At 31.4% G+C, this 72,089-nt stretch overlaps 1 long non-coding RNA gene and 1 other non-coding gene across 5 annotated transcripts; both read right to left on the bottom strand.

Moving 5' to 3' along the window:
- Window positions 1-651: 651 nt before the first annotated feature.
- LOC129321141 (small nucleolar RNA R71) lies at window positions 652-758 on the bottom strand. The gene has a single exon (XR_008595930.1). It is a non-coding gene; the product is annotated as a small nucleolar RNA R71 (small nucleolar RNA).
- A 44,652-nt stretch (window positions 759-45,410) lies between these two features.
- On the bottom strand, window positions 45,411-64,598 carry LOC129319869 (uncharacterized). 4 transcript variants are annotated; one of them, XR_008595537.1, is made up of 7 exons: window positions 64,500-64,598; window positions 64,348-64,402; window positions 55,342-55,599; window positions 51,180-51,362; window positions 47,567-47,677; window positions 46,921-47,009; window positions 45,411-45,778 (listed from the first exon to the last, which is right to left on the bottom strand). It is a non-coding gene; the product is annotated as an uncharacterized LOC129319869 (long non-coding RNA). The 4 variants fall into 4 exon arrangements; XR_008595538.1 differs by having other exon boundaries at window positions 51,180-51,353; XR_008595539.1 differs by lacking the exons at window positions 46,921-47,009; window positions 47,567-47,677.
- Window positions 64,599-72,089: the final 7,491 nt, after the last annotated feature.

Raw genomic sequence — 72,089 nt, 5'->3', positions numbered from 1 at the left:
ATTTTAGTATCCGTTTTATTAGGAGGAGAAGGAGATAGTATAAGTAATCAAACAAATTGAACTAATATGTTTTTAATGAAATAATTGGACTAACTATTTAATTTGTAGTTCATTTTTATTTCTATTTTTTAAATTTTTTCTTTTATTTTTTTTATTATTATTTATTTTTTTATGCAATTGAGAAGTTTGGGTGACTTAGATTTGATTCCTATTAATTTAGAAATTGAACAGTTTTGTGGAAAAAATAGATCTTAAAGAAGAAGAAAGTTGGGTGATGAAACTATTCCATAGCCACCCATTACATTTAGAGATATTCAATGCTCATTCATCACATCCAATCCATCATGCATCCTACCAAGTACTTAAGTGCATAATTATGAATTTAAGAATATTCATTTTACTATGTTACCTAATTTCAATAGGCACCAAACTAAAGATGCCTTGAATTTTATATGATAATTTTATGCAATAATTGATACATTACTGCTAAATGATCTATTGGATTACATGTTACAGCTGTGTTGTTTCCTTTATTGTTTAAAGATAGAAGCTCATTGATGGCTTTTGCACTTACCAGAAGCTTCCATAAAGTCTTGGATGGAGATGTATGAGCAATTTATATTGAAATATTATTCTCCTTAGAAAATTTCAAAATTAAGGGACAAGATTTACTTCTTCACATGGTAAAATGGTAAATTATTTCATGAAGCCTGAGAACGTTATAATCTCCTCATAAGCTTATGTCCCCATCACCAATTTTCACATATACTCTTTATGGATTTTTTTTTTGTGATAGGCTCAATTCTGAATGCCAATCAAAATTTGATAATGCACCTTAAGGTGATCTATGTAATATGATTACTAAAGAAAGGGAAGAGATTTATAAAATGGTAGCAACAAATTCAAGGAATAAGGCAGTTTGAGGAAGGAGGGTAATGGCTAATGAAGTTTCTACATCAAATGTCTCACGTTGACTATGGGATTCAATATAGAATTATAATGGTAACTATATGGAGGAGGCTAATTATATGGGAGCTACTACTAATCAAGTTAATCATGGGTATGACCCATATTCTAACATATACAACCCTGGATGGAGAAATTATCTAAATTTCTCTTGGAAAAATTCCTCCACTCAAGGCCCAGAAGCACCACCTCGCTTGCGACAACAAAGAAGTACAATTAAGAATCGTACAACAAAGTTAGAGGAATCTTTGGCTCAAATGGAGACTTACCAAGTAAATAGCATAAAGAGCATTAATAAAGAGATTGACTAACTTAAACAAGTAATTGCTTTGACTCAAGCTTCTATGAAGAATATGAAATCTCAAATGGATAATTCTTTGAGGAATATGGAGGCTCAAATAAGCAATTTGGCTAGCTTACTTAGTGGAAAGAGTTAAAATAAACTTTCAAGCAATACTAAAGTCAATCCACAAGAGCAAATCATGACAATAACCTTACAAAATGGTAAAGAACTCCAAGAGGTCAATAATGGGGCTAAAATGATATCTCAAAATGTAAGCAAACAAAAAAATGATGAAGATGATGAAGTAATTGAGGTACCTAGAGTTAATAGTGAAATCAAAGTGGCGATTCTCCTTTTGAAGCCAAACCTTATATACCCCCTATTCCATGTCTTGATCACCTTAAAAAAAAGATCTAGATTTAGGCTTCCAAAAATTCCTTGAGATGTTCAAGAAAATTTAAAATTATATTCCCCTTATAGAGGCATTGGCAAAGATACACTTATGCCAAATATATTAAGGAGCTGCTTTCAAATGAATAAAGGTTGGAAGAATATACCATAGTGACACATACAAAGGAGCAATGCAGTTCTACAAAAAAAAAAACTACCACCTAAATTAAAAGATCTAGGGAATTTCACTATTCATTGTGATATTTGTTACAATATTATTGAAAATTGTTTATGTGATTTGGGTGCAAGTGTTAACGTAATACCTTATTCTTTATGTAGGAAAACTAGGATAATAGATATTAAGCTAATCAATGTGATTCTTCAACTTGTAGATAGATCACTTAGATATCCACATGGTGTAGTTGAGAATGTCATAATGCAAGTTGTAACATCTAGGAAATTGTAAATCATGATTTATTAGTTTAATAAGCATGATTAGTGAGTTGATGAGGTGGGTGGCTAGAGGGGTCTAATTAGTGTATTTGGCTTTAATTTCAGCCCTAGATGTGGGTCCAGAGTGAAGTTAGGCCATTTGGGCAAGGAAAGAAGAGGAAAAAGTGATAAATTGCTCTTTGTGCCATATGTTGCTGTGTGTGGGCAATCCATCATGGCACATAGGCAAAATCAATGTTCATTAGGCCTGCAGTAGCTAATGTATGCATATTAAGACCCTTAAGGGTAGTTTAAAGCTTCCTAACACCTAAGGTAAGTATAATGAGCTTTCTTTCTTCCTTCTACTTCTATATTTATGAGATTTTGAGTTAGGGTTTAAGTTGGGAGATTAATTTTCAGTCCATAGGAGCTATGGTTCCAAACCCATTGGTTAAAATAGATATAATGAGAGTTGTTTAGGATATTTAAACCCAACATTAATGATTTTTGAAGTGGTTGGTTCATGGGAGCCATAAATGAGGTAGTTGGGAGAGTTTGATACTCCTTAATGGCAGTTAGATGATTTATTGATGATGATGTGGGTTAATAGAAGCTAATAAACCTATTGGATATAAATGGGTAGTGAATTATAGGGTTGATAGAATAGAGAATGTGGAGATTAATGTTGGTAAACTCACAAAAATGGAATAATGATAATATCCTTGTGTTATGATTGTAGTGTGGTTCAAATTGGCACCATTCAAGCTTGTGAGAGGCTTTGGAAGTTGGTATTGTGAGAGGTAAATCTTTGACTTTGCAAAGGTTTAAGGTAACCAGGGGAAACCTAGTTTATATAGTTGATTAACTGTTGAATTGGTTGATTTGAAATGTGATTGATATTTCTAAACTCTTGATACAAAGTTGGCATGTTTGAAATTATGATGAATTGATGAATTGGTGAGAAATGATTTTTAGAAAAATGGAGAACCTTATGCATGTTTGCATATAATGAACAATGATTTTAATTAATGGTATGTCATTGTGAAATTGATAAAATATAGGATTTGGCATGTGGAGTGAGTTGAACATGTAATTATGGATATGTGAATCCATGTTATGTGATTGATAATTGAGTTGGATGAATATGTGGTATACATGCATTGCATGATTATTGGTGGAAGTTCACCTGAGGAGAGGAGTAGTTGAAAAACCCACATGGTATTTGTAGTGATCGTTAGGACACTGATAACTAGAATTGGGAGGTAGCATTTGTCCCATGGTTGATTTGGGACTATCTCACTTATTCTATGAAGGACTTGAACCTAACTAGTCTCCATCAATTCATGAGGAGGCTAGATTAAGGGTATGACACTGCATGGTTGTTAGTATTGGGGGAAATTGGATTACACAAGTGAGTAAGTTGACCCTAGCCTGATAGCTTCTCACAAGTAAAAGGCTGGGCTAGTCTGTGAAAGACATAGCCACCGGTTTCATATTAAAGGTAACAGGAGGGTATAAGGTTGGCATTTAATCATGCATTTAGAATTCAGCTACATGGTTGTTACTATTGTGGTTTAGTATGTGTTAGGGGCACATGGTTGGTATTATAGCGACCCTATGATTTGCATTGTCACTTATGCGATTATATGTGCTTAGGCCTGGTTACTTGGTTGTTAGTATTGTGAACCATGGCTATACTTATATGCTATAATATGTGATTTTGCTAATTTACATTTGTTTTCTATTGATATGCAACTGTATAGATTAGGTAAAACTTAGTTACTGAGTGGTTCTACTTACCTCTTAATTCTCAATATTTTCAGGGTCTAATTTATCGAATTCATTTAGGGGAAAGCGAATTGAGGTGTAGGATTTTAGTAAAAATCCTATTTGTATGCCTCTCTAATATGTTTATGTGTATTTATGTTGCTAAATTGCCAACTAGGTCATATGACATCATGTTGAGCTACTTGCACTATCATTTTGTATAACTTGTGTATTTTGTGCCTTGAGTTAGTGTGTTGTGGTTCTAAATCTTGTTTAGGGCCAAAATACTCCTGCAAGTAGGAACATGTATATTTTGATTGATTTTAGAATGAAAATAAATCATTTGTGCAAAATTCCTTCCCCTTGTGTTTTTATGAAAATTTGGGGTTGAGTTGTGAAATTAAGGTTTATGTGTTTTTGGTTGAGTATGGTGCATTGCATGAGTCCTTGAGAGTACATTGAGTGTGGTTAGATAGTCAGTAAAGGCTTTTGGCACTTGTATATGAGTTGGGACACCATTGTTATGAGTTTTATGTGAAAAAGCAGTAAAAATGAGTTTCGGTGTCCAACTCTTCATAGAAAATGAATTTGAGTGTGAAACTTGTACCATTAGCTAGATATAGGAGAAAGCTTCATGTATACACTGAAACCACCTCAATTAGATGTTGGACGGAGATTTAGAATGTGTTGGAAGTTTGCTCCTACTGCTATCAAATGACAGTGACTGTTTGCTATCAAATTAGGTGCAATGCAATACAGTACATGATGCCTCATGTTGCGGCGCATGACATAAAGACGAGTGAGCTGTGGCACATTAACACTTATCCACAATGCATGTCATGTTTTTTTACACAATTTCACTATTTTGGGTTTTAAAACTCAATGTTTTGGGTTCCATATGATTTTCGAGCTTCTGCATTATTTTGAAACTTTAATTTGAGCAAAATGAGAGTGTTTGGGAGAGATTGATTTGCTAAAAGTGTTGGGATCCCTTAGCAAATGTTTATGGGTAAGGATTTTACACAAGTTGATAAACTTTATACTCCTATAGATTTTATTATTCTAGACATTAAGGATAATTGCAATGTCTCACTTATACTAGAAAGACCATTTTTAGCCACTGGGGGTGCCTAAGGGAGAATTAATATTCAAAGTAGGTGAGGAAAAAGAGATATTTAAATTTACTAAAGCTATCGATCTCCCTAATTTTGAAAATCCTTTATGCAGTATGCTGGTGACACAGGAAGAAGAGAAATAACTAAAGGACCTTCCCTTACATACTTTAGAAAATAAAGAGGAGGAAATTAACAAAGGAGAAGGGAGGAAGCTATAAAGGCATCCTAAATATCTACCCATTAGTCCTCAAAAAAGTTTAAGCACTCATATATTGGAGTCAATTGGAAAGTCCCTTCGTCATTAGCAAGAACCCTCTCTAAGGGGAGGATGAATGTTAGTTGGGATAGGAAAGTATCTTTTGATCCAGGAAGACAAGGATTCCTACCATAATTTGAAGGCATTTCTTAATTTTGTGGCTTTGTCTAGATATAGACATTAAGGGTCCATATGTTTTAGTTTATTTTATAAAAAAAATCACTTATTTTTTGAAAAAAAAATCCATTTTGTAAGTTTTTACGATGTTTGTTTAAACTTTTAAAAATAATCAAAATCTGAGAAAAACAAAATTTTTGATTATTTTAAGAAGCTACTCAAGGTAGCTTCTTAAAATAATCTAATGTAGTAGATGAGAGAGAGTATTTTAAAGAGGTGAGATACATAAAAATATCATAAAATTTTAAAATAATATAATAATAAATCATTTTTATAAAACAAAAATCAAAGAAGATATTATAAAATTTAAAAAATAACTATCTAATAATCACTTATTATTATCGTAATCAAACATAAAATAATGTATGCTTTTTATAAAATCTCTACAAAATAAATCTATTTTTTTATAAAATCTCTAAACTACCTAAAAATCACTTATTTTTTAATTTTAAACAAATGGGTCATAAATATAGCGCTTGTTGGGAGGTAACCAAAATTTTTTATTTCCTTTTCATTGTTATTTTAATTTATTTTATTATTTTTTATCATCTGTTATCCCCATAAAATTTTATTTGATAACTAAAACCTGCTCTAAGATAAATTATAGGATTATAGTGCTTAAAAAAGAGCTTCTTAAAGGTTACCAAAATTATATCAAAACAAATTAAACCAGGAGAGTCTCAATTCCTTTATCTTTTTCTTTTCTTATAAACATTAAGGACAACGTAAAATTTAAGTGTGGAGAGGGTTTATCATGATAACTTTCTATTGCTCATGCTATTATAATTTCCTTAGTAAATTACATATTGTAATTGGCCTTATTTCTAAAAATTTTGCTATTTTTTGGATTTTTTTGCTTTTTTGCACTATTTTTATTTAGCTGTATAATTATTGAGGGTAGCTAAGCGTTTGGAAAGAATTTGAGACTGCCAAGACCTCATAGAAGTTAATCAAAAAAATAATATATAATGCACAAATTATCTATCCTATTTATTCATGTCTATGCTTGGAAAGCTAACACCTTAAAAAGTAATTAAAAAGGAGAATGATCCTATAAAAAATAAAAAGAAAAGAAAAAATGCCAAGTATCCACTCTATTGATGCTAATTAGGCCTAATAACCGAGGATCTTCATCACCAATGTTGGTCTTCACATCAAACAGCTTAATAAGTATCAAGAGTGTGCCAATAAGGGTTCCCTAAGTCTGAGTAATCAGGCCCTTATATCACCAATAAGAGCGTTTGTGTCAAAAGAACCTAAGGATTATCCAAGGAAAAAAGGGAATTCATGAATAGCAAAAAATAGTGACCCCATTGCACTACAAGTGCTCAGTCAAAGCTAAATTCACTCCTTGGGTGGTACTGGTAGAATTATTGGTTCCTCTCTCACATTGAAGTGGTGAAGTTGGTTGTATGGTTAAGTTTTACTAGTACTTTGAGCAAAGGTCCTGTGATTGGTATATTTATTTAAGGAATGAGGCTAAATGTAGAAGTATTTACTTAAAGACAAGCAATAAGCTAAGTGTGGGGAATTTGATAAGTGCATATTTTATAATTAAATAGGTATAAATTTTGATTTAGATTTGATTATATTTATTAAGATTTCATATCTATTTAATTAATATTTATATATTTTTCTCCAATCAATTAATTATAAGGTAAAAAGGAATTTTGATACAAAATCTTTCCATATATCTCTTTGTTGAAATATATATATTAGAGTCCCACACCGATAAAGAATATGAGAAGGAGCATCTACTTTAGCTATAAATACCCCTTTCATTAAGAGGGAAGGAATCCAATTAATTATTTGAGTACTTCAAGAATTTTCTTTGAGATATTTATATTGGACATATCGTATTATGACATTATGCTTAGCTTAAGTTTTGATAATAAAAAATTTAGATTAATTAACTATATGCATGCATGATATAATCATGCTTATATTTACTACCATGCATATTAATAGTTGAACTAACCATTTTGTTCATGGTATATTATTTAGGTTATCCAATGTAAGTGAACATGAAGAAGAAGCCATTTTTATTATTAGCATGATTCACTCAAGAATGAAGAACATAAAGATGAAGAGAAAGATAATCCAAGAAAAGCTAAAATGAATGAAGACATACAAGTTTGGATCCATCATAACTTTGATCTTGATGGGTATAATATCTTTAGGCTTTCTAATTTTTATGTTACACTCTTTGTTTTTATATGTATTTATTTTAAATCTTAACATGCATTTTTGTTTTAAAATAAATAGTGAGATATAACCTTAATCTTGTTTTTAATCAATTATATCTCGCAAGATTAGAAATTTTTTCCCTTAAATATTATTTGAAAACTAACTCCATAAAGTTTCTTAAAAGTTATATGTACTCAAAGTGGAGTTTTGTGTTTAACACTTGAAGTTTATGCTTTGAGTTACAGTCGATAATTCAGGCGAGCCAAGCTTATTCGTGTTAGGCTTAATTCAAGTTGGGTTTATTTTAATCAGACTTGAAGTATTCTACCCTCTCAAAAAACTCATAGCTTTGGGTTTATTTTTTTTGGTTGGATACGGGGTGGCTCGTCAGGCTTGACCAAAATTACCAACTCTATATACATATAGAGCTAGAAATTCTAGAGGTTGGACTTATTCAAGTCGACTCAACTCAGGTCTAGCTTATTTGGATCAGATTTAAAGTATCCTACCATCTTAAAAATCCATATAGCCAAACCTGGCCTTAACTTTTTTCTGGCAGGTTCAGGCTGACCCATTAGGTTTGGTTTGAATTATCAGCTCTACTTTGATTTATGAGTTTTAGAGATATATAGTTTTGACCTTTAATTAGCATTTTCTAGATATCTCTTAATACACAACACCATTTAATGTGAAACTTCTTTCATTTAAAACTATACTTGTAACTCTTCCTAAATACATCTATTTCATTAAGAATGGATTTTATATGAAATTGTTATGAGTTTTCAAAATTGACTGTTAAAGCTTTCAGTAAATTTGAAAAACATCCTTGACCTTTGTTCAACTTTTTGATCATATCTCTCAATATACTTTACATTTTTTAGTAGGTCAGATTTTGTTAGAAACTTGACATCTAGAACTTTCCAACCATAGGTTATTTTCTAGATTTAGATTTAAAATGAAAGAGTTATGACCTTTAAAAGTTGACTTAAATTGCATTATGAATCTGTGTCCATTATTCCAAAATAGCAAGCCTTATTTTGAGAATAGCTAGTCTTATTTGGGAGTAAGCTTGCTTATTCTAGTATAAGTATCAATTGTAATGCTCTGTTTCTCACATGAATAATAGGTTATCTTTGAAACTCCTTCTGAATGTTGTGTTTACTCTATAACCTTTTGAAATCCTTCATAAACAACCTTGGCTAGTATTAAACTCTTAATGTCTTCTTTTATAATCATTTACTCCTAATTAGCCAAGAAATACGTAAGCTTTTCTTGTATCTGTTTATATAGTGTTTCTCTCTAAGGATTAAGTATTTGACTTGATCTTAATTCCTTAAGGACCTCTTGTATTGCTTGAAAGGTGTCTCAAGTGAACTTAGAATTAAAAATCAAAAAACTGAGAGCCTTTATCAATTTTCTATATAATGGTACTTATTCTAGAATAGCTTCTATATTCTAGAATAGCTTATTCTTGAGTGAATTCCTTATTCCCAAGTATCAACTCTCTTGTCTATTCAGAAATAACTTATTTGGGAATAGTTATCCTTGTTTCGAAATATTGGTTATCTTCTTCTACAGGTATTCTCATTATGTCTTTCACAATATCTTATTTAGGAATAGCTTATTTGGGAATAGCTCCTCTTATTTCTAAATAAAGAATTTTAAATCAACACTTGTGTAATTCTCTTTCGATATAAACGTCATACTTTGAAATAGGCTTGGTTTACCTCTCCTATTATATTCTTCACTATTTTGGAATATATCCATGTATTTCAAAATAAACCCAGTGGTACATACTCTGTTTCTCTCGTCCAAAACAAGGATTATTTGAAACTCTCTTAGTTCCTTTTCATTTATTTTCTGAGAGTATTGTGAGTTATATAATCTCTCTAGAATCATTCTAAATACATTCTTAGTATAAATTGACCTTAGTTTGATCTTATTTATAAGATCCTTATTCCCAAATAGCATTTATTCTTCTAGTATAATTCTCAATAGTAATATTGTTAGAGCATTAAATGCATAAATGTTGTTATGTTTACTTTTTGCTCCAACATGAAAACCCATATGAAAAGCTATCATTTCCCACTGTCCTTTTCGGGTTACAATACTGTTGTAAAGCTACAAAACTATACTTATATCTACAATGCTGAGGATCGAAGAGCAATGAAAATTTGATTGTGTTTAACAGATACTTTACAAAACATAGGAGAACTTTATCGAAAGCACTAAATAGACTTATAATTTATAGAGAAGATCAAAAGAGAGAGGGAGACTACTCCAATGGCTATATTAATGAGTCTACTGGATCACTTATAAACTCCAACTATAAAAGGACTTATTTATGAAAATTAAAGTAGAGATATGATTGCGCATAAGCTGTGATATTCAATATTCTTCACTATCTATATTTTTATCTTCAATATTATTGTACTTCAATGTATTCATCTACTCATTGAGTTAGTTTGTGTCCAGATCACTTTGTGATCAAATTTCTCTATCATTTATTTGAGAAAACTTAAGATCAGGGGATCTTGAGTGGGTGCTAAAATTACCTCTATGAGGAAGAGAGAAATAGGCATATAAGTTTGAGAGATTGTAAGTGATCTCACAAGTACCTAGATTGAACTTGTGGGAATTTTATAAAGGAGAGTGATACAAAAGTTAAGTCTAAGATTGTACAGTGGCTCCACAAGTGCCTGGATCAAACTTGTGATTATAGTGAAAAATCTCAGGAGGTTTTTAAGAACTAGATGTAAGCTAAGAAGATTGGGTTGAACTAGGATAAATTTCACATGTATTACTCTTTATCTCTCTCATCTTTATCTACTCTATTCTATCATCATAACATTCATATTCCAAGTCTTTGTGCTTAAAAGCTTTTGTTGAAAAATTTAAAGACACCCAATTCACCCCCTCTTGGGTGACCAGCATATCTTATGTAACATCTTGAATTTTAACTTTAAGGATTTCCATTGTTTATGATGGTATTTTGTCAAATTAAGTGAATTTCTAATTAATAATGTTTTTGGGAGACTAATAAAGCTTTTGGATCCTTGGATAGCTTAGAAAGGGGCTAGATCAAAGTTCAAGTGGGCTGTGGCACGGAAGGATGTTTAAATTGTGGTAAAGGCTTTCTATGTCATGCGTCGCGATGGGTGAGCCAATGCACTGTGGTGCACATGCAAAATTTGCATTTATTAGCTTGCTAAATCATATAGAAAATGAGAAGTGAGATAGAGAGATCATGAAGAGATGATGAGCAGCGGCCAGTAGATGATAGGGATTGACCTTGGGATCACTTTGGAAGCATTTGGAGTAAGATTTGGCTTTAGGTAAGCTTCCTACACTTCTCCTTCTCCCTATATTCAAATGTTTTGAGGATTAGGGTATTGTAGGGCTATGATTTCATGTTTTCTTAGATAATGGTTGAACCCATTACCTTAGTTATGGACTTGGGGAGTTAAATCATGTCTCTAATCCTATATTTATGGGTTATGTAATGATTTAAAAATTTTAGGGAGAATTTGGACGAACCCTAAGTATGAATGGGAAGATTGAGGACAATATGGGTAATGTAATGGTATTGTTTATGTGTTTGGGTGTTAAATAGGACTAATGGAGTGTGTTGTAGAAATTATTGGGGTTGAATGAATGTTTTGGGTATAATGGGTACCCAGATTTGTATCATTAATGGGGTGATATGTGTGTGAATTGAAGAATAGAAGTTTAATCTTGTAGATTAATCTTTGATTAAGCATTGTGATGTTAGTGGACATGTGTGGAGCCATGAAATTGTTTTGAACTGATCATGTTTTGTAGCATTGAATGTTTATTTCATAAAAAGGGATTTTGGTTAAATAGGTAATGAAATTTATGTAACGTGATATAGAAATGTGTATATGTAGGAGTAAAGTGGTGATTAGGAACTTAAGATTGGTTCAGAAAGCATGATCATAGGGGTAGGAGTTCACCCATGTGGAGTATAGTGATAAGACCATATGGCATACTCTCCTTAATGGCCATTGGGGTATGGCTTTAGAGAATTTTACCTCCTTAGTGCCTTTTGAGGTGTAGTATTGGAGATGATCTCCTTAGTGCCTATTGAGGTGTGGTGTTGGAGATTTAGACTTCTTAATGTCTATGTGATATGGTGTTGGATTCATGACACCCTATTGTGTATATTGGGGGAAACCATAGTCTAAAAGTGAGATAGAATACCTTTGACTGGGTAATTCTACCACTGAAGGTGAGCTCAAAGCCAATAAGAGTGTATATTGGTCTAAGGCAAACCTATGGTTTCGAGTCGGGATGATTTGAAGGTTCAATGGTAGAGATCATGCTTATGTTAGAAAAGTAGTGAAAAGCAGTAAAAGTGGTAAAATGTGCTATGCTAATGAGATTTGAAATGGAATATGTGATATATGTTATGTTTGATGATATGTTATGCTATGCTTCCATATACTTTCATGGGATAGTTAGCAGTAGTGAGTTATTCCATTACTGAGATTTTTATTTCACCCTTGTGGTTACATTTGTATAGGACAAAGCTGTGATCAGGTCAAGGGAAAAGAGTCAGGATCGGCTTAGAGTTATTGAAGCCGTGTGATCTCAAAATATTATGTAATGAACTGAAAACTTATATATATGTGTAAATAAGTTGCTATATGAGATTGCATGCATATTTAAGTTGTGTTTGGTTAACATTATAGAGATGTGTAGTGATAATGGTGAATCTTAACCCATGTATGAAATTATGATGAAATGAGTAATTTAGGACTAAGATTGAGTTGTGATTATATTATGAATATAGATATATGTAAATTTATGGTGAGATGGGCTAAGTGGGCTAATTTGTGTTAAGTGGTGAAATTTTGTGAAATGTGAAAATAGGCCATTTAATGATCGAATTTTGATATATATATATATATATGTGATGAAATATGGTTAATCAGGTATGTCAGGTCTTTTTAGACTTGTTTCAAGGCCTTGTGTTGCTTAATGAAACAAATGGATTGATTTAAGCACTTGGGTGCATAAAATTTTCAGGAAAAAGTGACATTTTGCACTTAGGTGTACAAATATTGATTAAACCCTTAGATTATGTCCAAACCTATCTCATTAGCTAGCTTATGAGATAAACTTCATGTGGACACTTGAATCACTCTGATCGGACATTGTATGTGAAAATGGAGCATGCCGAAAGTTTATCATTTTTGTTATTAAATGATAGTAGAAAATTCAGACTGACATGTCGTGTTGCATGACATAAAAGGTCAGGCGTGTGGCTCTGTGCTACATGCCACAATGCATGTATTGCATGCCATGACATATGGCCCATATTCCAACCTGATTTTGTGGTTTTTAATGCATGTAATTGATGTTATGAAAGCATGCGACTTGCTTTCATTGTGTAATTATATAATGTGATGTTAATTTCATATTGGATAGGGAGGCATAGCGGAAGATTAAAATTTTAAAGTCCATATCCTGATATGGACTAAACGAACTCGTTTAAGTCAAACTAGATAGAAGTGTTACCTTTTTGATTTCTTTGAACTTGGCGCATGTTTGGATCTCAGGAGTTGACAATATAGATCTACTCCCTCTACTGGTATCCATGCGAACATCTCTAACTCAAACAACGTGCTAGCGCTCTCAGCATCTATTCTTCTTTGAACGTTAATTTTCGTGGCTCTCAAAGTATTTTTTTATCGTCAGAACTTTTCTAACTCTCTCTCTCTTTATAAGGACGTCCCTATCTATAAATAGTATATAGATAAGGGTTTTTGTCTACTACTTAAAAGCTCATAAAAATTTAATTAAATTTATCTCATAAATTTAATCATAATATCATATCTAATTCAAATTTATCTTATAAATTTAAATTATAAAACTGACATAATATTCTCTCTTATCATGTTAGTTATTAAATTTAATTTATCATATAAAATTAAATTTAAAACTAACATAAGATAATATAATATAATATAATATATATCACATATACATATATATATATATATATATACACATATATATTTCAAAAATATATATATCTATATATATTATCTATATTTAATTTTATATATCATATACATATATCACATATATATTTGATATATATATATATATATACATATATGGATATATATATATATATTTTGAAAATATATATATATATACACATATATATAATTATATTTTATATTTTATATTTCATATAAATATAAATATATATAAATATTTATCAAATAAATATTCAAATATATATATATATATATATTTGTTTTTTGTAATAATTATGTCTCTTGTAATAATTACTTTTATTGGTATTAATCTAGTTTGTATAATAGTTGGTATAATATTAATATTAGTTGGAAAGAAGAATAATAAATAATAATGTTAATTGTATTTTTTCAAAGATTATATGCATGTCATTCTTTGTATGATAATCTACAAATAGATAAACAAAGTTTAAAACAATTAGTTTATGAAGCTATTAGAGATGAAACTATAATATATTTAAGAAGACCAGAAGTAGATAGAAATCATATAGAGTGCTGTTATTATTTATATTTAAGCATTGCAATTATAGGAGCATTAGAAAATTTTCCATAATGAATATCATAAAAACAATCGAACCAAAAATGTATGAAGTAGAGCAAAATAAAATCCCAGAAGGATCTTATATACCAGTAGAAAATTTATCATGTATTTTAGTACCTTTTTTATTAGGAGGAGAAGGAGATAGTATAAATAATCAAGCTAATTGGACAAATATGTTTTTGATGAAACAATTAGGTTGTTATATTAATGAAAATATAACAGATTTAGAACATCTTTTTAATAAAAACTAGATAATAAATATGTTACCAGAAGAAGTACAAATTATGTTAGAAAAAGAAAATCCTAGAGAAAAAAATGAAAAAACTTAAAGAATACACAAAACCTTTAGAACAAAAGGTATATGAAATAAAGAAGGAATGTAATGAAAAATTAGATGAGATATAATATGATACAGAAAAATTAAGAACTGAACAAAGTATGATAAGTCATAATATTTATAGAATAATGGAATACTTAAGAATAAACCCTCATAATAAATTAGAAGATGAATGGTCACAAATAAATATGATGAGAATAGTTGAAGATGAAGAAAATATAAATGAAGAAAAAAAAAGAAAACAAGATATGCAAGAAAATATAAGACAAACAAGAATAGAAACAGAAAGAATGAAAAAAGGACAAGAGATAATGAATAATAATTTATGGTTTATACATGCACAAATAGAAAAAATAGAACTACAAATATTTGATAAAGAAAATGGAACAAATTATGCAAAGAAAAAGGATAGAGAAATAAAACAAGACTAGAAGAAGAAATAGAAAGAGAATTAAGAGGAGAAAATGAAATAGATGAAGAAGAATTTGAAAATGCAAATAGAGCTGTAGAAATTATATTAGGAAACTATAATTATAAACCCAAGAAGAAAAATAAACCAAAACCTCAAAATAATGCAAAAATAAATATGGCACAAACAATAAATGATATAGAAACTGAATTAGATAGCCAATTTAAAGAATTAGAAACAAAATTCCAAAAATTATTACAAAATGAAGAAATAGAAGAAAGAGAAGAATTAGAAAAAATAAAACAAGAATATAAACATCTCATAAATAATAATTTTGAACAAGGATTTGTAAATATGCAAAATTCACAACTAGTAATTCATGATCAACAATCATATGGAATACCTCAAAATTTTGTAGCACCAAATTTAGATGATCCATCTTATAATAATAGAAATGTAGAATCAAGTAGAATATCTGAAGAAAATAGAGATGAAAGAATGATGGAACCAGATGAAAGAGAACAATATTATGAAATAGATTTTATAAATCAAAATAAAAAAGAATTTAATAATATACCCTTTATTGCTACATTTAATATATCAAAAAATAATGAATTTACACCCACACCATTAGCACAATATGAAAGTAAACAAATATCAAATTTAGGAGTATGGTTAAATATAGATTGTAATTTAAATAATATTCAAGTAATAGAAGAATGGAGAAAAGCAACATTAATAACATTAATAGGAAAAAATGTAGATGTAAATACTGCAAATATATTAATAGAAGCTACATTTTTAGGAAATGTAAAGAACTGGTGGTATAAAAAACCTCATGAATATAGAGAAAGATTCAGAAGATTAGATAAAAGTTATAATAGTAAAAGAGAATATTATGCTATGTTAATAGAAAAATATATAAAATTATTATTAAATGAATTTGGAGGAGTAAGTAGAGATATACATGAGATAAGTAAACAAAAAGAAGCAATAAAAATATTACATGAAATAGAATTATATTCATTAGAACCTGAATATTTAAATTCTTTTATATGTGAATACAAAAAATATTATTATGAAGCTGGATTAGAAGATTTAAAAGAAGAAAGATTCTATTTAGATTTATTCTATAGAAAATTACCAAAATTAATATCAGATACAATATTAGAAGATTATTATGATACTTACAAAGTAACTTCAGAAGTAGATGAAATAATAGATGATACAACACAAGGTCCAATAAATGTGTTAAATAAAATAGATACTATGGGAAGAAGAGAATTATTTTAAGAAAATATATAGCTAATAAATGTATAACTGCTTGGAGAAATATGAAATATTATAAAAGAAATAAAATAATATTAAGATGTGGAGAAATAATGAAAGGACATAAATGGGAATGTAAACTAGAAAAATATGGAAGAAAAAAGAAGAAAAGAAAATTGAAAATAAAATTCAAAAAATATCCTAAAGAAAAATATTATAAAAAACATAGTAAATATAAACCAAGAAAATTCTTTAAAAAGAGAAAAATAAAAAATATAAATTATAATAAAAAACCTAAAAAATGTAAATGTTATAATTGTGGAGAATTAAGACATATATCACCTAACTGCCCAAGTAAAAAAGATAAGAAAATTATAAAAATAATGGAAGAAGCATATAAAGAAAATTTAGAACCAATAGGATATGATAAAGAATTATCTGAGATAGAAAATGAATTAAATAATTCAGAAATAGAAATTTATAAATTAAAAATAATTAGTGAAAGTGAATCTGAAAGTAATGAATCTGAAGAAGAAAAAATAGGTTATATGTATATGATGAATGAATTAGAAAATGAACCTGAGAGTAGTAATCAAAATGAATATGATGAATATGAAAAAGTTGTAAGTGTAGAAGAAGGAATAGTTCAAAAAAGAATGACTTTTAATCAAAAATAATATGAAAAAAATAAGAGATTCAAAATTAAACTTGAAACCTGAAGAATTAAAAGATGAAAGTTTATGAATAAAATTGAAAAGTAAGAATTAAACTTGTGTTGTTTATGAAAGTTTTATGTCCTTTCATTATTTCTCCACATCTTAATATTGTTTTGTTTCTTTTATAATATTTCATATTTCTCCAAGCAGTTCTACATTTATCAGCTATATATTTTTTTAAAAATAGTTCTTCTTCCCATAGTATCTATTTTATTTAACACATTTATTGGACCTTGTGTTGTATCATCTATTATTTCATCTCCTTCTGAAGTTACTTTGTAAGTATCATAATAATCTTCTAATATTGTATCTGATATTAATTTTGGTAATTTTCTATAGAATAAATCTAAATAAAATCTTTCTTCTTTTAAATATTCTAATCCAACTTCATAATAATATTTTTTGTAGTCACATATAAAAGCATTTAAAGGGTATATTATTACATTCTTTTTTATTTTGATTTATAAAATCTGTTTCATAATATTGTTCTTTTTCATCTGGTTCCATCATTCTTTCATCTCTATTTTCTTCAAATATTCTACTTGATTCTACATTTCTATTATTATAAGATGGATCATCTAAATTTGGTGCTATAAAATTTTGAGGTATTCCATATGATTGTTGATCATGAATTACTAGTTGTGAATTTTGCATATTTACAAATCCTTCTTCAAAATTATTGTTTATGAGATGTTTATATTCTTATTTTATTTTTTCTAATTCTTCTATTTCTTCTCTTTCTTCATTTTGTAATAATTTTTGAAATTCTATTTCTAATTGTTCAAATTGACTATCTAATTCAGTTTTCATTTCATTTATTATTTGTGCCATATTTATTTTTTCATTATTTTGAGGTTTTGGTTTATTTTTCTTTCTAGGTTTATAATTATAGTTTCCTAACATAATTTCTGCAGCTTTATTTGCATTTTCAAATTCTTTTTCATCTATTTCATTTTCTCCTCTTAATTCTCTTTCTATTTCTTCTTCTAGTCTTTGTTTTATTTCTCTGTCTTTTTTCTTTGCATAATTTGTTCCATTTTCTTTATCAAATATTTGTAGTTCTATCTTTTCTATTTGTACATGTATAAACCATAAATTATTATTCATTATCTCTTGTCCTTTTTTTATTCTTTCTGTTTCTATTCTTGTTTGTCTTATATTTTCTTGCATATCTTATTTTTTTATTTTTTCTTCATTTATATTTTCTTCATCTTCAATTATTCTCATCATATTTATTTGTGACCATTCATCTTCTAATTTATTATGAGGGTTTATTCCTAGATATTCCATTATTCTATAAATATTATGACTTATCATACTTCGTTCAGTTCTTAATCTTTCTGTATCATATTTTATTTCATCTAATTTTTCATTACATTCTTTCTTTATTTTATATACTTTTTGTTATAAAGGTTTTGCATAATCTTTAAGTCTTTTCATTTTTTCTCTAGGATTTTCTTTTTCTAACATAATTTGTACTTCTTCTGGTAACATATTTATTATCTGGTTTTCATTAAAAAGATGTTCTAAATCTTTTATATTTTCATTTATATAACAACCTAATTGTTTCATCAAAAACATATTTGTCCAATTAGCTTGATTACTTATACTATCTCCTTCTCCTCCTAATAAGAAAGGTATGTATGTATATATATATATTTTCAAAATATATATATATATCCATATATGTATATATATATATATATATATATAAAATTCATTGAATTTAGATATATTTCAAATTCAATGAACTTGGACATTATAGCTCAAGTTGGGCCGTTCTTGTGTGCGACCCTATAGGCCCATATGAAATTAGTAGTAGGCTAATTATACTATTAGCCCACAAGTTACAAGTAGCCTCTAGCAAGACATTACAGCTACCCAATTCACATGAGGATCGATGATCCAATGTAACCTATCATGCAACCATATCATATCCCTTTGGTCACATGATATTTTAGTCAAGTATGAGATATGGAATTGTCATTCTCCTTTACCTGACCGTTACTTTCTTAATCTCTGGGTAGACTGACAATAGAAATGAAAAAACCCTTTCTATTGTAGTATGGCCATACATTTTTTTCAGTCTTACTCATCGAGGGGCCTAATAATATCTCTCACTTAATGTGAGAGACAAATTTCATCTTGACCACTCATATTCTTCTGCATGAATATCACTAAATTCAATCATATCCTTTATGATCACCGGGTTAAAGGTGACTTTTGACTAGGTCAAAGTTTAGTAGTCATCATATAGGAATCTATGATGATCTCAGGTCAAAGGACTTAGTGATATAGTTACATATGAGATAAACTTATGACTTGTACCATGCAGCTTTCTCATAGCAGGTCGGTCCAGCACCTTGTACTCTTTCAAGTGCCTATGACTTTAATTTATATCTCTATAATTAATTAAATTCATATCAGTCTTGTTTCAACTATGATCCCTTAAAGATAATCGACCAGAGACATTTAGGACTATCATTATAGTTTATCCAGGGATACAGTTATCATATTGAACATATAATTATTATGATAACAAAAGAGAATTCATTATAAAACAATATGCATAGTACAATAATTGGCCTTAGGGCACAATTTCCAACATTTCAATGATTTTGCAAAAATGAGTCTTGGGCCTAAGCTTTTCAAACAAGAAATTTGATTAACAATTATTGTGATTTGTGTGGTGATTTAGCTAATCTTCTCTTGTATCGAGTGGATATAGGACTGATTAGGTTACAAAATACATATGGTATACTGTAACACCATGCATTTCTAATTCTGCGTTAATGACTGATTAGGGATGAATTAGTGATTTAATGTGGAATTAGGATTCTAAGTAGTGGAGCGATGTATTGACTCATTGCGATGTTATATGAACAGATATGAGTGGAAGAGTGGAGTCTCGAAGTAGAGCGTGTGAGCATAGTAAGAATTTTCATCACTGTGCCACACGCCATGGCGGGTGGTTGATGCACTGTAACATCTGGAAAATTTAACCCTAGTTTATTAACCTAATGAGGGTAATTATTGAATTAATGAGGTGTATGGCCAGAGGGCTTAACTTGGCATAATTGTAATGATTTTAGCCCTAGAAGTGGGATCGAATTGATGGTGAGCCACCCGAGCAAGGAAAGAGGGAGAAAAAGTAAAGAATTATGGTTCTGTGCCACACGTCGCGATACATGGTTGGTCCATCGCAATGCACAGAGACAATTTAAATGTAACGAGCTCCTCTGTGCCATATGTCATGGTGGAGGGCAACGTGCACCACATCGCATCAACAAAAATTTTGATAAATCAATTCGTGAGTTGTGTGAAAACAAAAGAGAAAAGAAGAAAATGAAGAGCTCGACTTTGGCTCTGTTAGGGAATGACATTTGGTTCTATTGTTGATAGATTAAAGCTTCCAAATGCCTAAGGTAAGTTTATAGTGCCTTCTTCTTCCTTTCTCTCCCTCATTTATGATGATTAGCGGTAGGGTTTGAGTTGAAAAATGGATTTTCAGTCTATAGGAGTATGGGTCCGATTCCATTGGTTAAAATGAGTATAATGGGAGTTGTTTGATGTATTGGAACACCACATTGATGATTTTGAAAGTGGTTGGTCCATGGGAACATTTAGTATCCAAAAATTGATATTTATGAGGTAGTTAGGAGAGGTTTATATGCATTAATAATGGTTTGAGGTATTGCTAATGATAATGTGCATTTTGTGAAATTTAATGAGCCCATTGGGTATGAATGGGTAGTGATTATGAGTTGATGAAAATAGAGTGTGTAGAGTTATATATTGCTAAAGCTTCAAGAGTTAGATAATGATGATGACTCTTGTGGTATGAATGTAGTGAGGTTCGTTTTGGCACCATTCAAGCTTGTTAAAGCTTTAGGAAGTTGGTATGGTGAGTAGTAAACCTTTGACCTCTCAAAGGTTTGAGGTAACCGGGGGAAACTCTACTTTTATGGTTGAATAGTAATTGTGTTTTGTGAAACATGATGAATGATTTAAATGGATGATGCATGTTCGTAATGTTTGACTTGTGAAATCATTTTGGGAAAGAAAATATTGATTATACCATACTTGTGATTTAAAAGTTTACTTATGGCATGTTGTTACAAAAGTGGAGATTTGTGATATATAATATGTTGAATGTGTGGAGTGATTTAAATAAGTATGTGAGGTTGTTTGCCATGAATTTATTATTAAAATGCATAATATGTGAGAAATATGTATAGCATGATCATTGGCAGGAGTTCGCCTAGAGAAAGGAGTAGATCGATTGAAATCCACATGGTATTGGTAGTAATCATTGGAATCGAGAGGTAGCCCTTATCCCATGATTGATTCAGGACTGTCCCACTTGTTCTATAAGGGACTCGAAACTAACTAGTCTCCACCAGTTCATGAGGAGGCTAGATTAGGAGTACGGCACCCTATAGTTATTAGTATTGGGGAAAACTAGATTGCATAAGTGAGAGAGTTCACCCTGGCCCGGTAGCTCCTCACAAGTGGAAGTCTGGGTTAGTCTGCGAAGGACGTAGCCATATAATAGCCACTAATTTTGTGTCAGAGGTAATAGGTAGATAGAAGGTTGGCATTTGATCATGTATATAAGTCTGGCCACATGATTATTAGTTTTATGGTTTGGCATTTGTTGATGATGCATGGTTGTTATTTTTGTAACCCTGTGTTATGTTTTTGCTAAATGACATGATAGAATGTGTTGTGGCAAGCCTGGTCACATGGTTGTTATTTTTGCAACCCTGTATTATGTTTTTGCTAAATGACATGATAGAATGTGTTGTGGCAAGCCCGGTCATATGGTTGTTAGTTTTGTGAACCGTGGCTGAGTGTTATGTGTTTATATGTGCTTATTTGCCTAATTGCATCTATTTGTGAACCGTGGCTGAGTGTTATGTGTTTATATGTGCTTATTTACCCAATTGCATCTATAACAATTGATATGCAACTGTATGGGTTAAGTTAAACTTGATTACTGAGTAGTTGTACTCACCCCTCAATTCTGAATATTTTCAGGAACTAGCTCATCAGATCTGAGTCGGGAAAAACATACAGAGGCTTAGGATTTATGGAGCAATCCTTTATATGCCTCTCTTTTGTAACTCTCATGTGTATTTGTTAATGTAATTGCCAACTAGAATTAATTGACATGATTTATGCACTACTTGCATAATTTTGTGTATAACTAGTGCATTTTATGCCCTGGGATAGTGAGTTTTAGTTGTGAACCTATGGTTAGAGCCAAAATACTTGTACAAGTAGAAACAAATGTATTTTGAGAAATTTAGAATGAAATGGTTGATTTTGTGCAATATTTCCTTCACCTTTTTATTTTGAGGAAATAGAGGTTGAGTGGTGATTTTATGAGATATGCATTTTTGATTGTGTGTGTTGTGTTGCATGAGCCTGTAAGAGTCCATTGAGTGTGGTTGGATGGTTGGTGTAAATTATTGACACATGTAGTTGAGTTGGGACATGCCATTTGTGATATAATGTGAAAAAGTGGTCAAAATGGGTTTTGGTGTCTAACTTTTTATAGAAAATGAATTTGAGTGTAAATTCGATACCATTAGTTAGAGCTAGGAGAAAGCTTTGTGTAGACACCTAAACCACCTCAATCGGACGCCGGACGGAGATTGCTCCTCGTGTTGTCAAATGACAGCACTAATCTATCAAACTTCATGCAACAATGCATGGCACAACGAAGACACACCACGACGCACGAGCCATAAGCCATGACACACGTGTCATTTTTTGTACAAAATCTATTTTTGAGTTTTAAAACTTATTTTTTAGTCCCAATTAAGTTCCAAGATTCTACTTTGTTTTAAAACTCTAACTTGGACTTATTAAAGCATATTTGAGATTTGAATTGTCTAGATTGGGATTCCTTTGAAAGAAATTTTGAGAAATTCCTTTTGTAAATTTTACAATTAGTAATCCTTTGAGGGTTAAACCTTAGATTATTAAGATTTGGAGTAAATTTGTGGTTTAACCTTAGAGAGGTTACATGCACTACGGCGTATGGAGTAAAAATTAGATTAATAGGACATGTCTAGCTCGTGGAAAACAGAAGGGAGAACCTAAGAGAAGAGATCAGGCGTGGAGAAAAGCCAAGGGTATTGTCACACCGTAAAAATAGAGGGTAACCGGTATGGGCTGTGAACCATATAACACATCTCCACGAGCCTCTAACCTTAAACTCATCTCATTTCTAAAATGTAATCAAATTTATATTAAAATTTTAACATTTTTGATATTGGTCATTATTAAAGTAAACTTAAAATTTTTTTTTGTAAAAATATCGACAAAACCTTACTTGTAAATAGGATCATCCAAAACTCTACAATACAAACATATTCACAAAATACCATGTCAATTAGGAGCTTAGCTTTTCCAATGAACAGACAGTATATATACCAAAATAGAAACCCTATATATAACATATATGGAGCACCTAATCAGACTTCTCCAAAAATAAAATACATAAGCATTTATAGTTACATAAAAAGAGAAATTTCAATCAATGCTTCACCCAGCACATCTAAGAGTTCTTATGGATCAACAAGAGGATTGGTGTCAACTAGGGTATCTGATACCAAAAATAATTTTCTAGTGAATAACGTCCCAATAATAAACAATAGGACATAAATAAAATGAAAATTTTAAAATAATTATGTACGTTAAAGAGACAACAATTTCTATAAAAGTTTAATTAACTTCATAATAAAACAGCTCTATAAAATTTCAAATAAAGATTTAAAATCATTGAACTATTATAGTAAATCTTAATATCACTTGATTTCAAGAAAGCACACAAATGGAATAAAAGATTTTTTTCTTTATAAACAAATTACTAAATAAAAAACCAATGGAATATAAACAATCAAATAATTAGATTCATAATTATAAGGACTTATCAGAATAATTAACAAACGTGGACACACAATCCACAAGGGTAACTAACCAAACGTGGCTTATGCCATGAAAACAAATGTGGATACAGTCCACGAGGGTAAGTAACCAAACACAGCCTAAGCCACGAAACAAAAATAGACATACAGTCCACGAGGGTAATGCTAACAATGAAACAAACGTGAGTACGATGCTCACGAATAACCATCCCTCTATTCCACGTGCGTTGGCTATCACACGAGGCTAGCACCTCCTATAAATATCCTGCTAACTAGGTGTACCATGGCATGCCAAGGGCTAACAAAACTGCCATTAGCAACTTGTGTTCTCTATAAAATCCCTTTCAAATTCATTTTCAAACATGCAAGAAAATCATCACTTGCAAAATATAATTTCTCTTTTCAGTATCAAACTCGCATAAACCATGTAAAACATCAATCTTTCTAAATATGAAAATCCATAATTAATATTTCATAAATTGTTCACTAATTTTCATAGTTGGCTGTATAAAATAACAAACTACTAAAATTTGTAAAAGCATTTCTGTCAATCCAAAAAGTATAAGTAATGATTCTAAGAAGTAAAGCAATTTAATTAACAAAAGGAGCTAATGCAAGAGAAATATATAATATATATAAATTGTTAAAAAAATATTCTAATAAAGAATTTTTTAAAAAATATGAATTGATTGGGATGTTATCCACTTACCTAATAATTTTTCAAATAAATAACTTACTTTTAACTAGTCCTCTTCCAGTAATGCTTGCTCTTTAAATCCTAGTACCCAAGAAATACCATTGTTATTTTCTTTTACAGATCTTATTATTATCATCATCATCAATCTAAAATAATTCAAAAAGTAACATAAAGAGCTCTTAACTTCCAACATTTTTCAAACATTTCATAAACATTCTAATGACTAATATCTTAATAACAAATTGACTCTTGAATTACTAATTCATAATATTATTTCCAAACTACTCTATTTCTAATTTCAACTTTTTTATAGAGAATAATTCTCTTCCATAACAATTTAATTATCAATAATGCAATCATCACATCTATTCCCCATCATCCACCAATATTCATCCTTTCAAGCATTTTGTCAAACATCTTATAGGCACCAATTTTTAAATTTTAATAGTAAATTCTTCCTTCAAATACCATCCCATGATTTATCCAACAATTCTACAGCATCAATATAAAATTTAATCTGGCATCCCGAGTTTATTTCTTCAACAAAATCAATATAAATTTAGTTATACTCTAAGCACAAACAACATCTTCAATAGACAAAGATTTTTTCTTGGATCAGAAACCTACTCCCTTTCTATAACCATGCCCAGCAGTAACCTCACACACTAAATAATATTGTCTCAACTAATTAGACACATACACATAGAGAGAGAGAGAGAGAGAGAGCTAGCAAAAAGAAAATTTAAAGCTCATCGCCTGGAACCAGCATGACCGAGCAAAGGAGATGATCCTAGGTGAACAAACAAGGAGGAGGAAGGAAGAAGAATCTGCAATAGTATGAACGAGAGAGGAACGAAGATGTTTGCAGTAAGAAACAGGGGAGGATGAACAAAGAACAGAGGGAAATGAACAGCTCCTGCTTCCTCAAACGCATGCATAGATCAACAGAAGAATTGGAGAAAATGGTGAAATAAGGGAGGAAAGAGTTTGATGCGACCCCCACAGCCACACTAGCATAGTGTTGTACCTAGATATTTATTGCTGCTCAGAGAAAAAGGAAACCAATGTTTGAACAGGGGAAGGAGAAGAAGACTCCATGGTGACAGCTCTAGCTTTAGCACTTACTAACACTGACGATAACAAATACAGAGAAGGAAAAGAAAGAGGATGGAGGTTGATTGAAGCACTCCCTCTCTCTCTAAATTCTAGAGGTTTTGAAAGAAATGAAAAATGGAGAAAAGAAGAGGAAGCCATGCATTTTTGGTTTTAACTGCTTTTTTTATTTTTTTTAAATAATAAAGGGTCAAAATAGTAATTTCATCTGGCTGTAATAAAAATAAAATTTCCCTTTTGGCATTGCATAGATCGAACCAAATACATAAAGATAGTTACTAATAGAATTTCCATTTAGCTACTAATATAACTTAATAAAATTATCTCCAAAATTAATAAAAATACTCTTATTTATCTAATCATGATATTTTACTTTATTTAAATTCATGGGCTATTATAGGTGTGTTAGGGAAACCAAAATTAGAAGCAAGAATGGTGTTTCCAACTCATTACTTATCAGGCAAGTCACGTACTGCCTTAACCTCTAAATCTACCCTATTTTTTCTTAGTTTTAACTAATGAGAAAGTAAATTTTGAAGTTTTAAGGAGTTGATTTCTTACCCAATAGTAATAGAAAGGTTCTTTGGAACTAAACTAGTACTTTGTGATTGGTTGTAGTCAAAATAATAAAGTTTTAAAGCTATAGGCAAGAAGTGCCCTAATCTAGAGAGAGAGTAATGAGAGAAAATTGTTAGAAAAGTGTTCAAGCTTGGAATGAGGGATGATCAGTGGTATTGCACATAATCGAGTGTGAAATGTAGATTTGATAATGATTGAGTATTTAAAGGTGATAATTGGCACTTTTAGTCAATAGAGAAATTGATGCTGAATGCCAATTTTCTATAGATTATAGTGTGTGACGCATGACTTATGAGAAAGGAGCTTGAATAGGGTTGAAGTTACATGGGTAACCCTTTTTATTGAACAGTAGGGTTGAGGTAACCATATAGTTTATTATGTTTATTAACTATTATAACTATGTAGAAGTGAATATCAAATGATAAATTGTGAATTTTATGAGTTTTATGCATGACTGTTATTGAAATGAATTTAGAATAAACTTTGCATTGTGAAATGAATTTAAAAATTTATCGATTTCAATGAATATATATATATATATATGATATAGAAGTATATATGTTGTGGAAAGGTGTATAAGTAGTAAAAATTGTGAAAGAGTATGATCATAGGGGGTGGGAGTTTACCCAGGATATGTGGGGGTGTGTGTGTGGAGATATAGGAGTGAAAAATCTATATGGTAGGGCTAGCACTATAGGACATCTGGTGCAGCATTTTACGGGCTGTTACTATGGAAAATTTGGTACAATATATTATGGGACTATTACCATAGGACATCCGGGTAGTCTAGCAACTCCCTAGTGCCCATTAGTATGTGGTTAGGAGTCAACGACACCTCTATCACAAGCGTGTGAAGAGGGAAACCATAGTCTGTAGGTTGGTTAGATTATCTTTGGCTGGGTGTTTCTACCATCAAAAGTGAGCTTAGGTCAACAAGTGGTTGATCCAGAAGAGCCTATGATTTCGTGTCGGGAAGCTTTGAAGGATTAGTGTATAGTTGATCATGCTGTGGTGTAAAAGTGTTTGAAATGTGATTTATATGCAGAAATGATAATTTAGTATTGATATGTTATGTATATGTGCACTATACAATGATTTTAGTTACTTTGGCATGGTTATTTGTGATAATAGACATTTAATGAGCTATATTTGGTTACTGAGATTTTTATCTCACTCGTGGTTATTTACATTTTTCAGGTTCTAGTACTGGTGTATCAAAGGGAAAGGATATAGGCTTAGTTGACATCTCTCACCTAAATCTTTATAAGATATGGTGTAATAAACTTGATTGATATTAATCTTTTATATGTATAAGTTGCCATAGGATTTGTACATGTACATCAGATATGATTATGTGTGGTTTGTGATTTTAAACTCTCTAGCCCTTGTACATGTATGAAAGGTGAAATGACTGAATGGGCCAGTGGAAGGATGTAATTATGTGTGATTATGAGTGCCTGAAGATTATATGTAGTGATTTAGCCATATATGAGATTAAAGAAATGAAAATGTGATTTTGGCCTAAGAGGAGAAATGGGCAATTTATAGGCCAAATTTGTGTATATGTGTTATATTGTGCATGTGTATAGTCAATTAGGTGTGTTTTGTCCATTTGGATTTGGTTAAAGCTCAAAAAGTGGCTAATAACAATTGGTTTCGAATCAAGACACTTAAGTGGTAAAAATTTGACAAAAAATTGTCAAAGTGCACTTTATTATCCAATTTTTGATAGAAATATTGAATTGGGATGAAACTAGTGTCATTAGTTAGATTTCAAAACAAGCTTCATGTGGGCGCTTGACCATTCCAATCGGACTTCATATGTGAAAAAAGCGTGTATCTAAATTTCATATCAAAAACTGTCATTTGATAGCAAATTCAGGTGTATGCACCGCGGTGCAAGTATTCGCATGTCGCAGCGTACAGCACAGAGCGGGCAATTATGGCCTTTGTGAGATATACCGCAGCACATGTGGCACAAGCCACGACGCATGGTGTAAAATTGCACTTTGTTTTTCTTATATACCCATGTTCTCTTGATCTTTGATGCACTAAGTCTAAATTCTTCCATTGTGTATGTAATTATGTATAGGGTTGAATGATCTAGGTGATTATAAAATCATTTCTGGAAATCTTATATTGAGATCCCTATGTTTTAAATCATTTCAACTTAAATGTTTCAAGTAATTAGTGATTGTATAGTGGAGCGTATGGTAATGTCAGTGAGGGCATTATATATACTAGCACCATGAAGGCCCTAGTGTTTAGTATTATATTGTGTAGAGGTTGCAGTACTACAGGAGGTAGATTGGGCATCGATACTCCTAATATTCGGAGACAAGGAGAATATGTGGTTCATAGTGGGTGAAGGCGCTCTTAACCGAGGCTGTCTCCTACTAATGGTGAGCTTAGGCTAGTTCGGTCACATAAACTTGGTCTTATCAAGTTGTCAGCCTGCATATTGAGTCAGAAGACATAAGAAGGCTATAAGGTGATGTGTTGATCATGTATATTATAAAAGAATCATATGTGTATATATATGACTTGATACATGTTTTGAATGCCACTTCACATTCACACAGACTATTCTAACATATGAGTAGTTGATTATACTATTTGGTTACTAAGTCCTTGACTCACTCCATGGTTACATTTTATAAGTGAAGGCTTTGATAAGGGCAAGGGAAGGGAAGGTGCAACCAAGCATCAAGGGGACTAGCTCATAATTGTATAGCCCCTTTTTATTCATTTTGGTTTGTAATGAATATTATATGCATATGCCAACTTAGGACATATATATTGCTTTGTGATGCATTTACATGAATTCCATTGTTAACTTTAGGTATCTTGGCCTAGGTTTGTTGTTTTTGAGTTGTAATCACTGTGAGAGGTTGAGATACTAGTGCAAGTATTAGTTTTGTAATGATTTATGTGTTAGATTGGCCATTGGATTGTTTATGAGAAATTGTTAACCCTTGTGGAATTTATGTTGAAATTAGGGTTTTGGTGGACAAATCTTGTTTGGGTTGTCATTATTGTGATTTGAATGTTTGAAGAGGTTGTTTGTGGTCCATTTGAGTTGATTTAAGTGGTTCCATAGCTATTGCCATTTGGTTTGAGAGTTTAGGTACCTTGGTAGAGATTTTTGAAAGAAAAAGTATTATTTTAGATTTGGTTGTCTGAATCTCATTTGGCTTAGTATTTGGGTGTGAGACAGTGCCAATAGCTAGGTGGCTTTAAAGGTTATGTGTGGACACTTAAATTACTTGAATCAGACGTCAGATGATGAAATGGCGCACTATAAAAATTAGCCCAGAGAGTTGTCATGATAGCAATTTGTTGTCATGATAGTGGTTGCGCACCTTGACACATTGTCCATTGTGCTGTGGCATGAGGCATAGAGAGGGGGCGTTTCTCTCTGTGCAATCTACTGTGGCAGACGATGCCCTGCACTGCAGTGCACTATGCCTCAGTTGCTAAAAATCTTTCTTTTCTAATCATTAATCTTATGTGGTGAATTTCCTATGCTTCTGTTGTCTAATTTATTTAGTTTTAAAACATAGTTTGAGCTCAAACAATCTTCCAAAAAGGTTTTCTCAAGATCTTGTTTTTCTTAATATATACTTTTAACCCTTGGGCTAAGATAACCATTTTTTAAATTAATTTAATCTTGATTATCATAACATTGTTCTGTGTTTGGTGTTCTATATGCTTGGTAATGTCAGGGATGACATTACATCTTACAATTTAGAGCCCATATAAATATTCTAAAGGCTAAAAGTGAGATCATTGAGGAGTTTTACAAATTATAATTATTTTTTTTCTACTCCTTAATTTATTGTGATCATTTTTCATAATTGAGGATTTTAGAATAGTGTCATTTGATTTTATTACGTTTTTTTGAATTATCTAGTTGGAGTAGAAATGTAGCTCAATTAGGGAGCTAGTTTTTTATTTATTTTGTTTTGACTCTTTGCTTATATATTTATATATTTATATATTTTGCTTTTTCCAATTATATTTATTTCTCATATTTTTCATATTAATTTTATGATTGGCCACCATCTAATTAAATCTATGGGTAATCTTAATAGATTAGGAGGTGAAGAGAGAACCTAGATATAGAGAAATAGACAATGACGTAATTTTACTCTGCATTTTAATTTCACTTTAGTACCTTTGGTCTAAAATGAATTTTGAGACTTTAAGGGGCATTCTTTTTATTAAGGGTGCTTAAGGGTTGTAAATGAATGTTTTAAATGAAATTCCCCCCCTTTTTTTTTATGAAAAATGCCCCTACAAGAGGCTTTTTCTTTTTCTTTTTTGTAATTCTAGTGTAAGCTTCTTTTTTAAAAAAGAAAGTCAAATGAATACATTAACTAAAAAGCATAAATGCAATCTTACAATTCAAAATAAAATAAAAAAGGACAATTACAAAGAAAAAGATCAACAGGCCATTGCTAATGTTGTTTCTCAAACAAAACAAAATTAAAATAACCAAGCAACTGGAGAACATCCTAAGCATAGCCAATCCAAACGATCCTTATGACAAACTTTATGAACATGAACCTACTCAACTCATCACCATTATATAGGACTTGAGATCCACAAGTGATAAGCCTACCTTCTTTTTAACTTTGTTATTTTAATTGTTCATTCATTTCTAGAGAATTTAATAACCTAACTATAAAGGAATTCAAAACCCCGTTTAAGTTGGATGTCACCGATGATGATAATGCTGGCTTCCATTGGTAGGCATTCCTAATGAAACTTAACTGTCCATGAAAGTCTCAAATAACTTGATATGGAGAAAATTTGAAAGCCCCATGAAGGGCTTGATTTCTCTTAAACCAAATTAAATGAAGGAGAAGGAAGATTTCTTCAAGCTTCTTGTTGGATTATCTACCTTTGGTGGATTGGCCCAATATATAAGCCCCATCCCATGGGACTTTAGTGCAAATATGAAAGAGTCTGGGTCTTTACGCATAATATGCTCTGGGCTTTTATACCCAAATATCCCTATTATCCAATTTGATTACTTAGAGGGAACTATTTTTTTTAACCTCCTATATCCAAGAATAATGAATATGTGGGAGTTAGTTGAAGGTTAAATAATAGAGTGTTTTTGGCTTTCAGTTTTGTACAAACAAGAGAAAGACTCTTGTATGCTTCTCACTCAAAAACTTCTCTCTTTCATTTGTGTATTTCCTATATGTCAAAGAACTAAGTCTGACCTTGTGATTAAGTTCCTGCATTCGGCATACCACTCAATACTACATTACAGGTTTGTATTCCTCATCCAGAAATTGTACTCCTTAACCTTATTATCATGGTATAATGCTTCCAATGTAGAGATGATCCATTCTACTAGTCTTACAGTAGACATAACCTTATTATCATGAGCCATACCATATTGGTTATGGTGAAAAGGTAGTCATAGAAAATGTGCTATAGGGATTCATCATAGCCACAACCAAAAACACACTGGATAGATGCCGGTACATGATTCTTAAGAAGTATGTCCCTAGTTGGAATAGCTTTATGAACAAGCTTCCAAATAAAGAGAAACGTCAAGAAAGGTTCAATTTCCAAAGAAAAGACCAGATGTTGGCATAATGATAAGGACTAACTGCATCAAAAGATGTGGTGAAATTCTTGTACCACTTTTTGACAATATAAGAATCATTCATCGATACCAATATGTTTGATGAATCAAAAAAAGAAAGGGGGATCTGCAGTATCTTAGGCCTGTATATTTCATTAAGAATAGAAAGATTCAACCTAACCTTTTGTTAAGGCTGATGTGAGGCGATAATGAGGTCAAAAACTATATTAGGTTGTTGTTTGTGCACAAAAACCACATTTGAAGGTTTCTACTGCTTGCCATGAGTGAAAGGAATCAAATTACCATTACCTACTTGCCAAGAGAGATGAGATATGATAGTGTCGGCTAATTCAAGAATTCCCTTCCAAAACCAACTAGCATTATAAGGCTTCTTGAGAGAGAATCCATCTCTGGAATTAATGTACTTGATTTTAAGGTGCTCCCTAAAAGCAAGTAAGGCTCAAATTAGAAGATTCTCCCATCTGTTTAGCAATGAGCACCAAATTCATTAATCTTATATTTTTCAAACCTAAACCTCTTGAAGCTGTGGGTCCAAAAAGCAAGTCCTTTTGTGTAAGATGAATATTTTTTTTTCCTTTTCCATTACCCCAAGAAAAATCAACTAATTTAGAATCAATGATATCATAAATTTTCTTAGGTAACTTGAGGTAAGAGAGAACATATATGTTAGAAGCAAACAATATAAATTTAATACGTGTGAGCCTGGATGCCTGTGAAAGAATTTTAGATTTCTAAGAAGTAACCTTCTTATCAATAGATTCTAAGACCTGGTCTATGATCCTTTGTTTATTTATAATTGCATCAACCCAAGTACCCAAGTACTTACCAAAAAAGGGACAATATTGGATTCCACAATAATCTAAAAGTTCCTCTTGAATTTCCATAGGAATATTAGCACTCAAAAGTAGTGAGGACTTATGAAAATTCAACTATAACCTAGACCAATGACAAAAAGTATCAATGATGTCCTTTGTTACTTGAACTCCAAATTGGGTATACTCAAAGATGGCTGAATCATCAGCATATAGTAAGTGTGATACCGAAAAGGAGGATTGCCAAATACAAATACCTTGGAAGGACCCATTTTTTTCCCACTTAAATTAGTAAACAAGATAAAATGTTAGCTACAAGGATATATATGTATGGAGAGAGAGGGTTACCCTACCTTATTCCATTTTAAGCAAAAATAGATTGAGTGAGCTAATCATTAAAAATGATATTGAATTCAACCGTGGTGATGCATTGTAGAAGATGATTAATCCATTTAGAAGGAAATTTCATGTGTATGAGGACAGCGTGAATGAACTCCCAAGAGAACCTATCAAAGGCCTTAGAGAAATCATGCTTAAGAGCTCCTAGTTTGGACCTTTTTCCCTCGCGCCATCTGAATTTGATTGACAAAATCAGTAGTAACCAAAACATTGTTTGAGATGAGTCTTCCTTTAAGGTAAGTACTTTGAAAGGGAGAGATTAAACCTAGAAGAATAATCTTGAGTTTGTTGCTAAGGACCTTGGAGATAATTTTGTAAGAAATAGTACAAAGGCTAATTGTTTGAAGGTCCTTCAAAAGTCTTGGTATTCTAGCTCTTAGGAATGAGAATGATGTAAGATTTATTAAGAGTAGTTAAGAGAAATTCATATTACCAAAAAGAAGTAACCATGGAAAAAATATTATTGCTAACTATGTCCTAGAATTCCTAAAAGAAATTAGCATTAAATCCATCTGGGCTAGGAGAGCTATCCTTTAGTAGGTCAAAAATAGCTTCCTTAACTTCTAAAAAGGTTGGTGATGCCATTAAAGTGTCCATATCTAAAGAATTGATCTTAGGCACATCAAAAAAAGAGAAACTGTGATAGGTTAGATATGTTATGAGAATTTGATCTAGTGAGTAGGTTATTAAAAGAATTCCAAGAAGTAGAGACAAGCTGATTTCGATCATCTACCCAAGAGTCTGGATTCAAGTAAAGCCTTCTGATAAGTCAAGTGGAAGAATTTTGTATTTCTCACACCTTCCATCTTCCATTTAACCTTGGCTCTTTGTTCCTAGAAGCTACTTTGGCAATCATAAAGAAACTCCAAATTGTGTTGAAGTTGTGAAATTTGCAAAAAAAAAAAAAAGGCCTTTGTGGGAGTGACTCAAATTGTCTGCTTTGTTAAAAAGACATTGCAATTCACGCTTCAAATTATGAATCTATGCATCCAAGTTTTCAATCTTAGATTTACTCTAAGAGGAAAAACTTGAGATCATAACTACAAGCTTCTTGGGAAGTCTAAAACTCAGGGATCCATTAAAAAATTGACACCAACTTGAAGATACCACTTCTCTATAGTCCTTAAATCTGAGCTAGAAGTTCTCAAAGCACTTGAACTTTTTAACTGTTAAATGAAGAAGTTGATTGGATAGCATGATGGGATTATGATCAGAAGCAATGCTAGAAAGATTTATGACATGTGTATGAGGAAAGGTCTCATACCATTTTTTTATTGTAGAAAGCTCTATCCTGTTTTTCAAGAATGAAGTCATTGCCTTTATGTTTATTTGACTAGGTGAATCTTGGACCCGAGTGCTTAATGTCAATTGAGTGTGAAAGCGAGATACAATTTCTAAAGAGGTTCATTGAACTGGAACCATTATGCCCACTTTGTTTATCTGAATCATGTAAAATTTGATTGAAATCCACAATAAGAAGCTATGGTTCACTTAAGGTAATGGAAGTACTAACAATCCAGTTCCAAAAATTGGGTTTATCTAGGGTCTTCGGAGGTCTATACACACAAGACAAGTAAAAAGAAACACCATTATTAGCATTGATAAGCAAGTGGCAGACATGTGGATTGCATTCCAAAACAGGTGTATCAGCAAAGTCTTCCTATCTAACAATAGTGCCCCACCACCATTAACTGCATCAGTACCAATGAAAAAAGGAAATCAAAGGAAGCTATAACAGAGGAAGCATTCAAAAGAGAGATCTTCATTTCTTGAAGGAAGAAAATATCAAGCTTATGCTTCATAATTTGAAAGCAAAGCCTTTGAACTATCATGGTCTTCCTCAAACCATGACAGTTCCAATTGAGACAAATCATGGCTCCTAGGGAAGCATTTAAGAGGCTGCTTCCTAAGGCCTTTTGATAGAAATATGAGGTAAATCAAGGGCATAATCAACCAGTTTCCTTTTAGCTCGCAAATTAGAATTTGGAGTATTTTTTTTTCATTTTTGAGGTCAAGTAAAGAATTTATCACTACCCAAAGATATGATTCGTTTTACCTTAACCTGACTAGCCTCCTCTTTGCACAAACCAACCTGCTCAACCCTTATAAAAGTCCTTGGAATTTTTCAGAATTTCTTTTGATTTTGAGAGAAAGTTCCTATCTTAGAATCATCAACTTTTACATTTGGGTCATTCTTTTGCTGACGACATGCTTGCGAAAAGATAATGTGAATTTTATCTTGGGTTAATGAGTAAATAGGATTCTAAACTATTGCTCAAAAATCACCTTAGACCCTAAACTCTTAAAATATACAAAATAAACCCTAAGTTTTAAATTTATAGCAAAATAAACCTTAACTGCTAACTTTTTTAATACCGTTACTATCCACACAGGTACTATAATAGTCAGGATTAAATTTGTAGGAAAATAAACCCTGAATAGTACCTATGTAGATAGTAATGATGTTAAAAAGTTGGTGGTCAGCGTCTATTTTCGTATGAATTTAAAAGTTTAGAATTTATTTTATATATTTTAAGAGTTCAAGATCTAGGGCAATTTTTGAGCAATAGTTCAGGATCCTATTTGCTCATTAACACCCTTTTATCTTTATTACAAATATTCACATCTTTCCTAACCCAATAAGAATTTGAGGAAGACTTGAGCAGTTCTTATCTTGGTGATTGAAAAAGAAAGATCTTCAAGGCATCTGGTGGCAAGTAGAATCCCAACATCAAAATTTTTTACCAATAAGAGAGGCTCAGTAAGCTTCAAGAGACTTGGAAAATCTGATCCTTCCCGACAGATTTAAAATCCCAATAACTGAGATTAATTTCTCTCTTTTATTTGACTCCCTTCATCCCAAGACATTTTTCAAAGAGATTTGCAAAAGAAAATGTAGAGTAGTAATTACTGCCCTGATTCCCAAGCTTTTGGAGGTCAAGAGGATTTTTTCACATAAGTAATTTATGTCTGGACAATTCCAGTTTTTTCCTATCCATGTGATTCCAAAAACCAACAAGGGCTTTGCGAGAATTCAAAAGAAATCGTCAAAGAGCCTTAGGAACATATGCAGAGTGATTTAGTTGGTAAACATGACACCTCAGCCCAACTAATTCTAGTCACAAAGCAGTGGCAGCTCCTGTTTGGTTAGCTATTTTAAATTAAATTATTTAAGATGTATTCTTGAAAATTTTAAAGTTGTGTTCTTAAATATTGATTGTTAGAAATTAAATTATTTTAGTTGCGTTGTTAAATTTTAAATTATTTTAAATATTGACTGTTTGGCAGCCTTAGTTTAATTATTGATTTGATTAAAACTAATTTAATAAGATATTATGTTACATACTTATTTAATTTAATACAATATCCAAATCCCAATCAAAAGCAGATATTATAATAATTTAACACCTTCAAACTCCAATGGTTTTTATGGGAAGTATTACATTTAAAAATTATTAATTTTTTTCAACAATAAAAAATTAATGGTTAGCTTTTATTAGTAAAATCCCAAAAAAAAAACAAAATAATAATAATAATAATAAAAGACCCTGTCTTTCATTATCTTACCAACAAACGCATTCTTTTTTTCACAATAGCAACAATAGTTGTCACGTCGAGGTATATTTGACAATGATTAATTAGTGAATTCTTACAACGTACAATGAGCTGTAGAATGTTTAAGAAACATAGAGACCGGCACATAGTTTTAAAATTCTTTAGCAAATAAAAAATATCTAGGATAAATGATAATTTAATTCCTTACGGAATTGAATGAGAAAAAGTCAATATTGCCTTTGTTATATTTTATTCTTTCTTTTGATTGCATCATGAGGTTTAATTTTTATATCCTCAATAAGGGACAATGACATTTCATTATTTTCATTTAAATTATTTTCACCATGAAATATTATTTTTATTTCATTCTTAAATTTGTTTTATTTAATGCTAAATAAACATTATTTTACTTTCTTTCATTCCTTTCCTACTATCAACATACAAACTTGAACACGCGCGCGCGAATACAAAGTTACATTGACGTATTGTGGGTCGTATGACCCAATAGTTTCTTCATGACGTAATGCAATAGGCGCAGGCCCCGTTTTCTATAATAATGATGATGATGATGTTAATACAGTCATGAATAATTAAAAAAAATTTCAAATAGGAGGAAATGACAATTATGCACATGCCTTAAATTATTGAGTTCCCAATAATAAATCATGATATTTATTTACAATTTAAAAAAATACGACTAATTAGTTAAGAAGTTAATAAAAATACATTTATGATTATTTGTAATGTTAGTTATGAATTTATAAAAGTCAATTGTGAATCTTGATTTTCTTGTGGTCAATACAAAGATAAATTACTTAAAAAATTAAGAAAATACACTAGAGTTATTTGTAACATTAGTTAAGAATTTACAAGAATTAATTATGAATAGCAAGTTAATTACTTCTGATTTTATTGCTATCAATATATGAATAAATTACTTAAAAAATTTATAAAATACACTTAGAATTATTTATAATATCAATTGGCAATTTAGAAAAGCCGGTTCTGAATTGCAACCTAATCACATGTATTAAACCAATTACTAAAAGATACTTTATTACAAGTAAGGACCACAATCTATTATTAGGATTTCAATAAATCAGGGTATATAATTATCATTAATGTTTTTATGAAGCTCTTATTTGTCATTTTCCCTAAAAATAGAGTAATAAATAAGAGGTCAATTAAAATTATCTCAATAATAATAATAATAGGTGCTTTGATATCAGATTCTACACAATGTATGTTCCGAAATGCTGTCAATCGAGGAAAAAAAAAAAAAAGAAAAAACCCACAGGCACATGCATGTAGATTCCATTTTTGAAACACCTTGATTATCTCAGTGAGTTTGTAGGATTTCATCGTTCTCTGTCTCCAATTTGTCTATTTATATTTTAAGGTTAAAGAAAAATTTCTTCCTTAAACTATAAATTTTAAAACATCTAAAATTTTAAACTCATATTTGCCGCAATAGTCCACTTCAAATTTTGAAAATGGTACATTGTCGCTACTATTATTAACAAATATTAACTTTGATTATTAGTTAACAAAAAATTACAAAAAAGAACCTCAAAATGCATTCATCAATAAATTAGTTAACTTTAATTATTAATTAACTATCCTTTAATCCTAATTAGTATATATATGATTTAAAAGTAAATATGATTTGTTTTACAAATAATAATAAATAGTTGAATGGTTAAAATGCATTCATCAATAAATTTTAGATACACTAGTTGATCTACTAATTTTTAAAAGAGGATTTATAAATTTTGAAGGAATATTTATAAATAATACTTATAATATTTAATTCATTAAATATGAAAATATTAATATTTTGACAAATCATTATTAAAAAAATATGTTATTCTAATTACATGCCTATGTCGGTGTGAATAATGGTGATCCAATAATCAGTAATCACCTTGTAACCGGAAAAAGTGCTTGGTCAAAACTAAAGTGTAGTCTTTTATATTTAAGAGAAATAACATTTGTCTTTTAGTATTTATTTATAATTTAGAGAACTTAATTAATTTAATTTTTTATATAGTACTTATTTGTAATTTTGGTGCCCTTTTTAAAATTTTTGAGGTTCTTTTATGTAATTTTTTAGTCAACTAATAGTTAAAGTTAACTTTTATTAATAGTAGATATAATATTGTATTATTTTTAAAAGTTAAAAGGAGAACATTACATTAAAAATGAGTTTTAGATCTTAGATGTTATTAGACATCTAATTTAAATGTTAAATTTCCTTTTAACATTGTATTCTATATTTTCTCCTTCTAATATCTAATTATAGGGCATTTGATAGAGAGAGAAGTAGAGTTGATCAAGATATAGAAAACATATATAAATGTCTAAAGAATTAATAGTTAGTCCCGCAAATGCTCTCCCGAAATTGCATTGTCACCATGATTTAATATTTGTAATTAATTGAGATACTTTTTAAATCAATTTTAATATGAGACAAATTTAATGAATTTAACCATTTTAATTATTTTTTGATTTTAATGATTTCAACCGGTCACCGGTACTTAAAACCTAAAGAATAGTATAATAACTAACAAGTTCCACCTAACCGATTGCATGTGGTTGGTTCAGCATGGAAATTGTTGACTAATGAGGCAAAATGTCAACGGGGACTGCAGCAGAAACCAAATAAGAGGTTATCCATGTCCTGCATGATTGCAAGCATGCGAAAGAAATGTGGGAGGCAATTGAAGTCTCAATTTATATTCCAAATTTCTGGTCCTCAAAGATCAACAATTGGATTGCTTTAAATATGAAAACTAAGAAACATCATGGGGATAGCCGATTGCGTGATATCTTCTGTATCCTTTGTTAAAGAGAAGAAATGAAAGAACCTTTCTTGGTGCAACAGAGTGTGTAGACGAATGTATAGCAAAGACTAAATGAATTCTTAAATGTTTGCTGATGGCTAATCGTGAGTGTTCTGGCACCAAATTGAACACGAAGCAACAAAACTTCAGGTTAATGCTAGTGACATGATTAAAATTGACATTGCAATTGCTCATGTTGATGGCACTTTCTCAGCCTTCTCTAGATGAAGTGGATGCAGTTGAATCATTTCGATAACTTGGGCAAGATCATTAATGCCTTTTCCCTAAGATTGAGGCACAAGGATTACCTTAGTATTGAGCTCTGGGGTTACCTCATGGGTCTTTGAAAGGCTTGGGACATGAATCTTAAAAAAAAATTCAAATTCTTTTGTTATAGATATATGGAGTTTGAAAGCATACTTGTAAATGTGCCCGATAATACCTCTATGTGGGAATTGAGTTACTATATGAACTCTGCTTAGGCTCACAGCAAATTCACTTATAGGAAGAGAATAGAAAAGAGAACTGAGAAAGAGGAGTTTTTTTTATTTATTTTGGAGATATTATTTAGAATGCATATATGATTTCATGCGTCATATATATGACTCTCACTCCCTAGACTATCTACATATGTGCATGTAACCGTTTTCTCCACATTTCAAGAAGAGGGGAACCTTATGCTTAAGTGCCCATCTAAATTATATGTTAGAACCTAGGCTTCCTTTGTATTATGATATAGCCCCATTCCTTAATATGGGCTTATCTTTGGGCTTGATCCACTAAGGGTGAATATCCCAACATCTTTCACTCATACTTAGTGGATAAGATATCACTTGTCCTATCTATTTCTCTTTCCTCTTTTTATACTAGATGTTTTACCATGATCGCATAGGATTGATGTCTTCATTTCTAGCATCTGTACTTGAAATCCTATTACAAACCAGCACAAAATAACCATAAAGCTGATTTGATCTTATGTTGATGTTGTGCCTTGAATGTCCTAGATTTACCTATGTACACTTTTCTCTTAGCCAATTTAATTCCTCTTTAGTCAATATATGACTCATATTGCCTTTCTCATATGCACAGTGCTCACACTTATGAAATCTACAAAATGATATCATAAGGGACTATTCTCAGGCACTAGCATAGGCATATATATATCAGGTAGTCTTCCTTTTGCCCATATATCACTTTGACAAGAAATAGTCACTTTCATAGCACATTACTTTTAGATTGCATCTATCATAATCATAGGATAAATGCTAAAGTAGCAAGCACTATAACTTACCTCCATGATATTGTTAAAGTCAAATGACATCTTTAAAAGGATTATTCTTTCTTGGGACTTACACAACAATGAAGTAGGGATCTTTTCACTTTCTTTCCAAATCACAGTTCTTAAGCACATGTGGTATGAATTATATGTTATGGTGTTACTCTTGCTTTTAAGAGCTTACATCATTTTCATTTATTATTAACATTGCACAGACTTAAGTTTAGACAAATATAGTATCTAACCTAAATTCTCCAACACATCTCTCATGATGTTAAACTTAAAGAATTTATTGCTTGGCTATAGGCATCACAGATGTGAGAATCTATGATTCAATATATATATATATATATGCAGATCTCATCTCAACATACTCCTCTTTTATGCTGAAGTGACATATAACTTGTGTTTCTTTATCACCATATCTACATTCTTATTGCCTTGCTAGTGAACACAGATGTCTTAACTTTGTTTGCTCTTCTTGAGTGTCAAAGGCGGTTGCTCATGTGAGAGATTCAACCTTCTCTACCTATATGATATATTAGACATTGCATACTTTCACATATATATGTATAGCAATGATGAAATAATTTTCATCAAAAAGCTATTTTATGTATGCTATTTCATTTCCAACATATGCCAAGGGACTTGTTACATTTTATGCAGATTTCCTTAGCTATAAGCTTTGTAAAGGGATTTCTTATCACATACTGTGTAGGAATTAGTTGTACAATACAACTATATGTGCTATAATGTATAATCTCCAATTACAAGTTGTAAGGTCTCCCTTACTAAAACAAGATTAACTTCTAAATCATAGGTATTCATGACTAAATTGAGATGCCAAGGTTGTAACTTCAATAATGAGGGATCCAAAGTTTTTGAAATTCTAAACACTAATAATGCCAAACATGTTATAATAAAAACTAAGAGTTAAAAACATTTACGAAAGCCTGGAAATCCATTTTGAATCAAAGCATTTGCAAAAGAAGTTGAAAAAATCTTTTTAGTAAAATAGCATAGGTGTGTCGCAGCCTGCTGAAGACACACTGTGGCATGTTGCATTTATGCCATGCGCCGCAATGCATTACACTAATTTTGACAATAGATTTACTGTCATAACACAACACCCGAGGTGAACTTCTAACACGCCCCTATTTCTCCTTCTAACATCCGATTAGGGTGATCTAGTTATTTATAAAGAGAGTCATCCGAGCTCTAGCTAATGTTTATAGAGAAATTTCACAATCAAGTCAATTTTCAATCAAAAGTTGGACAACCATTTTCAAACTCACTCCTTTTTTACAATAATACACAACTTGAGTTTCCATTTCACATTGTAAGTGCTAAGAGCTGACACCACCCCTTAGATCACACTTAATGGACTATAACGGACTCGTGCAACACACCACAACAACTAAACAACATATATATCATTTTTTTGATGCTCAAACTTGACCACAAAAACATAAGACGGAGTGAAATTCTCATAAATCAACATATAAATCATCGTATTCATTCATTTACACATCTTCCTTCTTGCACTAGCATTTTAACCCTATTTAAACTTTACATCCGCATTATATACAGCCTAAGACACAAAATATGCAATTTCAATCAATTTCACAATTAGTGCAAGTAGTCAAAAATTATATGAAATCCTAGTTTGCAAATTATCAATGCAAATACACATAAATATAACTACAAGACCTACTAGTAGGATTTCCATAGAATCCTATGCCTCTTGTTATTTTCCCTAATCCTAGTCTGATGAACTAGTCCTTATAATATTGAAGAATGAAAGGTGAGTATAACTATCAGTAACCAAGGTTAGTTTAGTCTATACAAATGCATGACAATTAATTATAAATGCAAATGGCAATAACAATCTTTTCATAATTTTTTACGATCTTTAATAGGTGGCCATGACCACAATATTAACAATCAAGTAGCTAGGCACACTACTTATCACCTCACAAACCCTATCAAATCATGTCGAACCACAATAATAACAATCATGTGGTTGGAAGATGAAATGCATGATAAATGCCAACCTTATACTCTCCTGATTCCTCCGACATGAAATTGATAGCTACATTTATGAACTAAGAGTAACTAAGCCTTCTACTCGTGAGGAGCTAATTGGCCAAGGCTACCTTACTCACCTGTAACTCACGATTCCCCCTAATACTAACATTCATAGGGTGTTATACCCTTAATCTAGCCTCCTTATGAATCAGTAGAGACTAGTTAGGCTTGAGTCCCTTGAAGAATAAGTGGAATAGTCCCTTATCAACCCTGGGACAGTGACTACCTCCCAATTTCAATGGTCAGTAGTCTAGCTAGTTTTCAATTTCAATAGTAAGCCATCAATACCATATAGATTTATCACATCTACTCCTCTCTCTATAGGCAAATTCTCGCCACAAATGATCATGCCATGCAAACATCAACACGTAGTATGTAAATATATTGACATTCATCCACATCATAATATACTCATTACATACCATCTCCATCACATTCCCCCTAATACTAACATTCATGGGGTGTCATACCCTTAATCTAGCCTCCTTATAAATCAGTGGAGACTAATTAGGCTTGAGTCCCTCGAAGAATAAGTGGAATAGTCCCTTATCAACTATAAGACAGTGACTACCTCCCAATTTCAATGGTTGGTAGTCTAGCTAGTTTTCGATTTCAATAGTAAGCCATCAATACCATATGAATTTATCACATCTACTCCTCGCTCTATAGGTAAATTCTCGCCACAAATGATCATGCCATGAAACATCAACACGTAGTATGTAAATATATTGACATTCATCCACATCATAACATACTCATTACAGACCATCTCCATCACATTCCACATATCTCATCATGCACAATATCTCATGTTATTCATTTTCATACACACACACACACACACACACATACATAGTCTTAATCAATATCATCAACAACGCATACATAATATACATATCATTTTCTTGATTCAAGCACATTTCTCACCCAACATATAACTTGGCACAATTTTCATTGAATGAATTTATAAACACCTAATAAGTTTCAAACAAATTATTTCAACAAATAATTAATTATGAAACAATCATACAGACTAAATTTCCCCTGGTTGCCTCAAACTTTCGAGAGGTCAAAGATTTATTCCTTAAAATACAAACTTTCAAAGCTCTCCTCAAGCTTGAATGGTTCCCAAGAGTGACTATATCTACAATTAATCACATCATTCATCAATACTATTTTCATTGGGATAAATTCCAACACTCTAACTCAACATCCCCTAACTTACCAAAATCATAACCTCACTTTCAAACATACCTATTAGGTTTACTAGGTTCCCTTAACTCACATTATCATTAATGAACTATTAAACCATCATTAATAGCCATTAAACACTCTCAACTACCACATTAATGCTAATTTTCAAACATTAATGGTCTACTCCAACCAACCACTTGTAAAACCATTAATGCTAGGTTTAAATAACGTAAATAACTCCTATTGACTCTATTTAAGTCAATGAATTTGGACCTGTAGCCATTATAGATCAAAAATTACTTTCCTAACTCAAATCCTAACTTAACTCTTTCATAAAATGGAATAAAAAAAAGGAGGAAAGGAGTTTAGGAACCTTATCTTAGGTGTTTAATGGCTTAGAAATGCACCCAAACCTCCAATGTAGTAAGCCTTAGTAAAGAATTTCACTTGCCCTTTAGTTTCCTCCTTTCTTTCTTTTGATTTTGCAAACCGACGCCGATTGGTTTAAGTAGAAATTTGACTACGTGCATAGAGAGGGCTCTCCTTTGTTGATGTTTACATATGCGCCACGATGGATGCATTGCATGCCATGGCATGAGGCATGGAACTATTCCCTTCAAATTTTCTCCCATTTTAATGCCTATGTGACTTAACTTCACTTTGAACTCAATTTAAGGCTAAAATCACAATCAGACATACTCATTAGACCTCTCTAGCCACATATCACTTTAATTTACTTAATCACCTTAATTGGCCTTAATTAATTAGGATTAAATTTTTAAGATGTTACAGCTTTCATTTCCGTTTAAAAATATTATCCTTAAAATTCAAACAACCAAGTAAAACATACTTCAATGGAATAAGTAGGGATACTGTTGTCTCATTTTCTCCTTAGTCTCCTACGTAACTTCTTCAGGAGTCATTCCCTTTCATATCACCTTAACTAGGAGAATTGTAAAAGGGGTCTTAAATTAGGACTTAATCATTAGACTAACTATAGTAAATCAAGGACTAACCCAAAAGGATTATCCTATAAGAGATTAACCTAAACAAATTCTTAACATGTATTTTCACAAACGATTCAATATAAAGGGATCTTAAATCTTTAAAATATCTCAAGAACTTGTATCATTCAATTAAACATATGCGGAAGCATGATAAAAGAAATACATCAACATGAGAGAAGAGCTTCCCCCTTTATTTTCTCTCTATGCCTTACTCTACAATACATATATACATATTTACAACATAACACTTGGCCACTCAAACCTTCCATAACTGGCAGTGGGGGGCCAAGGTCTCAATTACATTTATCACAATGACTATTACCTAATTATCATACTCTATATATCACCTATTCATCAATAGCCTATCATATACATGAATTTTCCTTTTCATTCACATATAATTAATATCAACTGTTCACCCTTGGACATCAAAAACATAAGGGGAGACCATAACAACATTCAAGTTCTCAAATTAGGCAAATATTAACTATTTTCACTTACACAAATATTTTGGCCCGTTAATATAGCACAAGCATCAAACCACATTCCTCAGGGCCTAAAATACATTTTTCCCAACACAAAACCCATAATGCAAGTAGATCAAGAATATATTATCTTAGTTGGCAATATCATAAACTAAATACACATATCAAAATAAAAAGAGAAAGGCCTACAGAAGTGATTACTATCACTTGGCCTAATGCTCCTTTCCTCTGTTCTTTTGAGATGAGCTAGCTCCTGTAATATGTTAAAAGAGAGGGGTGAATACAACCACTCAGTAACCAATGTATATCTAAGTTATACAAATGCATGATAATTAATCATGAATGCAAGTGGCCAAAAAATTTATCAAGGTGACCATTCAAACAATCACATTAATAACATGTTAATCACATTAACATTTAACTCATGTGAATAATTTCAAGAGTAAAGTGAAGTACAAAATTTACACAAATAGCTACATATACATTATTCACATAATTACTACATGTTCTCATTTCTACAATTATAATCATATTCTCAACATAGCCATCAATCACTTAAATGGCATGATAGTAATAATATGCATGATCGATCTCTTCCTTATATCCCTCTTTATTTCCTCAAACATGAAATCTGTGGGCCAACAACCGAAAGGGATCGTCCATATGGTGAGACTACCTAAGGCCTTAATCATATCATGAGGGACTACCGGGCCAAGGTTACCTTACTCACTTATGAACACGGTTTCCCTCAAATCACACACTATGGGGTGTCATACCCAAAATTAGCTCTACTCAAAACTCCAGGTAGGCTAGTAAGGTCAAGTTCCTTAATAGGAACAATGCTACAGTACCTTAAAAGGTAAGTAGTGACTATAACCCCTAGGATTATTGGTTAATAGTCAAGTACCATATGGATTTTGCATAACCGCTAACTCTTTCACTAAGGCGAACTCCCGCCATATGATAATGCTCATGAGAAAATGCATTTAAAAAACTCATATATAATTCACAATTATCCCACATGCTCATCAACTTTCTTGCTCAACAAACATCAAGAATCATCATTTTTCAATCATGCCTCTTGCCTCAATTTTTATATTATCACATAAAACCACATTAGCATCATGTAAAACTCAACATGCTTATACAATTCATCACTGTGCATAATCCACAACTTATATCCAAGAGTGTACACATAATCATCAACCATCAATCTCATTACTCACACCAAGTCATAATTAACTTGGTCACAAGTCATAGATTATCAACAAAGCCACATGCATAACAAACAACCATTTCAAAATTTAGACATATATATATATATATATTCTTTTATTTCACCAACATAATTAATTAAGTAACATACAAATGTATAAAATAGATTTTCCCGGTTACCTTAACCTTTGAGAGGTCAAAGGTTATTCCTCAAGTTACAACACTTCTAAAGCTTTCCAAAGTTTGAATGGTGTCAAAAAGAAATTAATCTACAATTGATCATATCCCAATGTGTCAATAATATTATTAACACAATTTTCACTCATACTCTAACACCTAAGTATTTATTTTATTTTATTTTATTTTATTTTTAAAACCTTGTCTTAGCCTCTTGAGTTCTAAAATTTAATTTCATGTATTTGAACATATCTACTAGGTTCAATAGTCTCCTTCACAATAATTTCATTCAAATAATTTTCTAATATCAAAATTTCCCTTTTTATTCCAAGCCTAGAATCATTATTCTATAGCCATAATAATTTATTTCTCATCTCAAATAATCATCTAAATATCAACAAATCAATTTATATTTTTAGATTTAACCAAAAATCTACCCATAGGGATCTAAGGATAAACTCAAATGCCTCAAATTCCAATTCTATCAACAAAATAATACTCTAAAATATTTATTACACTATCAAAAACCTCAACAATCAGATTTTCTCACCAAAAATTCATCCCTCTTTCAAACCCTAGATTTTTCAAAATCTTAAAATCTGTAGCTCAAAGGGAAAAACGACTAAGAAAAAATGTTTAGAACACTTACCTAATCTTAGAATACTTAAAATCTCATATGAAGTATCCTATTATGAAGCTTAACCATTAAAATCACTACCGGCGATCTGCATCCTCTTGCTCTCTGTCGAAGTTTCGTGCTCTGAGGAAGATGAAAGAGAAGCATGGGAAAAGTGATTTGGTGAGAGTTTAAAAATGTGGCATGGGCCCCGTACGATAAAAGCTCCTCCTTTTAGTTTTATTCTCTCTCACCTTAATCTTCCATCTCGTCCTTTGTCTCTTTCTTTCTTTATCGTTTTTTTGTCTTTATATGCCATCACACACACATACTCTCTCATTTTCATTCCTCGCCTCCCCCTTTTCAGTTTTTTTTAATTTACTTTCCTAATAATAATAATAGCAATAATTCTATTTTCTAAAAAAAAACTTAGATTTGGATTTATGCTAAATTAAATTCAATAATAATTTCCTAACTAAAATTATTTATATTTAAATATTCCTATAAAATTATTCATTTGCCCTTGATTAACTTAATTAATCTTAAGTTAATTTTTGGGATGTTACAAGAATGGCCTTATTCCTTAGCTACTTCTCTTTCATATTAGCTATCCTTTTTACTGCATCTTTAGGCTCAATTATGTGAGACAGATTAGGTTGGTACTTCTTGAGTTTTGAGACGTGAAATACATCATGTACGCCTGATAAGTAAGGTAAGGCAATTCGGTATGCCAAATACCCAATCCTCTCAAGAATCTCAAATGGCCCAATGTACTTGAGAGTTAATTTCTTGGCTCTAATAAATCTCCCAATTTCAGTCATTGGCGAAACTTTTACAAATACATAATCACCTACTATAAATTGAAGCGATGATAGTTATCATTTATTCATATCATTTTCATATTATTTTCCATAGCTTTTGGAACTTTTTAGGGGTATATTGAGCATATTAGAATCATTTAAGATCATTTTGGCTGCTTTTGTAATTTCAAAACTTTTAAGGCCAAATGCAAATTTCTGAAAGTTTAGGGGGCAAAACTGTAATTTTTGAAAATAATTTTTGAAGAATAGAAAAAATCATCATTTACTAATTTTAGTTCTTTATTAATCCTATGAGTTTAATTTGAGTTAATTCAACTTAGATGGTGAGTTATTTAATAAAACACCCTTTAAAGTATACAGTTTTGTACTTTAATTGTACTTTCCATGAATTTTAAAAGTATACTAGGTTTAGTTTAAAAGTATACTAGGTTTAATTATACTTTCCATGACTCGTTTGTGTATGAGGTAGTCCCATTATGAAATCCATTGACACACTGTCCTATTTTCACATCAGAATCTCTAATGGTTATAGCAATCTAGGTGGCTTTTGGTGTTCTATCTTGATCTTTTGACAAGTCAAACACTTAGAAATAGACTCAATCACATCTCATTTTATCTTGTGCCACCACCACCGTCTCTTTATATCTTCATACATCTTTCTAGCACTAAGGTGGATAGTGAATTTACATCTGTGAGCCTCTTACAAGATTGTCTCCTTAACTACTTTATCTTATAAAATACACATTCAGTCGTGATACACTATGAAGTCATTGTCATTGAAGCCAAAAGATATCATTCAGTTCTCTTCAATATCTTCTCATATCTCTAACAAATACTCATCTTCTAACTATGCTCTTCTCAGGTCCTTCCAGAACTCATTTGTAATCACAGTGGCATTTAAGTTTTACATTATAAAATCTAGAAAGTGCTAGTGTTCACTAGAGAACTCCTCCAATAGCTTTTATTCTTGCACAATCATGTATGCCACATAGAGCGTATTCTAACTTAGAGCATTGGCCATTATGTTGGTCTTCCTATGATGGGACTTCAACTCAAAGTTATAATCCTTCAAGAACTCAATCTGTCTCTATTGTTCCATATTTAATTTTGTTTGATCTACCAGATATTTGAGAATTTTATGATCATTATATACCTTGAACTATGCTCCATACAAGTAGTGTTGTCATTTTTTCAATGCAAATATGACTGTTGTAAGCTTAAGATCTTGCATCAGATAATTCTCCTTATGCAATCTTAATTGTCTCTAGGTGTAAGCTACAACCTTGTCATCTTGCATTAACATGTACCCTTAAGTAATACATCTGGGTACACTATAAACAACATTTAGGATCCAAAATGGTTAGTACAAATGTAGTAGTCAATCTTTCTTTCAACTCTTGAAAAGCTTCCTTACACTTGTCTATCTACACGAAAAACTAATCTTGGTTAAGTTGGTCAAAGCAGAGACAATTTGGGAAAACCCTTGAATAATCTCTTGTAATACCTTGCTAGACCCAAGAAGGTTCTAATCTCAATCATAGAGGTTGGTCTTTCCTATTGCAATACATCATCAACCTTGTTAGGATCTACTATAATACAATTTGTAGACACTGTATGACCTAAAAAATTCACCTCTCATAACTAGAACTTGCATTTATTTAGCTTCGCATAGAACTTCTTTTCCTTTAAAATTTGCAACACTATCCTAAAGTACTTCATACAATCTTCATCATCAATAGAATAGATTAGTATATCATCTATAGAGACCACTACAAATTTGTTTAAGTAGGGCCTAAAGATTCTGTTCATATAGTCCATAAAGATTGTTAGTACATTTGTCAGTTCAAAGGGCATAACAAGAAATTCATAGTGCCCATACCTTGTTCTGAAGGTAGTCTTCAACACATCATCCATTCTCACTCTCAATTGGTGATAGCCATATCTCAAATCGATCTTAGAAAATACTACTGCTCTAGCCAACTATCTACTAAATTTTCAATTTGAGGTAACGGGTATTTATTCTTGATTGTCACCTTGTTTTACTATCAATAGTCTATACACAATCTCATGCTACTAGCTTTCTTCTTAACAAACATAACAAGCAAACCCCAGGGTGACATATACAATCTAACAAATCCCTTCACCAATAACTCCTCCACTATTTTGTAAGTTCATTTAACTCTAATAAAGCCATTCGATATAGGAGCCTTAAAGATTGGCTTGGTATCGAGTACGAGATCCATCAAGAAATCTACCTATCTCTCCTTAGCAGTAATCCCAAAACCTTATCCGCAAACACCTTGAGAAACTCATTCACAACCCCAATTTTATCTATCACACCATCATATACTAGGTGCACAGAAAAGAAAACTATAAAGGCTTGACATCCTTCCCTCACTGATTTATCAAGTTGTATAGCTAGCAAGGATTTGGAAATATTAAGGGTGACTATAGAAAAAGACTATGCAAGTTCACGATTAAATGTAGTCACTATGTATAATAGTAATATAAAACTATTTTTTTTGTTATAGTCTAGTGTTGCTCCCTTAGCAGACAACCAATCTATCCTAATTATCATGTCAATTCCTAACATGGGAAAACAAACCAAGTCAATATTGTGGCTATTTCAAAAAATGTTAACTCAACTTCTAAACTAGCATAATTGATTTTCACAGAGGCATTAACCAGTATGGACACATTCATCAAAAAAGGCATTTCAATTAGATGCAATTTTAACCTTTTTGCACACTCATCAAAAACAAATGAGTGAGTGGCATCGGAATCAAAGTAGGCAATAATTTGATGATTACTAAGAGATATCATACCTCAAAGAAGCTTTGGGAAAGCTTCAACCTCCTCTCTGGACATAGCAATCACTCAACCATCAATAGTAGACCTTTGGTCAGTAAGAGGAACATTCTCAAGGCAATAACGATCAATGTGCCTAATCTTGTGGCACTTGAAATATGTCCAGCACTCCTTGGTGTGATGCCTCCTACCTTTATTCACTAGTGCATAATTTATCTTTTATTAGGGACTTTTAACATCAGTTAAAAGGCATTCATTGTTGAAAATAGAGGTGATGGCATTTTTGCAATATTTGTAGCTATTAGAAGACTTTCAACATCAATTTTAATTTTAGTTGCTGTAGAAAAAATTTTAACATTTAGTATAGTTTAACCCAATGTCAAAAAATTATTAAAAAAATAAAATTTTAACTTTCCACAGCGGGTGCCACATCACTCGCTGTTAAAAGTATTTGAAAAAATTAAAAAAAAAACCTACCAACCTTTCATTTCCTCTCCATCCCTTCATCTTCTTCCTCTGTAGCTCCTCTCATCATCTTGGCTCCCCCTTCCCCTTCCCCACCCCCTCTATCGACCCCTCCCCTTGGTCTCTGCCCTTCTTTCGTCACCCCTCTCCCCCTACCCTTCGTCTTGGCCCCCCTCCCCTAACTCCCTCTGTTACCCCCCTAACTCCCCCTTCTTATCAACCCCTTGATGAATTGCCTTAGTCATGTTAGCACTCAATTAAACTAAGATTAACTTAATATAGTATAAGCCAATCTTAGGTCATTCTTTCTAAAGAGCAATTTAGGAGTTATCTTAAGTTGGTTCTGGGTATTTAAAAACTAATAAAAAATATAACATTAAATGCTAGATTTCTTCACTGAAATGTAAATGAGAAAGTGCAATTTATGCTGCTAAAACTACCTAAATGGTGCTAATGCTAAAGTCTAACAATTAAATTCTATTATGCAATGCATGAATTCTAAATTTTGATTTGGGGGGTTCGTTTCAAGAAAAAAAATGAAATGAAATGAAAGCTAAAGAAATTAATTAAGTGACAAAAAGGAATAATTAAACAAAAATGGAGAAAAGATTTCAATTTTTATAGAGGGGACTAATTAGGACATCACATGGAGTTAACTTTCCTAACCCAATTCAATTATTTAGACTGAAGGGAAATGATAAGAGAGTGAAATTGATACATTTAATTACCCAATTAAAGCAAAAGGAGCTCATAAGCACAAAGTCTAACGCTTATTCTACTAGAGAACTCATAGTAAAACAAATGTTACAACTATGAATTAGGATTCACATGATTGAAATAGGAAAGATAGGTCAAAACCGACAATGAAACCCTAATTTGCAAAGTTTGATGTCAAAACCAAGTGTTTTGATATGTAAAATGTAACATATTGATTTCTAATCCAATAACTAATTGCTAATTAGGGGTGGTTAGTAATTAGTGAGTAATTAGAATGTCAAATGACAAATTATGTTTTGACTTATTAGAGTGTTAAATGAGCATATACGAGAAAAGGGATTGCATTTTGAAATGTAGTGTGTGCGTGCGATGAGGATTTTTCTTACTGTGCCACATGTTGTAGTGTATGGACTAGAAAATGACCTAATAAGTGCATGGAAGCTCATGATTTTGGAGAGAAAGAAACAAAGAAAAAAGAGAGAGAGAGAGAGAGAGAGTGGAGAAGAAGTGAATCTTCTACTAAGGCAAGGATTCTTGGAGCATTGGAAGGCATTTTTGATCGATAGCTTATCGAGTAAGCTTTGTACAGCCCTTAGCTTCAAGTCCACAACAATTTCTCTTGGTATGAGTTATCGAGAAATTGAATTGGAGAAATGTAATGCCCTTACTGACATTACCATACACTCCACTACAATCTTACTAATCAAATCAAAATCATTTAGTTTGAAAACATTGAAAACCTTGGGATCCCAGTTAAAATTTTTTAGAAATCATTTTATAATTTCACTCAAGTATAAATCTTATTACACACAACAAAAGCAATAAATCTATGTACATCAACAATCTATAAAACATATGCATCACAAAACAATAAAGTAAAAATTAGCACCATGCACCGCGGCTCGTGCCACATATGCCATGGCATGTGGCACAGAGGCCATAGTTGCTCACTCTGTGCCATGCACCGTGGCATGCGAGTACATGCACCACGGAGCACACACCTGAATTTGCTGTCAATTGGTAATTTCAATACAAAATTCAGATGCGCGCCATTTTCACATACGATATCCGATTGGGATGGTTCAAGTGCCAATATGAAGCTTGTTTCAAAATCTAACTAATACACTAATTTATCCCAATCTAATATTTCTATCAAAAATTAGACACTAAAGTGCACTTTGATCATTTTCTATCAAATTTTATCACTTAAGTGTCTCAATTCAAAACCAATTGTCTCTAGCCACTTTTTGGACTTTGACTAAATCCAAATGAACAATATACACCTAATTGACCATACACATGCACAATATAATCTATATACACAAATTTGGCCTATAAATTGCCCATTTTACCCTTTGGGCCAAATTTACTTTTTCATTTTTTTAATCTCATATATGGTCAAATTACTACAAATAATCTCCATCCATCTCATATTCACACATAATTACCTCCATCTACTAGCCCATCTAGTCCTTTCATATTCACATAAGTATTAGGGATAGGGAGTTCAAAAATCACAAAAAACACAACATTTACCAAAATATGCACATGCTCAAGTCCTAAGGCAACTTATACATACTTTTGGCTAATAATTTACAAATCATTACACCATATTTTACAAAATTTAGGTGAGAGATGTCAACTCAGCCTATATCCTTTCTCTTTGACCCACTAGTACCAGAATCTAAAAAATATAAATAACCACGGGTGAGATAAAAATTTCAATAATTAAATATAGCTCATTAAATGTCTATTACTACAAATAACTATGATAAAGTAACTGAAATCATCATATAGCACATACATGTAGTATATCATAACTAAATTATCACTTTCGGATATAATCACATTCCAAATACTTTTACACCTTAGCATGACTAACTATCCACTGATCCTCCAAAGCTCCCTGACATGAAACCATAGGCTCTTTTGAATCAACCACTTGTTGACTCGAGCTCACTTTCAATGGTAGAAATACTCGGCCAAAGGTAATCTAACCCACTTACAGACTATGGTTTTCCTCTTTACACACTTGTGATAAAGGTGTCGTTAACTCCTAAATGTACCCTATCAGGCACTAGGGAGTTGCTAGACTGCCTGGATGTCCTATGATAACAGTCCCATAATATACTGTATCGAATTACCCATAGTAACAGCCCATATAATGTTACACCGGATGTCTCATAGTGCTAGGCCAACTATATCTATTTTACACTCACATATCTCCACACACACACACACAACCCTACATATCTTGGGTGAAATCCCATGCCCTATGATCATGCTTTTCCACAACTTTCACTACTTATACACCTTTTCAAAACATATATAGTTCTATATCATATATGTATATATCTATTAAAATCAGTAACTTTTCAAATTCATTTCACAATACAAAGTTCATGCTAAAAACTATTTCAATAACAATTAAACATAAAACTCATAAATTTATAATTTATCATTTGATATTCACTTCTACACAGTTATAATAGTTAATAAACATAATAAATTATATAATTACCTTAACCCTTCTATTTGATAGAAAGGGTTACCCCTGTAACTTCAACCTTATTCAAGCTCCTCTCTTGTAATTCTATGTCACATACTATAATCTACACATAATTGGCATTCAAAGTCAATTCCTCTATTGACCAAAAATACCAATTATCACATTTAAACACTTAATCACTATCATATCTAGATTTCACACTCGATTATGCACATTGCCACTGATCACCCCTCCTTTCAAGCTTTAACATTTTCTAGCAATTTTCTCTCACTACTCTCTCTCTAAATTAGGGCAAGTCTTGCTGATAGCTTCAAAACTTTATTGTTTTGACTTAAACCAATTACAAAGCACTAGTTTAACTCCAAAGAACCTTTTTATTACTATTGAGTAAGAAATAAACTCCTTAAAACTCCCAAATTTACTTTCTCATTAATTAAAACTAAGAGAGAATAGCGTAGATTTAGAGGTTAAGGCAGTACATGACTTACCCGATAAGTAACAAGTTGGAGACGCCATCCTTGCTCTTGATTTAGCTTGCCCTAGCAGATCCCTTACACTTTTCCATGTTTGATCTCTTCTCTCATGTTCTTCCTTCCATTTTTTACCAGCTAGACACATCATATTAATCTAATTTATGCTCCATGCATTGCGGCGTATTTATCACCCACTGCGGCGCATGGCACAATGAAGGAAATCCTCATTATGTTCACAAGCTCTGCTTTAAGACTTTGCTCTTCTACTCATATCTGTTCATATAACATCTTAATAAGTCAATATAACACTTCACCACTTAGCACCATAATCCCACATTAAACACTAATTCATCCTTAATCAGTCATTAACACAGGATTAAAAATTTAGGATGTTACAAGAAATTTAAAGGGTTCATTTTTTACCCTATAGTAATGAAAAGGTTCTTGGGAGATAAATTAAGGCTTTGTGACTAGTTTGGGATTGAATAATAAAGCTTTGAAGTTATAGACTTAAATTATCCCTAAATCAATGGTAAAAGGGAAGTAAAATGGGATCACTAGAAGTGATAGAAAGTTGTAAATGAGTAGTAATGAGTCTAAATTGACCAAGTGGAAATCAATGGATGGTTAAAAATGACTTAGGATCATAGTTAAGTACTTTTAGTAAATTTGACTAATTGGCTAATAGTATCTGTTGTGTGTAGATTTGCATATCACATGTGTAGAGTGAGAAAAGAAGCTTACAGAGGTGTATTAATGGTTGTAAAATCCACAGATAGCCTTTCTTGTGACAGAATGGCTGAGGTAATTGAATAACTTATTCTATTTGACTGTATATTTAACTATTTGAAAGTATGATAGCTCATGCATGAAATTGTTTTAAATTAAGCATGTTTCAAGAGAATGCATGATTGGTGCATGAAATGGATTTCAGTTAAATGAATAAGTAGAAACTTATGATTATGTCCTATATATATAAATGTCATTTTAAAAGTGAAATAGTGATTGGTACGAAAGCATGATCATAGAGGGTGGGAGTTCACTCGTAGGGAGAAGTAGTGAGAAGTCTATATGGTATTATTCTCCTTAATACCTGACGGGGTGCGGTGTTAGAGAATTTCATCTTCTTAGTGCCTATTGAGGTACGATGTTGAAGATTATCTCCTTAGCAACCACAAGGGGTGTAGTGTTGGAGATTTGACCTCCTAGCATTTGTGTAATGCAATGTTAGAGTAACGACACCCCAATCAATATAATAGGGAGAAATCATAGTCTGAAAGTAGGCAGAATACTTTTGGAAGGATGATTCTACCATTAAAAGTATGCTCAAGTCAATAAGTATGCATGGCCTAGTAAGAGCCTATGGTTTTATTTGAGGTGATTTGGAGGTTCGGATGATAATGATCATGTTAATATTGATGGTGATTTGTTGTGAAAAGGATTTTGAAGTGAAATTTATGTTATACACTATGTTCAAATGTATATTATTTATTACTTGCTTATAGTTACATGTGATAGTTAGTAGTAACGAGTTATTCTATTGGTAAGATTATTATCTCACCCTGTGGTTACATTTTTATATGTCAAAGTAGTGAGTCGGGCAAAAGGAAAGACTCCAAACTAGCTTAGTATGGATAAAGCCATGTAAATTAGAGTTTGTGTAATGGACTATGTCTTTTGTGAATATTGTAAAAGAATAATTTAAGTTGCCATAGGACTCATATGCATGACAGTATATGTGAATTATAGTGATTGTGGGATGCTTAGTCCTGTAGTTGTGAATATATAACGTTTGTGGTGAAAAATGTAGTGATGGGTTGTAGTTGTGAATGTGTAATGTTTGTGGTGAAAAATGTAGTGATGGGCTAAGAGTTTATTGTGAATGTGTATATGTGGTAGAAAAGTAAATACGTGGCTAGGACTAAAATGTATGTAAGTTTGATTTTGTGGTAAACATGTATGTAGTTATGATGTGGTAATTCAATGAGTAAAGATTGGCCAAGTATGTTTTTGTGAGAAGTTTGGCACATTAGCCCTTATTGTGTAAAGAAATTGTGGTTAATCAAGTGTATAAGGTCCTCTTGGACTTAGTTCTAGGCCCATAATGGTTTAATGAGGCAAAGTGTGTGATTTGAATGCTTGGGTGCACTAAATTCTTAGAAAAAGTAACTTTTTGTACCCCGAGTGTCTAATTTTGATCAGACCATTAGATCATGTCCAAAGTTATCTCATTAGCTATCTTATAAAGTAATCTTCATGTGGGTACTTAAACCACTCTAATCAAACTTCGCATGTGGAAACAACATAAGCCAAAAGTTCACTTTAGAGCTATCATACAATAATAGAAATTTCTATCATGTGCATTGTGGTGTATTGGGTGTCATGCCGCAGTGCTTGGCATAGAAAAGGAAAGCCTATGGCTTTGTGCTGCATGCTGCAATGCATGTAGTGCACGTCGTATTACATAGCCTAATTTCTAACTTAGTTTCTCTGATTTTAAAGTTTGAATTGGAGTGAAGAATGCATGTGTTTATCTTCACTATGCATTGCTTTGATATGTAAAGGATTTGTTGATTTTGAAAATAAAGTCTTAGGTCTTAAGCTTTTTCAAATAGACTTAATTGATTCAGTTTGGTTTTGTATGTGGTGACTTGGTTAACCCCTCCTAATATCAGGTGGATATTAGGGGAGGTTACATAAAATATATGAATGATCAGTGTTGCCTAGCCAAAGGCTTCTTCACTTTAGTTTGGACCATAGTTCTCCTTACTCAAACTTCAAGGGGACTTGGCTTGTCTCTACTACCTTTCCTCTCTATTTCCGCTCTATTAACCTAAAATAAAATCTAGATTGTCTAAATTTAATGCAAATTAAATCTAAATGGTCCATATTGAAAGTTTTTATTTTTTATTTATATTTATATTTTATACTTATTAAAACTAATTTTTTTAATAAATCTATTTTATTAATAATCAAACAATTCAAATTTAATTTGGAGGATCCAAAAATCATATTAAGTATAAAATAAAAATTTAAATTTGGACCATCTAAATTTAATCTGTAATAAATATAGACGATCTAAATTTTATTTTAGGTTAATGGAGAGGGAATGGAGAAGAAGGATATGGAGACAAGCCAAGTTCACTTCAAGATGTCATGATATGCCCGACCAACAATACCAATCCAAGCAGTGAGCTTGAGTAAGTACCCAACCAATACTACCAATTTAAGTAATGAAACTAAACATGCACGTCCACACGCACGCACGCCCGCATGTGCGCACACACACACACACATTCATATAGATCACTATTAAGGGGTGACCTCAGTAGAGCAGACCATGGATTTTTCTTAGTACTTTCAATTCCCTTACAGGTGCATTCCTATCTTTATGCATGCATTCAAATAATCAAGCATCCGTATGCATATCTATTTTAGATCAGAATTTCATACAAAGTTTATATTTCATAGGGAAATTTTAGTATTTCATAACTTTGGACTTCTTATATAAGCATATCATACAATTAGGCATTTCTGGTAACAATTAATCCTATTTCATATACCCAGAATACAATCATAAAGTCACATGGTACACAAATCATTACTCAAAATCAGGTTTGATGTCTTAAATGTAATATGTATACAATAAGTACAATAGCAAAAACAATCTCCCAAGCAGTGTTATAGACCATAATATATATTAATTTAAATCTATAAATACCTCAAACCTTTGAGAGATCTATGGTTTAATCTCTTACTCTTGAGTACTATTGCACTCAGATCTTAGTATTTTCTAGGATGAACTCACACTATAGATAAGTTTTATACAAATAATTGAACTAGTTATAACTCTTTTTAAGACTCAGATGGATAAATTCTAAGAATTAAAATCTAAGATCTAAGCTCAGGGCAAGATCTTAGACATAAGATCTATAGAATAGAGATTTAGAAGGTGTAAATTAGTCCTAAAGGACTTACCTTAGTGAAATTTGAGTCAATTGTGGCTCCTTAAGTCACTAAGGGCTAACCCTAGTAAAGAAGACACAGAAATCGCACCTTTAAAATGTTTGAAAGTGATTTCCAATTCTAGTTTTCTACTGAGACATTTATTTATAATTTTCTAAAACACACCGCTCGCCTTGGTAAGTCCTGCACTTCTCACCCTGAGAAGCTTACCTACTCGCCTAGGTGAGTGTCACAGTTTAGCCCTATTTGATTTAAGCCCTCCTACTCTCATTTAGCCCTAAACCTAGGGTCAACACCCTATCTTAAGGGACACTAAGACCTTTAATCAACCCTCCAACACTCAAATTCTCAAATCTCACTATGGTCTCCATTTTTGAGATGTTGCAACACCACCATTAATGGCTATGAAACACTCCTAACTACTACATTAATGCTAATTTTTAGACATTAATGGTCTCCTCCAACCAACCACTTGTAAAATCATTAATGCTTGATTTAAATAACCTAAAAACTCTCTTTAACCCTATTTAAGTCAATGGGTTTGAACCCATAGCCATTATAGACTGAAACTCACTTTCCCAACTCAAACACTAACTCAACTCTTCAAGAAAATGGAAGAGAAAGGGAGAAAAGGAGTATAGAAACCTTACTTTAGGTGTTTAATATCTTAGAAATCATCCTTTCTTTCTTCTAATTTCGTGAACTAAAGTAGACTGGTTTAAGCATAAATTTAACCGTGCAACGTGGTGCATGTGCCATGTACTATAGCGTATGGCATAGAGAGGGCTCTCCTTCATTGATGGTTACATATGTGCTGTGGCGAATGCGTTGCACGCCATGACATGTGGCACAAAACTACTCCCTTTAGATTTTATCCTTTTTTTATGTTTAGGTGACCTGATTTTTCTTTAAACCTAAATTTAGGGCTAAAATCATAACCAAACACACTTACTAGACCTTTCTAGCCACACATCACTTCAATTTACTTAATTATCCTAATTGGACTTAATTAATCACAATTAAATTTTAAGGATGTTACATATAACATCTCATATAAAGTTATACTTTGCATTCACATTTTCAATCTTGTTATGATACTTAGAGTATTGCTCTTGCATAGCAAAGGCTATAGTGTTGACACACATATTTACACTAGATTTGTTAGCCTTATTTACATATCCAAAGTGTTCTATAGAACTTCTCAGTCACATAATCTCTTATGTCATTGTAGTACATGCCATAAATGCAATTTCTTTGACAACATAGTGCCCTTCAAGCATCTCAAGATTCTTTTCATTGCTTTTTTATGTTTCTTATTGTGTTTGGACTAGTAACACTTCACATGTCTTGCTACAAAATGGACAACTAGACTTATACATGTTATTGTGTACAATACCAATAACACTTATATAGGGGACTTTTTCCTCTTTCTTCTTCCAGTGCTTTTACTTACTTGTACAGGACACGATTTGTCATTCTCTTCTAGAGTAACTATGAATACTTCCTGTTTCACATGGAAATGTTTCATTGGAACATTTTCTTTGTTACTCTTTGAAATCTTACTCACATCAACATATACTGAGATGATTGAGTTGCTTATCTTACTCTACACTGCCTTATTTTGTGTCTCATGAAAAGATACAGTATGACCATTTTCTTCCTAGGTAGGGAATTAATTCTTTAAGAAATGTGGCATCACACAATTCAAATTCAATCACAATCCCAATTTCATTTTCACTCATGACGACGTTACCATTTGATTGCTAAGAGTATCTAATAAAGAAATATTATTTCCTTCATGGACTTTTGTTTTGTTTTTTTTTATGTTTGCGGGAATTATCATAGACATACACAACTGGCCCTCATGGTCTAAGGATATTTAAATCTAATTTGTGTTTTGTCCATAACTTAAAAGGTGTGGATGTGACTAACTTTAAGGGCAAATGGTTATGATAGCAATTAGTCAAGCATCCTTAACATGAAATTTGTGGACTTGTTTATGCCATTATTAACTTAACCATGTCTTATAATATTTTATTTCAACAACTCCACTCTACTGTAAAGTGCTTAGGATATTTAACCACTTAATTATCCCTTTCTTTTTCATATAATTAGTTTAATTGATTAAACAAACATTCACAACTTCGAACAATTTGTAACAATTAAAATTTTAACTATAAAGTGATTGTCATAAAAGTGATTGTCACTAACAATATCCAAAAAAACTTCCTTGAAAGAAAAATTGAACAAAAAATATATTGTTCATTTTGTGATGTATGAAACTTTATCATAAAAGTTTACAATAAACCTATAATACAAAAATTTAAAAACAATGTTCCACTAGCATTTTGGTGCTTAAAAGACACTACAAAGAGTCTTGGTCTTTTTCACCATATAAACCAAATTCCTTGATTTTGCCTTGTTACCAATATAAAGCCACTTACTTTTAATTCAGCAACTAATACTACTTTGTGAGGGATCCTTAGTCCCTATCATTTTTTCCTGTGGAGCCTTAGTTTACAATTCAAGAAGAATAAAGAGTACTTGTCACATTTGAAATATGTGAATTGACTCAATTCACTAGTACCTTGTCCTATTTATTTTGCTCAGGATGATCCCTTATTAAGTGGCCCATTTTCTGATAGGTATAGCATTACGAAGTGACCCATTGTTTAGTAGGTAAATTGATCATTCTTAGGTTAGTTTTCTTCCTAACTTTCTTGCCCTTCTTGAATGACTTCTTCTTCTTAAAATTTGAGACATCCTTCTTACCCTTCTTGTCCTTTTGGTAATTAGGTTGGATGTTAGAAGGACTGACTTCTTCAATTATGTATTCCTTTTCAAAGGATTTATAAGCCTCAAGGTGAACATCTTCAAGCTCTATACGTTTTACTACATCATCAAAAGTTACAATGTTTTCATTATGGGTCAAATTTACTTTTATGTGCTCCTAACTAGAAGGGAACGATCTTACAACAGCCTAAACTTACTGCTCATCAGACAATATGTGTCTAACTTCTTTCAGTTCCCAAATCATATTAGCTATTTCACACAAATGCTTTCTCATAGGAGTATTGGGCTTTAGCTTAAAGGTGTTAAACTTTATTGTTAACCTTCTTAGTTTGGTAGTGGAAGTATCTTCAAACTTATCCTTTAATGCCATGCATAGAGCCTGGGTAGTGGCGTACTTATTATACTTGCACATAAGGTCATAAGCCATTGCATTTAGTAAAGTAATGCATACATGCTGTTTTTCCCAGTTTTGTTAAAAGGAGCGTGCCTTGATTGGATCCACATACTATTATTAATTTTTAAAAATAATTAAACTTAATTATTTGTTTATACCTACAAAATCAAATACCTTTTTTAATGACTAAAAATAATTAAATTATCCTAGTAAAAAATTATTACATAATTAAGCACTACGTAATTTAATTGTAAATTTAAGAAAATATAATTTATAATATTAATTTTAACTCATTAATTTAAAAAAATTAAATAGTTTTTTTAATAATTAAATAAAATTGTTTTATTTTATTATTGAATAACACTAGAGGTGACATATTTCTATTAATGATTGTGAATAAATTATTCTAATAACATAATCATTTTATAAAGAACCACTGGCTAAATATTATAGGTACTAGTCAAAGTTCCAAAAGCATTAAAACCATCAGTAGCTAATGCCAACCGCACATTTGGAGGTTCTAAAGTAAAATTTGGAAAGTCATGTCAAAAATTTTCCATGCTTCAGAATCCCTTGGATGCCACATGAAACCATCAACATTCTTTTCATCAACATGCCACCTCATATGCTTCACAATTTTAGATGACAAAAACAATCATTGCAATCGTGGCTTTAATGAAAAGTATTTCAAAATTTTTGTAGGTTTTTTCACTTGTTTTTTTCTTTTTGAATATCAATTTCCATCTTGATGTATGACATGTTTTGCAGGTTTTTCTTTTGTCATCTTCCCTCAAATATAACATACAATCATTTGGGCAAACATCAATTTTTTGATATTCCAATCCTAACTTAATAATAGTCTTTTTTGCTTCATAAAATGAAGAGAAAATTTTAGCAAATGGAAAGGCATCTACTAATAATTCTAGAATCATAGATAAAGCTTTATTGCTTATACCACACAAGCATTTAATATGATACAATCTAATTAAGAATGATAATTTTGAATATTTCTCACACCTATCATATAGTTGCTCTTGCCCATCTTGTACCAATTCAAAAATTCTTTAGTCTCTTCATTCATCCTTTGATTTTGATTTTGTGATGAATCCTCAATTTGAATTAAATTTTTATCTTCTTCTTGCACACCAAAACCATCACAAATTAATTCGTGAATGTGATCACTAGCCTCATTGCCTTGTTCTCTATTTCCTACGTTAACTAGCCTACTGGAAGAAGTTACTCTCAATACGTGTTTTTCACTATGCAAAACCCAACATGTATATCTAGGAGGGAATCGTCTGACAATTAAATAATTCCGAACCTCCTCTCGAACATTCCATTTTTAAAATTGCATTTAGGGCAAGGACAAATTATTTTACCTTCAACACCACTGTTTGTAAAAGCAAAATCTAAAAATCCTTCTAAACCATTCATATATTCTTTTGTGTTGTGAATTTTAAACATCCAAGATTTAACCATTTTCTGTATAAATAAAAAATATTTATAATTTATTATATTTAGGTATAAAATTTCAACATATTTTTTATTATTTAAATAAATATAAACAATGAAAATAAAAATCTCAACATGCACAACATAAATTTAAGCACAACAAATAAATTTAATTTTAACATTAATGTAACATTTAAATTATCCTATATAAAAAATAAAAATTTCAAATAAAAAATTTAAAGCTAATAAAATACAACATAAATTCATGTCACATTTCATCCTGGAAAATTAAACATCTAATTTTAACTCATCCTATTCATAGATATTCAACGTATATTAAAAACAAAATAATAAATATCATACATAAAATTTTATGTAATTAAAAAAAATATAATCTAAGATAAAAAATAAATCACCTCAAATGTGCAGTGAAATATCAAATTTATAATGACTTCAACAATTTTTTAACTCCTGAAAATATATAATAAAATATATTAAATATAAAAATATATATAAAATAAACAAAAAAATAAAAGAAAGACGAAGGAAAGATAGGAAGCTCGCGCACTTGAATATGCTGAATATTTTGCATGAATTTGAAAACTGCAGCGAGGGTTTAAATGGAAGAAACCGAGACACATTTTCTCAAAAAACGTGGCTCCTCGAGCCATAGTTTTGTCAAAAATGTGGCTTAGTTTCTGACTTTTTGTCGAGAAATTGTGGCTCCACAAGCCACGGTTTTGTCAGAAACCATGGCGTGGTTTCTGACAAAACTGAGTGAGCCACATTTTTTGCGGAAAACGTGGTTCAATAAGCCATGGTTTGTCAAAAACCATGGCTTAAGTTCATTTAAAAAAATTTGATAGTGACGGTTTTTTGTAAAAATGTGAGATTATGCAACGATTTAAGAAAAAACATGGCAATTGTCTATGGTTATTGCACCGCTTTTTTGTTGTGATATATAAATGGCCTTAACCTTACTCCTATTTTCTTCAACACATTTGAATATTTGGGTTTAACTTCAACCCTATACATATGTAGAGTCCTCTATTTGTCTGTTCAATTATTCATGATTAATCGAATTTCAAAATTTATCATTAAGGAGTGTATTTAATATAGCATTTTCTTAAATTCTTTTAGGAAAAAAATTATTCTTCATTTAATTGAGCTTATTTAAAGTATCAATACTTCACCTAAGAAGTGATTTAGAGGAACTAATTTTTGCTATAGTATTTAAGGGGTTAATAAGAAAAATAAACCCTGAAGTATTGTATGAAAAGCACCCTAAACCTTGAACTCTTAAAATGTGCAAAATGGACTCTAAATTTTTAAATTCATAGCAAATTAAACCCTACCATTATCTTTTTATTAACGTTGTTACTGTTCACCATGGGCCCTAATCAAATGCTAATGTGATAGTTCCTTGCTGATGCGTCATTTGTTAATTAGTGCCACAAGCCCTAAACTATTACATGTAATACAAATTGGCCCCATCGTTTAACAAATGTCATTTATTAATTACATGTCATTTGTTAATTACTTTAAAATTTTAAGCAAATTACTCCCATCGTTTATAAGAATGTTAGCTATTATATAGGCCAAATTGGCCTCAGCGTGGTCCATCATGGTGAATCTATCGCTAACTATGGTAAAAGACCCATAATTTTATAAAATGATGTTTTTACCCCTTTTTGCAATGTTTCTAAATGATTGGTATTCCATGCTTCTATATACTCTATAACTCTAATTTAGTCTTATTTTTGAATAATGTTTATATATTTAATAGTGAGAATTTGGGATCCTATTTAAAAAGAACTTAAAGTATTAGAGGATTTTACAAATGAAAGATGTGAAAGCTGACAATTTTATCAACAAATTTAAAACCCAAATTAACCGGTTAATTAAAATCCTCTAATATTTAAAATTTTTTCTAATAAGATCTCAAGTTTTCACCATTAAATTTATAAATATTATTCAAAATAAGACTAAATTATTGTTATAGAGTATACAGAAGCATGAGATATCAATCATTCAGAAAACATTGCAAAAAAGGGGCAAAAAGTATCATTTCACAAAATTATAGGTCGTTTACAACGGCCACTAGTACGTTCACTCTAACAGACCACGTTGAGGCTAATTTGATTTACATAATAGTCAATGTTCTACACGTAAACAGTGGGGGTAACTTGTTTAAAATTTCATAGTTTAGGGTCTAGAACAATACTTACATAATAGTTTAGAGTCTATGTTGCTAATTAACAAATGACACATCAGAAAGGAACTATCACCTTAGCATTTGACTGGGCCCTACGGTATACAGTATGATGAACAATAATTGTGTTAACAAAAAGTTAACAGTATAGTTTAATTTACTATGAATTTAAAAGTTAAAAATCCATTTTGCAATTATTGTTTCATTGGGAACAATTTTTCTATCATTAAAACTTTGGCTCATGTTTAGTTCAGATCAACAGCTATTTAAATTTGGGTCAATATCAAGATTACTTTTCGGATTCTTACCAAGTAGTAATTTTGTCTCTATAGGTTTCATTTCAAAATCCTCACCAAAGGATTACACTTTAGAAAAAAATGTTTTTATCAAAAATACCTCTTAGAGAAACACTTTTCAATATTTCAATGCCTTTGGTGGACTTATAATTCATATTTGTCCATTAAATAAATAATTTAAATGATTATAATTATGGTTATGATTTTTAAATTATTGAAATTCACTCATATAAGCACTAAAAGGCTCCTAAATTGATCCAAATATACTTAAAAATAAGAAAGTTACATATCAAAATGTAGATCTCAAATTTAAAAATTTTTAGAAACAAACCGCATCTCAATCGGATGCTTCATAAGCCTATATAAGCACCTAGAATGAGTCTAAATCAAAAATTCTGGAAAACTAGGAAAATTTCAGCAAAGCCCACTCTCAACGATGGAGAGTGTAAGCCATACACCACTCTAGAGACCTCAAATGACTACACACACTGAGACCTCTCAAATAGTGTAGTTCATACGTTTGTTGGGTCCTTTGATAGGTCCCACTTGCCACTTGGCACTTTTTCCTTTTTTTTAATTTAAAATAAAACATTATTATTTTATTAGGTTGATTGGGTCATTGACTGGACTTGATTTGACCCATTTCAATGACCCAAGATCAAGAATAGCCTTCCTTTTTTTATTTTGATAAAATTTTTTTGGGACTTGGGCTTCACTCATTAAGCCCAAACCAATTTTTTTAAAAAAGTTAAATGGCTATTGGGCTCGTCAGTCTAAAAAAACCCTTCTCTCTATTTTTTTCAACAATTTTATTTTTTATTTTTTTTGTTAGGGGTTGAAACAATGCCATTTTGTGTCATCTTCAACCTTCCGCTAGGTTCATTGACTTGGTTCTACATTTGGTTAGGTTCCTTGGACCCTAAACTTCAGAGGGCCATATCTCCTCCATTTGACGTCCGTTTTATGCATTATTAGTGTCATTTTTTTTGTTTTTTTGAGCTCTATGCAATGGTACCAACCATTAGCCCAAAAATTACTGTTTTCATAGACCCCATTTTGTTTTTTTTTTTTTTTACGATTAGGTGTTTCCAAAGCTTTTCTCGTGCACAGATTGCTATATAGATAACATATACAGTCACATATAACATAAATACAACCCTAACAAAACAAGATATCCTATTTAAAATGCACAAAAATAGACTTAGTCGATGCAACATATTGAATATAAAAAATATTATCGTAATATTTGCACGGAATAAATATAAGAAAATCCTCTATGACAGTCATAGAAGCATATAATAGACTGAACATTTGCTTTGATACCAATATATATATGGAGTTTGAAAGCATACCTATAAGTGTGCTGGATAGTACCTCTGCATGAGAACTAAGTTACCATATGAACTTTGCTTAGGCTCATAACAAATTCACCAATGGGAACAAAAGAGAAGAGAACTGAGGAAGAGTTTTTTATTTTGGAGATATTGTTTTAAACATACATATCATTTCATGTGTCCCATATGTGACTCTCACTCCCTAGACAATTTACATATGTGTATGTAAGCGTTTTCTCCACATTTCAATAAGAGGGGAATATTACACTTAATTAGGGGCCCATCTAAATTACACTTAAGAAGCCAAACTTCATTTTTATTCTAATAAAGCCCCATTCCTTAATGTAGGCTTGTCTTTAGGCTTGATCCACCAAGGGTGGATATCCTAACATTTGTGATTTGACTAAAGCTACAGAACCGATAAAGTCAAATATAAGGGAGCTACATGAAGATTGTGACCTTATTTATGAGGTGAAACTCATGCTACAAAGAGAGTTGATAGTGTACATCATTCAAATCGATTGTGAGGATAATGAAGCTGCAGACCGTTTTGCTAAGCTTGCCCTTAATCAAGTTTATTATTGGTTTGTCTCCATCCTTTTCTATCAAAATAAATAAATAAAGACAATTCCATTTCTTTTCTTTTTTCCCTAAATTCTATCAACCATATACTTTCTTCATTTCACATTGTAAGATACATTTTTAAAGTATCATGTTTAAAAATACAAGACATTCTAAGTCTTTCAAAGTATAATTAATAAGTTATTTTTAAAACACTCTTGATTAGGATGTATAATTAATAAAGTTTTACTAATTAAGATGACCAATTAAATAAGAGTAAATATGAAAGAATTATATTTTTTAAGGTCATTAAATAATTTACCAAGGATTCAACTTCATCGGATCACAATATAGTGCTCTTTCTAAAAACCTTGCTTGGTCTAAAATATAGGATACTGGGTAAAAATATATATATATATATATATTTCCGAAGATATCTTTAATTTATTATATCCAGCCAATTAATGAGGGTATATGGCATTAATTAACTATAATAGTTATTCTACTCAAAGGTATGATTTGAAAAATGTTAATTTTTGGGTAAGTATCTTTTTTAATTTGTTACTAGTAATTCTAGAAAATGCATATATATATATATATATATATATTAGTTGTCCAAACATGTGAATGATGGATTTGCTTTTTAAATGACCTCAGAAAGCAACAGTTCAGATTATAACCAGTTGTTCATTGCTATGATTCACTTTCCACTAAAAATATTAAGTTCTATGACTTTTATCGTCAGTATTGGCTCTTGCTTGTAGCTGCAGAACATATATTATTATTATAGCACATTGCCATGATAACCACTCCACTCCTCACATGTTTTTTTTTCTAAAAAAGAATGTTTTATTCAGAAAAGATTGTACAGTTATATATAATTAAAAATATACACTTTCATGTTAGAGCTATTTGATTAATCTTAACTCTCTATGGAAGAAAATGAATTCTTCATATAGCTAGAGTCGCACTATTGGACACTAGTTACATCACATACAACAATTCTTTGATCAAAAATCTATTAACTACTTTTAGCAATAGGAGTGTGATCTATGATAGCTCCTGAGTTCAATATCAAATAGACATATCTAACCCTTTCTACCAGATTGAAGGTCTAGATTCATATAGTTCTTGCAGAATAAGATCTGAAAGCTATCATGGCTACCCTTCATTACCAAATTGTCTATAGGTTGCAAAATCATTCAATTGATCTCCGCTTCCCTAATTTAACTAGGGATGCTTTATATATGGTAGCTAAACATCTTGGTGAATCCTTAGAGATCCAAATCCCAAGACATCTGCCATAAGAAGAATTTGTATAGTTGATACCACTAGAGTGGATCAATAATTATGAAAGAGAATTCCACCAAGATTAGCTCGACATACATACTATAGATCCTCTTGTTTTGCATAGGTTACCAGATGGGACTATTAAATTAGTCTTTAAGAGGCTTGGGTACCTAGAAAGAGGCCAATCCTTTAGTAGGATTCTGACTATAGCACCAACCTATACTCAGCCTAAGCTTGGTCCTCCTATTGAGTTTTTCATAAAGGAAGCCAAACTAGTTTTCATATGTCATATCAATGGTCACTTTATCTAGAATTGTGCCTTATAAATGTGTAAACCTAGGTGTAATAGTGAATTTTGGGAAGATTTTGACAATGATAATGAATGGTTTGATAGATGAAAGACTACTAGAAAGACCAGGCAACACATATCTCCTTACAAGCATAAACATCCTCCTTTGAATGATGATAATGATCATAGACCTAAACAAACTTGAAGAAAATGGGTAGGACTTCCCAATCTTCCCACTAAAAGAAGTTCTCTCATTGAACATCTAAAAGAATTAGGCCATGAGGATCTTCTTCCACTAGAAATACTTTATCCTATCATTCCAAACTTTTCAATTGCTAAAAGACAAGCTTTGCCTTATATTGCAATGATGAGACCATATAAGGAACTAGTAGACTTGTCATTGTAGCCATAAGGAACTCATAAGCTTGTTTAGGTTATAAAAGAATGACTCAACTAGTAGTCTCATAATGCTGTCAGTCAAAATAAAGTCTTACATAGAATTGACTTAAAGCTTGACAATGTCACAAGCAAAACATATGGCCTATCTTCACAGGTTAATTAGATGGATGAGTAAGTCAAATATCTGTACATAATGCTTTCATGGTAAGAATAGCAACTTGATGTAGATATTAGAAGGTAATCAATGAAAGATAGTTTTGTCCTAACTTTGCAAGAAAAGAGCAAGAACTTTTTGAAATCCAGAAATAGTTGCAAATAATAGAAGTTGATATGGCTAAAAGCCAATCTAGAATCATTTATGAATTTTATCCCACCTATCCTACCATGATTCCACCAAGATAGTTTCCTCTATACACTTCCATCAACCCTACCTATCCAATAGAAAGTGATTATGGTAAGATATTTAAGATGTCTTACCCTGTTCTTTGACAAGCTAGAAAAAACCCAACAAAGCCATTACCATAGACAGTTGAACAACTTTCCTATATTAAACCTTAAGAATATCAAGCTTCCCTATCCTTTAAAAACCCTCAAAATCATATATTGTTAAACCCTTGAAAACATCAACACTGCCTCCTTCACCCCCAAAACAAAGGCCACTCTCCTCTTTTGGAAAAAAAAAAGTCCAATAAAGCCACCAACAACCATTACTTATATCAAAAATTCTATTTTTGAGAAAGCCTGCACTAAAGAAGGTTCAAATATAGATGTTTCAATTGCAATATTATCTTAGAATTCTGATTCTAGTAATGATCAACATCTAGTTGATATTACCAAGATTGCCATGGTACAATCTCCTCCTTCTAACCTAATCATAGAAGATCTATAAGATGAATTAGGATTATGGAAGACAATTTTGCTAGAACTAACACCTATAGTTTTAAGCTATCCTCTAGACCATGGTTCACTTTTGATGACTTACTTCTACATAAATGAAGGGACAAACTTCATGATTTTTGGGCTTGGATTGATTTACAAATGATCAAGTAGGATGTAACTCTCTAAGAGGTACTCCTAGAATTTCTCTCAAGGATGACTTGAAATTTAAGAGAATGGTTTCAATACCTTAGTGAGTAGTAGAAAGTGCAAGTAGCACGACTTCATGATGCAGCATCATTCTTAATAATGATTCATGAAGAATTTTTGGCAACTTCAATCTTATTGATAAACAAAGCAAACATGAATTCTTTGAGATGAAATGTTGTTCATTAGATTGAAGAGATCTACAAAACCATTTTTAATTTATGTTTGACAAGTATTACATGTCAAATGGCTATAATGAGCTGAATCTTAAACATACATTCATTGCCTCAATACCAGATGAATTATAACTAGAGCTATATAGAGCCATTAATGCTTTACAGAGAGATAAGTCCCAAATCTCTCACAAAGAAATTTACTAATTAGCCCTTTCTACCCTGAATAAGCTTTGTGAGCAAAAAGTTTTTTTTTTAAGTTAATGCTTAAGGGAATATCAAGGTTAAAACTAGCCTGTAAGAAATTGTACTTGAAGATTAAATGTAAGGATCATGATCATTGTACTTTCAAGAAGAAACATTATTTCCACGAATACAAGCATCAAAAGGATAAGTCCTTTAAGATAAAGAAGAAACCTCTATGATTCTTTAAGAGAAGGTGATGGACCTCAAGGCATTGATGGCAAGGAAGCTTGGGGATGGCATGCAAGCTCAAGAAGAAACCCTTGGTGTGAAGGAAG

This window comes from Prosopis cineraria, unplaced genomic scaffold (assembly GCF_029017545.1).
Source record: "Prosopis cineraria cultivar Desert tree isolate PC_DT_omini unplaced genomic scaffold, ASM2901754v1 PC9, whole genome shotgun sequence".
Lineage (NCBI taxonomy): Eukaryota > Viridiplantae > Streptophyta > Magnoliopsida > Fabales > Fabaceae > Prosopis > Prosopis cineraria.
Note: the sequence above shows the minus strand (reverse complement) of the source record. Positions and strands in the feature narration are given on the sequence as shown.